The sequence below is a fragment of the Aquarana catesbeiana genome, linkage group LG03 (assembly GCF_042186555.1).
Source record: "Aquarana catesbeiana isolate 2022-GZ linkage group LG03, ASM4218655v1, whole genome shotgun sequence".
NCBI lineage: Eukaryota > Metazoa > Chordata > Amphibia > Anura > Ranidae > Aquarana > Aquarana catesbeiana.
In genome coordinates this window covers 313,950,308-314,022,396 of record NC_133326.1, presented here as the reverse complement: position 1 = coordinate 314,022,396, position 72,089 = coordinate 313,950,308, and the positions used below count along the sequence as shown (strand labels likewise).

The 72,089-nt window shown below is 42.5% G+C and overlaps 1 protein-coding gene across 7 annotated transcripts; it reads right to left on the bottom strand.

Annotated features, from left to right (window-relative positions):
- Window positions 1-25,557: 25,557 nt before the first annotated feature.
- LOC141132193 (deoxyguanosine kinase, mitochondrial-like) lies at window positions 25,558-69,299 on the bottom strand. 7 transcript variants are annotated; one of them, XM_073620309.1, is made up of 3 exons: window positions 69,174-69,286; window positions 68,602-68,803; window positions 25,558-30,758 (listed from the first exon to the last, which is right to left on the bottom strand). In XM_073620309.1, exon 3 carries the CDS (start codon window positions 30,756-30,758, stop codon window positions 29,868-29,870), a length of 891 nt encoding a protein of 296 aa, XP_073476410.1. In that variant the 5' UTR covers window positions 68,602-68,803; window positions 69,174-69,286; the 3' UTR covers window positions 25,558-29,867. The 7 variants fall into 7 exon arrangements, with proteins under 7 accessions (XP_073476410.1, XP_073476412.1, XP_073476411.1 ...); XM_073620311.1 differs by having other exon boundaries at window positions 69,177-69,282; XM_073620310.1 differs by having other exon boundaries at window positions 69,170-69,280.
- Between the last annotated feature and the right edge of the window lie 2,790 nt (window positions 69,300-72,089).

The following is a 72,089-nucleotide window of genomic DNA, read 5'->3' as shown; positions in this document are numbered from 1 at the left end:
CCCACTCACCACAGCAGCATGGAAGGAAGTCTGGAAGGAAGTGTTGAGAGTGATGGCCTGGGTTTGGTGTGGTCTGGCAAAAAAAAGCAGACTGTTGGAAGACCACAGCCTCGGGACATATATGTCATTTGCTGCTGCTCCCGATCTCTCTGAGTCCTGGACCATATTGTGCTCCCTATTAAATGGACTCCTCAGGTTACCAATTTGGACAGTCAAAAAATTGATGTCTGCCCTGGGGTACAAAGGCTTCACCAATTCCAACTGTTTCTCCACTGTTGCCTTCCTCTTTATTTTGTTATGACTTTCTGCTCCCTATTAAATTATTTTTTTTGTTTTGACAAATACGTGGCTATGTATTTTACTTCAAAAAGGACAGTTTGTTTATGAGTAGGCAGGTACATTTCAAAAATACAATGTCAAATTAACAAGGGACACCAACATAGTTGTATCCTTGAGGTTAAAAAATACAAGATAATAATGGTGTTGTGATAAATTGACACACAAAACAAAAAAAAACAATTATTTGGGAGATCACTAGAAAAAAAATATTATTCTGGAGATCACTAGAAACAAATACAAAAATTATTATGAAGATCACTAGAAAAAAAATATTATGGAGATCACTAGAAAAAAAAATATTATTCTGGGGAATCACTAAAAAAAAAAAAAAAAAAAAAACACAAAAATATATTATTCTGGAGATCAGTTTGTCTCCATTACGAACGCTAGTTTTACAAGACCGAGCGCTTCCAGCTCGTCCTTGTTTCCGAGCATGTGTGTTTGTACTTTGGCCTTTTGTCCGACGGACTTGTGTACACACGATCGGAAAGTCCGATAACAAACATTTGTTGGTGGAAAATTTGAGAACATGCTAGCCAACATTTGTTGGCAGAAAGTCCGACAACAAATGTCCGATGGAGCATGCACACGGTCTGACTTACCGCCAACAAGCTCACATCCAAAATTTCCCGTTGGAAAATCCGATCATGTATACGCGGCATTAGAGTCTATTGATGCAGAAAATAGAAGCAGTTGCCCACACCATTATTGATCACTCAACATTTTTAGGAGTTGGCAAAAGACATTTTGAAGCCTTTGCATCTAGCCAAATACTATTCACCGGAAATTGCTGGTTCATTATGCTTTTCCTTAGAGACATCTTCAAGCACAACCTTATATGTTTTATGTTAATTACTTTATGTCCGCTAGAAACCAATTTTATGACACTACAGTACAAAACTACATACAAGTTAGGAGCTCTGCCCCAATGTTCAGGGTCTATTCAGTGAAGGTCAATATGTACCACTTCTGCACCCAGAATCATGCTTGAATTACAGTAAAAATGTTTTTAACTATCCAACAGCTATTTTCTTGGTAACCAATTCTTTGCTTCTGGCAAAGGAGTCAACAATCTGAATGATGTGGATATACAGTAAGAAGAGGGTATTTAGGCATGCAGTAACAACACATAGACATTAATTTAAAATTTCAAACTATTTATCATTTTATTATATCCTCTTCATTAAATAAAAGCTCCCTCACATGTTAATGTAGAAACATATAAGTTTTCAAGAGTATATGATTTAGTGTGTTATTATACATTTCAAAGATACTGCATATGTATGTTAATCCATCCAATGCTTCCTTCAGAAAGTAGACTTTGTTCCAAGGTGCACATTGGACAGAGAAACATCTAATTATGCAGTATGAGAATATAATAAAATAACAATTTTTTGAATTTTTAATTTAAAGATGAATTCCAGGTAAGGATATTTCATATATATGTAGTTACATTGGTCCGGCATGGACCTATGTAACTATGTATATACCATCACAAAAAATGGTGGCCGTCTGCATACAGAAACTGACTCCCTGTTGCATAAATATGAAGGAGATGGGTAATGCTGCTGGTTCACACTATTGCGAATTGTATGCGGGTTTCCCTGCATCCAATTTGCATGTCAGGAGATTGTGAATGGCTCTCAATGAAGCCGGTTCATACATCTCCGGAGCTGCTGTGGAGCGAATTGCACAGGAGTCCTGTGCATCTTCTGCTCCATTTCAGGTCCGAATTGAGCCAAAGATTTGGACCGAATTTGGACCTGAAACGGTGAACACGGACGCACCAGACCCCTGTTGTGAGCCACTCTGAAATGCAGTGTGGACCCAGCCTAAAAGTTGGCTTCAGCTCCTGTTCTCCACCTGTATGTACACTGCTCAGAAAAAATAAAGGAATACTTTGAAAACGCATAAGATCTCAATGGGGAAAAATTTCACGCTGGATATCTATACTGATATGAATATGGCTGAATTCAAGGACAACCCTAAAATCTAAGTGAAAAAATTATGCAGCAGGCTAATCCATTTTGCTGAAATTTCATTGCAGCAACTCACAATGGTACTCATTGCTTGTATGCATGCCTGACAATGACAGGGTATGCTCCTAATGAGACAAAGGATGGTGTCCTGGGGTGTTTCCTCCCAGATCTGGACCAGGGCATCACTGAGCTCCTGAACAGACTGAGGTTCAACCTGGCGGCGTTGGATGGACGGAAACATAATGTCACAAAGGTGTTCTATTGGATTTAGGTTAGGCGAGCATGGGTGCCATTCAATTGTATCAATTCCTTCATCCTCCAGGAACTGACTGCATACTTTTGCCACATAAGGCCGGGCATTGTCGTGCATCAGGAAGAACCCAGGACCCACTGCACCAGTGTAGGGTCTGACAATGGGTCCAAGGATGTCATCCCGATACCCAATGGCAGTCAGGGTGCCATTGTCTAGCCCAGTGTTTCTCAACTCCAGTCCTCAAGGCACTCTACCAGGTCATGTTTTCAGGATTTCCCTCAGATAAAACTGCTGTGGTAATTATTAAGGCAGTGAAACTGATCAAATTACCTATGCAAAATAATGGAAATCCTGAAAATATGACCTGTTGGGGCGTCTTGAGGACTGGATTTGAGAAACACTGGTCTAGCTTGTAGAGGTTTGTGCGTCCCGCCATGGATATGCCTCCCCAGACCATCACTGACCCACCACCAAACCGGTCATGCTGAATGCTGTTATAGGCAGCATAACTTTCTCTGTTTCTATAGACCCGTTCACGTCTGTCACATGTGCTCAGGGGGAACCTGCTCTCATCTGTAAAAAGCACAGGGCGCCAGTGGCGGACCTGCCAATTCTGATGTTCAATGGCAAATTCCAATACAGCTCAACAGTGCCGGCCAGTGAGCACAGGGCCTACTAGAGGATGTTAGGCCCTCAGGCCACCCTCATGAAGTCTGTTTCTGATTGTTTGGTCAGAGACATTCACACCATTGGCCTGCTGAAGGTCATTTTGTAGGACTCTGGCAGTGCTGCTCCTGTTCCTCCTTGCACAAAGGGGCAGATACCCGTCCTGCTAATGAGTTAAGGACCTTCTATGGACCTGTCCAGCTTGCCTAGTGTAACTGCCTATCTCCTGGAATCTCTTTCATGCTCTCGAGACTGTTCTGGAGATGCAGCAAACCTTCTGGCAATTGCACGTATGTGCCATCCTGGAGGAGTTGAACTGCCTGTGCAAACTCTATAGGGTCTAGGTATCGCCTCATGCTACCAGTAGTGACACCGACCCTAGCCAAATGCAAAACTAGTGAAAAACACTGAGATGAGATGAGTAGGGGAGAAAAAAATGTCAGTGGCCTCCACCTGTAAAACTATTCCTGTTTTGGAGGTCTTCTCATTGTTGCCCATCTAGTGCACCTGTTGTTAATTTCATTAACACCAAAGCTGAAACTGAAACAGCTGAAACTGATTAACAACCCCCCTCTGCTAATTAACTGACCAGATCAATATGCTATACTCTGATTAAAAAGTTTTCCTTTAATTTTTTTGACCAGTGTATATACAATAACTGGCTGATGGAAGCTGGAAATCACTGAAGTAGACACCACTACTTCGTGATCTCCACATCTGTTGCCAAGCAGCTGAACTGCTACTGAACACAGTAGGTCAGCAGCTCAATTTAACCTTACATCTACAGTTTTTGAATACTAATTTACAGGGGGTATGACGTGGTATAAGTTAGTTCATTTGACCCCCACCAGTTTCTTCCTCTCAACAACTTGATTGGTTATCCCACATCACATAAGCCACTAAAACATTTGTTCGATATGTTCTTTATATACAAGGCATGAACAGTTGAAACAGATGGAAAAGGAATAAAAGTTAGCTGCTTGGTTGGACATTTCCATTCAACTCCACTTTGCTAAAGCATTGGCCAAAGGAAGGATTATTTGCTTAAAAAACACTGAATCTAATCATACACCAGCAACAGTATTCTGTACACTAACGGCCCCCAAAAAAAAAAAGAATTAGAGGTGTTATCAAAGTTAAAAACAAGAGTAACAAATTATACACAAAACCGTCAGAAGAAAAAGAAACTGCTCTGGGTATAAAGTGCCTGCACATAACTGTAGCAGCCTCCATAAGTCTACAGTTAGGCCCCTTTCACACTGGGGTGGTAGGGGGCGTCGGCGGTAAAACAGCGCTATATTTAGCACTGTTTTACCACGGTATTCGGCCGCTAGCGGTGCGGTTTTAACCCCCCGCTGGCGGCCGAAAAAGGGTTAAAACCCCTCGTATAGCGCGGCTATAGCCGCGGTATTACCGCGGTATAGCCGCGCTGTCCCATTGATTTCAATGGGCAGGAGCAGTTTAGGAGCGGTGAATACACCGCTCCTTCACCGCTCCAAAGAAGCGGCTGACAGGAGTTTTTTTCTTCTCCTGCCAGCGCACCGCTTCAGTGTGAAAGCCCTCGGGCTTTCACACTGAACAAACAGCGGAGGCTGTTTAGGGGCGGTTTGCAGGCGCTATTTTTAGCGCAATAATGCCTGCAAACCGCCCCAGTGTGAAAGGGGTCTTATAGCCATAAACTGACACTTGGGGGGAGCAGTTTACTAAATCTAGTGAGTGCAAAATGTGGTGCAGCTCTGCACAGAAACCAATCAGCTTCCAGGTTTTATTGTGAAAGCTTAATTGAACAAGTTGAAGTTAGAAGATGGTTGGCTACCATGCACAGCTGCACGACATTCTGAGTGCTCCAGTTTTAGTAAATCTCCCCTTGAGGGTGCCACTTCCCACATACCTATTGGCCCATCACTTTGATGGGCAGCCAAAGCTGGGCTTGGAGCTTTGTCTGTCAGGTCTTTAGGTGCCTGTAATTTATACATGCAGCAATTATTTCCCTATCAGATTCTTATATTATAATAAGAATTTCAGCGTCTACAAAATAATTATGCACAAAAATATAAAAATAATGAAATGTATTCAGTCTTCCATATTTTAGAAATGCCTGAGAATGTAGATGGTTAGTGATAAAATTGCAGAACTGCAATGTGCGTTTTAGCCTCTGTATCAAGCTAGGAAGCAACTGGGTTTTAGACAATAGCAGTGATGGCTGCACTAAGTACGTAAAGGAAAAAGTTTAGTAGGGGCACAGCAGGGTCTGTTATCTACTACATAATTAGTGGACCACAGCAAGTTCATGTGTGTGATTTACTGAACAAGAGGAGGTATAGGGAGAAAAGGCACAAGCTGATTTATGTGTCACTTGCCCTCCAGTGCTTGGGTCAGTGTGCTATCAGCTGCCATCCTGTCAAATATCTTGAAATTCATGCCTCGGTAACCACTGTGCTAGGGCTCTGTGGTACAAAAATGAATGTTTGCTACATGAATTAAGAAATTAGGAAACCTTGTAGTGGACTTTCTGCCCCTTCTGTCAAGTACCTGCAGCAGAAATGTGGAAGTGCAAAAGAGTAGGTGCTTAAAGCCCAGCAAAATAAACACTGGAAGATTATGACAGCGTGTGTGGGGGGTTGGCATGGACAGAGGAGGATTTTAATAAACAGAAGAGGCATCAGCACAAGGGACACATCCTATTAACTGTGAGTTATATCCCTTGTGCTTAAGATAAAGAGTTAATCTAGCTATTCAGGGCTCAAATTTCAGCGGTTTCCTGCTGAATCAATGGAAATTTGAGCTGTGGATGACCCTGTTGATACCACTTGGCCATTTCTCTGTGTTGCATCACATATGCTTTACGAAGCAAACACTTCTCAACCACCAGCACTAGACTAAGAGACCCAGGGATTGTGGGATATTTAGTTCCTTCACAGGAAGTGTTGGTCCTCAGACTAGAGACAGAGGTCATGCATTAACCTATGCAGTGCCATGCTGCGCACCTTATGTTTTAAATAAACAGACATTTCTGACACCTGAATGTGGTGATTTACTCTACCATAGACTGTTTGTGCAAAGCAACTAGGATACCATGAAAACGCATGATCAATGCACATCGTATACAGGTGAAAAAATACAAGGTGCAGGTAAGACTGTTTATAATGTCTCTTATTTTTTATTGTTGTCTGTCTGTATTGCAATGGGAGCATCCCCAATCCTGCAATGAGTAAGCTTTGTTGTAATTCAAAATAATTTTACAGATAGGGAGGAAAAAAAGATAAGCCTGGGCTGAAAATAAGCATTTGCTGTAGTGGGATGCACTCAGGGGGTTGGGGAAATGTTTTAAGATCACATTGTACAAAGATACAGTTGTACTTTAAAGTTGAACTCCCGAGAAAATTAAAACTTGCCCTTGCAGTGGAGTCACCCACTCCCCGACACACACTGCAAGCATTAATGCTCGATTTTCTCTGGGGTACTTGTAAATGCAATTTTACTTTATTCTTCTTTATTCTTCCTCGTCTGCATGTGATCAGTCCCCCAAATCTGCTTTTCTTTGGTACTTCATTGGTTTCACTTTGGCATCATCCCGTACAAAGCAGGACCAGCAATTGTCGATGGTCTGTCCACAACCCAGAGTACTGGGTAGAAGAAGAGTGCATCATCTGCCATATAAGGCAAAAAAGCTGCTTGTTAAAATTGTACCATATGCAAACCAGAGCACCGAGTGTGAGGCCCCACTGCAAGGGTAGTTTGATCATTTTCCCCATTATTGAATGTTAACACTGCATATCTTCTAGGTCTCTATCAGTGGCCTTCCTTTTGTACATGCCAAATGGGCCTATTAACTTAATAGATATATTATACTGTATATTACAGCTTGAAAATGAGATGTTTACAGTAGTCACAATGCTGGCGAAAGTAATAATAAAATAACATTAAACATTGACATAGAACAAAAATCTTAAAAAAAAAAAAAAAAAAAAAAAAAAAAGGTACTATAATCCACACTTGTGATGTATGAAACTTTTCATCCTACAGTTAGGTTGCAGCTAAGGATTTGATCATTCTGACAGCTTTTTTGCATTTCTCGTAATAAGTTACACAAGTTACATTTTTCTTCAAAGTGTGGAACCATGGCTGAAGTAAAAGTAAAGAATATCTCTGCTAAGTAAAACTCCACAATGCTGGAGGGAAAAACTTGGCATGTTTCAGGGTCATCTTTCTAATCATGGATACGCTTGCTCTGTCAGACCTGAGCCTTTTGAATCAAGGTCAATGCCAAGACCTTTCCTAAGTGCCCTCAGTACAAAATTAACAAGTGTGACAATTTGTGGTCCCTCCCACAAAGACCTCTAGTCCTGCCAGTTTTTCAATGCAGTAAATAGAGACATCTGGATGGGGGCTTTTCAGTGCAGTAATTGAAAATGAGCATGGATCAAGTTCTGATGAGCTGTATTCATAAATTTTAAAGCATAATTACATTAAAGCAAAATCTCAGACTTAGCTCCGTGGAAACAGCGTTTTTTTTAGCCCATGTCCTAATCATGAATCTCTGAGAGAAGCTCTCCTTTTCATTTTCTAGTATGGCAATTATGAAAAAAGATATATTAGCATGGATTAGAGCATAAGACACACTTGATATAACAGGCCTCTGTGTACCCAATTACTACATAGGTCCTATATACTAATACTATAATTTTGTGCCCTTCTGAAAATGTGATTTTGATTATTATTATTAAAATGAAATTACAAACAAAACATATGGGTAATATATTTTTAAAAACAACAATTTTTACCAACTTCAAAATCAGCCAAATAGGACTAGATCGTCTGGATTTTTCAAAATCAATTTGATTGCGAACTTTTACATACTCATACTCAGACTTTTTATAATTTGATGTGTGTGAAAAAAAATTCTGGATCTGTTATACACACAAACTTCTTCAGCAATCTTGTTTATTATATTACTTTTTACTAGTAAGAGTTGTGTTTTCAGCTTACCATATACCGTATAACCTGATTGTACATCTCTTTTTGATTTACCAAAGCAATGTAATTTTAGGGCCCAGCTAAACAATCCATTTAGTATGTGTTTTCATAAAGTCATTTAATAAAAGTCACCTGGGATGCTCCACAACCTGGTGTTCCTAACACTAGAAGCTCATTGCCAGTTAGGAATTTGGTATATAATAAAAATAATGTGTATTTACAACTGTATTGAAATTAACTTTCAAAGTTCCTGTGCAGTGCTGGCTGGCTGAGCAAACAAGCAATATCATATGGAAGGAAGAGGAGTGAGCCATGTGCTCCCCCATATATAGAAGTACTACGTATTATACACCTAGGACTTCCATGTATGAAAGAACATGTGTGAAATACTCTAAACTTCTAAGTATGCAAGCTACAGTTATCTGTCTACATAGACAATTCACACCATGTAACAGGACAGAAAAACCAAACAGCTTTGTAAGGCGCTAAACTGACTCCACCTTCACTCCACTGGGATAGTGGCAATAAACACATGAGAACATAACACTGACAAGACAATCCTGAAATGACAAGTGTATGTGTCATATATGCACGATATGATATGACCTCAAAGGGCTGACTGGCAGTAATATCAAAAGTCCAGAAGCACAGTCTTGGTTTATTCCATACACGGTTAAAAAAAACAAATGAGATGAACGGTGGTTACCAATTGATGCTTAACCCCATACCAAGGGCAAGCAGGATATGCTAGGAAACCGGGTTATCGATGAGGATCATAGGATCTGTGTTGAAACAATCTCGCCGGCCATGGAAAGGAGGCAGGCGGATCCACGTCACCAGAAGAAGATGTCACCGAAAAACCAGGAAGTCTGTGTTGGTGGACACTCAGAGAATTGTTTTTTTTAACTGTGTGTGGAATAAACCAAGACAGTTTTAATGGATACACTGTCCTTTGGTTTTTTGATATCACTGCCAGTCAGCCCTTTGGAGGTCTTATCATATCATGCATATATGACACCCACATGTCATTTCAGGAGCACCTTGTCAGTGTTATGTTCTCAACAGGACAGAAAAATAGCTAGAGACTTCTGCAAATTTGAAAAGCATTAAACTAATTTTATTTTAGTTAAACTGAGTACTAGGACATAGTGTGTGGCATTTCTCGTCTTAAAGGGAAACTAAACCCCCTATCCTGTATAGCCAAGGAGGCTACCATATTAGTCTCTCTTTGATCTGCAGCTGCCATGGTGTTGCACACATGAACAATTATAACACCGGCCATTTGATAACTTGTCAGTTTGGCTGACAGCATATCATTCATGGCATGCCTTGAATGTGTGTTTTGGGAAACCGTTAAATTGATGGGTTTAGCTCTTCTTTAACATTTGCCTAATGTTCATACAGAATGGAGACACCAGTTGGTGAGATGAATCACTACTTAGTCTATCAACACGTTACAAACAAGTAAAATCAATATGATGTTAATTATGCAGTATCCTGTACTGCCCTCACCCACAAAACCACAGGTTACATTACAGCTCGGCAACAAGAAGTAACCCCCTGGGGTGATTACAGCAGAGCCCAAAAAATAAAACATGCCATAAATTTAATACAAAAGGTTTGATTAAAAAAAATGATACAAAAGTAGTACAATCAATCAATATAAAGTTTACTGTGCAGTAAACTGTAAAATATGGTCCTGCCTCACAAAAGTTTACATTACAGCTAAAAAACAAGAAGTAACCCCTGGGGTAACTACACCAGACCATAAAAAGAATAAAAATTTCATAAAGGTCACACAAAAATGTTTTAAAAAATCTGATCTTTAAAACACATTACAGGAGTATGTATATAGACATATATATCAATTACTCAACAATAAAACTTTGTAAACAATTATTTCTTTCAAAACTATTTGCACCTTTATTTAGAATGTTTCCATTGTATTCTTGGATCCCCATTTCTCACCTGAAAAGACCCTAAAATGCAACTGTTTAAATATTTTTGCTTATATTACTTAAAAGTGAAAACATAGCCCTTAACTAGAAGGTAACAACTACTATACAAAGACAAGAGTCACCATGAATTCTAAAGCAGTGTAAATTACACACAACTGCATTCTGCCTTTTCTCAGTATGCATAATGTGTAGATCGTATGGAAACTGGCCAAAAAAAATTATGAATTAGGTCTTTCAGTCTAGATGTGTGCGTCACGTGATGGGGTATTCTTATGGAAATGTCTGGGTGCTCTTTCACAGCTAGATAATAATTCTGGCCAAATCCTGTCTAAAAGGCTCTTTGCACAAATTAGTCTTGCTTCGTGTTAGCCTTACATGCACCCCTTCACACAACTTTCACATTTATTCACACCTCAAACTTTTATCAAAAACATAGAAAGACCTTTAACCTCGCTCACATTGCTCTGGAGGAGTAACAAATAGGAAAGTAACTCTGATAAAATATATACCATTTAGATTATAAGGGGACACAACCAAAAGGCACATTGTGTGTGTGTGAGCTATTGATTTTAATGCGTGAATAATGTATAACAAATAGACAACTGATTTAAGTAGCCCACAGACATGAGATGACACCTGATCTGGCAAAAAAATTCTTGTCTTTAGTGTTAGTACCTGAGCTCTTTAGGGGAACATTGAACATATAGCTAGAAAACATTTAGATGCATGTAAAAAAATAAAAACATAAATAAAAGTACACCAAATGGAATTTGTTGACTTTTCCACATATTTGAACAGGCAAACATTAGATTGTCATTCAAACAGTACCCAAAGATATACTTTAACAAATGACTCATAAAATTGATATGGTGTGTGAGCTTAGAACCTCCGTAACGAATATGCAGACGGGATCTATCTTATTTAAACCTCAGATATCGCAAGTCTGCTGATTCCTTTGCTATTGACATGCATGGAGTCATTATGCAAAGATCAAAAAAGCTCTCAAAGGCCCTCAGAAAAGCAGTTTGTGGATGCCTATGAGTCTGGCAAGGGTGTTAAAAAGATTGCCAAATTATATGACATTCATCACTCCACTGTGGAGAAATAATCCACATGGCAAAGAATTCAAACCAGTACTTTTTTGCCCAGGATTGGCTGGACAAGAAAATGTAGTTTAGGAGCTGACCGTTTGAACTTAACAGATCTCTCGGAACCAAAAAACCCTCTGCAGGTAACTCTTGCAACAGATGACAAAGTGTATACACATACAATCAGATTCAACAATTTTAACTTGCATGGGAACTGTGCCAAGAAAAGCCTTTGGTGTCCAACAAAAATAACAGAGCAAGACTACAGTTTGCAAGGGGCATATAGGAAAAGATTTGTCCTTCTGGAACAATGTGTTGCTGACTAAAAATCAAAGATGGGGGCATTTGTCCACAGTTATAGTAGACATTTAAGGCAAAACAAAGATGGCATTTCAAGAGGGAGACCATCAAACCAACTGTGAAGCATGGTGGGGAAAATATTATGTTTGTGTTTGCTCTGTTGCTTTAGGGACCTGCAATCCACTCTGAATTTTGCATGGTATCAGTGTGCTTGATGAGAATGTGGGGCCATCTGTCTAAAAGTTAAAGTTGAACCGGAAATGGATCTATCAACTCAATAATAATCTCAAGCACAGTGGTAAAGGAATGTCCTCAAAAATAAGAAATTGAGGGTTTCTGCACTGGTCTTGTCAAAGCACTGCTTTAAATATCACTGACACGTTGTGAGGGGATTTTGCATGGAGGAATGCTTGACAAATTACATACCAACTCCTACAAGAGCCTATTTCTGCTAAAGAACCAATACCAGCTTCTGAGTCTAAGGGTATACTTTATTTTTCCACAGGACGCAATTACAACTATTGATATTTTTGTTAAATGCATGATTGAAAAGGCAAACTTTCCATGTGTTCTTATTGAAGTCGATCACCTTTATCTGTAGGCAATGTTTCTATCCAGGTCTAATGTTTGCCTGTTTACATATGTTGAAAATGTTACACTACACTATTCTGGGTTTTTGCTCCAGGTTCACAGAAAAGTAAAAAAAGAAGTACTAAAGTGATTCTTTACTAGAGGTTAAAGAAAAGCTAAGTAAAGAATGAGCTAAGTAGTCGTGTTGACAGCAAAATTAAAATTTAGACAAATGGACATGTGTTGACAGTACACATGGAAGCAAAAAGGGGGGCCTCAAAGTTACGGAGGGATTTCAAGGTCAGAAAAGGGAGGGTACCATCATCCTGTTGAATCAACGGACGGAGACCGTTCCCTAAGCTAGTCTCCAATAGAAAAATGGGCTATCTCGGTACCAAAGGGATAACATATATTTTGTATAAAACTTAATTTAAACTAATTTTAATAAATTAATTTTATTTATATACATAAGTAAAAAACACATAGATTAAACATGGACAAAAAACATAATTTCTAATGTTCAAAACAGAACAATTAAAATTGTATATAGGGGTGTCTTATACAAATAAGCGGATACTTAATGTACTCCAGAATGGAGAAAAGGTACAGTAGGTCCTTATGAGACATACGAACACGTTTTGCGGCATGTTACCGCTTCATCAGGAGGATGTCTAGAATGAAAATAGGACATTGTACATAAAGATCAAGAATACAAAATTTATACATAATTATTACAAGATACATTTATTCATAGGGGAGAGGCGGGTACAGTGTAGTCCATTTCTCTATTGGAGACTAGCTTGGGGGAACTATCTCCACCCCCAATTTTTAGTACACATGGAAGGGGTTTCAAAGCCTGTCCAGGAATCACACATTGCATATTCATTTCATATAAGATTACTAAACAGCTACTAAACTGGGTCTTCACTCAAAGTACAACTTACCCTGCCTTCTCTCCTGTCCCTCTTTGAAGAATATCTCCTGTTCCTTTGAAGAATCTCTCTCTCTCTCTCTCTCTCTCTCTCTATATATATATTTTTGTTTTTTATTTACTCAAGGGTGAGTTTACACTTGAAATCTGAATTGGATAAGCAGGCCACCACGTCAAACAGTCTCGGAACCAAGAGCAAATATACAAGTAACATTTTCCAAATGGCTAAATTGCTGGTTTGACAAAGAACGTGGTTCATTCAAAACTGTTAAGTAAAAGAGCAACTCAGATAAATTATGGACTACACATCCTTCAATTTAATTATATATATATTTAGGATTTCGTGATTTCTTGGCCATTTTTCAGAGAATATGAATGATAACACAAAAACTTTTTTCACTCATGGTTAGTTTGGCTGAAGCCATTTATTATCAATCAACTGTGTTTACTCTTTTTAAATCATAATCACAACAGAAACTACCCAAATGACCCTGATCAAAAGTTTACATACCCCAGTTCTTAATACCGTGTATTGCCCCCTTTAACATCAATGACAGCTTGGAGTTTTTTGTGGCATTTGTGGATGAGGCTCTTTATCTTCCCAGATGGTAAAGCTGCCCATTCCTCTTGGCAAAAATCCTCCAGTTCCTGTAAATTCTTGGGCTGCCTTGTATGAACTGCACATTTGAGATCTCCCCAGAGTGGGAGGTCAGGAGACTGAGATGGTCACTCCAGAACCTTCACTTTATTCTGCGGTAGCCAGTGACAGGTCGACTTGGCCTTGTGTTTTGGATCATTGTCATGTTGGAATGTCCAAGTACATCCCATGGGCAGCTTCTTGGCTGATGAATGCAAATGTTCCTCCAGTATTTTTTGATAACATACTGCATTCATCTTGCCAACAATTTTGACAAAATACTTTGTGGCATTTGCGTTGTAATGGCTTTGTTCTGGCAAATTGACCATGCAGCCCATCTTTCAAGTGCCTCTTTATTGTGCATCTTGAAACAGCCACACCACATGTTTTCAGAGAGTCTTGTATTTCACCTGAAGTTATTTGTGGGTTTTTAGTCTTAGTTGGTCTACCTGACCGTGGTTTGGTTTCAACAGAACCCCTCATTTTCCACTTCTTGATTAGAATTTGAACACTGCTGATTGGCATTCTTAATTCCTTGGATATCTTTTTATATGCCTTTCCTGTGTTATACAGTTCAACTACCTTTTCCTGCAGATCCTTTGACAATTCTTTTGCTTTCCCCATGACTTAGAATCCAGAAGCGTCAGTGCAGTACTGGATGAAAAATGCAAGGGTCTGTCAGGAGTCCAGAAACTCATTGACCTTTTATACACATAGGGGGTCATTTACTATAGCGCTGCATCGCTAATTTGCGATAATTGCCATGAATTAGAGCTAAAACGGTATTCACTATAGCGCTGGTAAAATAGTACTATTTTTTATAGTTCCCTGAAACCAAATAGCGCCCAAACCCTTTCTCTGCTAAAACCTGGAGTAGTGCACAGAATTGCCTAAATGGTACTGAAATGTGCGGTATATTATTTAAAGATAATCTGCTTTTAAACTGTGTGAAAAAGTGATTTCTACACTGAAATAGAGAAGAGATAAATTCCCTGTTTTTGTACAACTAGGTGCCAACACAACTGAGCATGCTCAGACCTGCAAAAAGCTCTCATTTTAGCTCCAATGTCTTTTTTACAGGGCGCTATAGTAAATACCAGAATGAGCGCTGTGTTAAAGAGCATTTTTTGGGAGTGAAAATCGGCGCTATTCATAGTCCAATGCAAGTTTTAGCCACTGATTCTAATGGTACAATTGTAACTTCCCCAATAAATCCTTTTAATGTTGAGATGAAATGTATCTTTCTCTGAAATAAATTTTCCTTTCCAACTTTGTTGCTTCTACTTAATCTATTTTATTTTTAAGAATGCTAGAATGTGGAATGTTTTGATGTTTTGGTAAAATATATTTTTCTCTGTCACTTTTTCACTTGTTACTCTCCATCTCACAACAATCTTTACCCAAACTGACACAGGTGTCTTTACAAACTACAAACAATACCATTGCTGATGCAAATTTAAAATGAGTCACAATTTTTTGTGCTTTTTATTTCCAAATAATCATAATTTGAGCCCAAAAAATGTGATGTGTGTACCAACATCAGAAATCAAAATGTAATTCCCCAAAATTTGAGGTTAATATCACTATTCTAGACTCACCCACAAAGAACCACCAAATATCACAGAATAAATCAAGAGGAATAACTCTCGAGTAATGTAATTCCATCACCTGTATGTCCAAAGAAATGCAGTATTTATGTGTAGGAGGTTCTCACATGTGGCAGCTCTGTGGCTTAGAGGTTAAAACTTCTGCTTAGCATCCCTGAGCGTCTGGGTTAAAATCCCACACATGCTTCATGTAGAGAAGTTGTCTCATCTCCCAGGTCCTAAAACTATGTCTAAATGTAGTATTTATGTGTAGAAGGGTTCCACCACCATTGTAAATCTTGCCAGATACACTAGCTAAAAGTATTGGGCACCTGCCTTTACACACACATGAACTTTAATGGCAGCCCAGTCTTAGTCCGTAGGGTTAAAAATTGATTTTGCCCACCCTTTGCAGCTAGAACAGCTTCTGGGAAGGCTAGGAAGGCTGTTCACAAGGTTTAGTGTGTCTATGGGAATGGTTGACCATTCTTCCTGAAGTGCATTTGTGAGGCCAGGCACTGATGTTGGATGAGAAGGCCTGGCTTGCAGTCTCTGGTCTAATTCAGCCAAAAGGTGTTCTATCGGGTTGAGGTCAGGACTCTGTGCAGGCCAGTCAAGTTCCTCCACCCCAAACTCGCTCATCCATGTCTTTATGGACCTTGCTTTGTGCACTGGTGTGCAGTCATGTTGGAACAGGAAGGGGCCATCCCCAAACTGTTCCCACAAAGTTGGGAGCATGAAATTGTCCAAAATTTCTTGGTATGCTGATGCCTTAGGAGTTCCCTTCACTGGAACTAAGAGGCCAAGCCCAACCCCTGAGAAACAACCCCACACCATAATCCCCCCTCCACCAAATGATTTGGACCAGTGCACAAATCAAGGTCCATAAAGACGTGGATGAGTGAGTTTGGGGTGGAGGAACTTGACTGGCCTACACAGAGTCAACACAACAGAACACCTTGAGGATGAATTAGAGTGGAGACTGTAAGCCAGGCCTTCTCGTCCAACATCAGTGCCTGACCTCACAAATGCACATATGGAAGAATGGTCAAACATTCCCATAGACACACTCCTAAACCTTGCGGACAGCCTTACCAGAAGAGTTGAAGCTGTTGTAGCTGCAAAGGGTGGGCCAAATACATTTTTAACCCTATGGACTAAGACTGGGATGCCATTACAGTTCATGTGTGTATAAAGGCAGGCGTCCCAATACTAGGGACAATATATTGCATATTGCTTGTGACACTGACCATGGCTATGGGCTGGTTCACACCACAGAGATGCATACAACATGTGGGAAGCTGCCCGCTGGCTAAATGGGTAGCAATTCCGTCTAGCAGCACTGGGGCTGCTGGTTCAATTCCCCAACATCCTAATGCTTGTGTTCTCCCTGTGTGGGTTTCTCACCACAATCCAAAGACATGCTGGTATTTTATTTGTCTCCTGTTGAAATAGTCTCTAATGTAAGAAAGTTAGTTTTGGTCTTCAGATTGGAAGCTCATTGTAGCCAGGGACTGATGTTAATGTTTGTTAGCACTTATCATGCCCAGGGACTTAAACATTTAAAATTGTAGGGTTTACACTGCACAGGTACATATGCTTAGAAAACTTGCTTTGTTTATGTGGCTGCAAATGGACTTCGATCTTTGGCCTGTCTAGGAGATTTGATGCACATAGCCAAGGGCTAACGCAGTAGTAAATAGTATTGTGTTCCTGTTTATCAGGTGCAACTTTAGACATACATGAAGAGACAGATTGAAAGATACTGGTTTTGAATATATGCTTTTTTTAATATTATGTTGGAATGCTTTGTAAGAATAATGACTGTTAAAGTGTAGTTCCACTCAAAAATGGAATTTCCACTTTTTGGATTCCTCCCCCCTCCGGTGTAACATTTGGCACCTTTCAGGGGGGAGGAGGGAGCAGATACCTGTCTAATACAGGTATTTGCTCCTACTTCCTGGTATAGATCACCGCAGTGATTGCGGTGACCTACGCCACTTCCGCCGCCTACTCTGTCCTCCTCCACCGCTGTATTCTGTGATACACAGAATACAGCAGGGACCTGAGAGGACGCCCAGCGCAACTCGCGCATGCGCAGTAGCGAGGATGGCGGCGGCAGCAGCCGAGAGCCGAAGGATGGATCGGCTTCGGCTGCCGACACCGTGGGCTCCCTGGACAGGTAAGTGTCCATATATTAAAAGTCAGCAGCTGCAGTATTTGTAGCTGCTGGCTTTTAATTTTTTTTTTTCAGCGAACCTCCGCTTTAAGTATGTTTCTATAATCTTGCAGATAAAAATTATGTGGGCTGGTGGGTGAGTTGTAATATGAAATGTTACCCATTATACACTGAAAGTAAAGCTGTCCACTCTAAGGTTTAGACAAATTTTAGATTGTATGCTCCTAAGAGCAGGACCCTTAAAACCCAATTGCTAACTGTTTTGCTAAATGTAGCACCACGTATCCTGTAAAAATTTTTTTTTGAAGCTAGTAAATGAATGTACATAATTCTGTTTCTGCTGGCAAAATGAAAGTACATTATTGTGCTTGTTTGTTGTGTTTTTTTTTTCTCTTTTCTTTCTTCTTTTTAATTAGTTTTGGGGGTGGCGGTTTGGGGGAAGGGCAATATCTTTCTTTTATACCTTATAATTTCTATATGTATTTGTGCATCAAAAAACTAATCTCTTCAGCTCACCTGCAAGTAAATGATAAAGGTGGAATCTTTATATATAACAGCTGAGAATTGCAGGTAATGAATTCAGCTGGTGGATAGGTAGTGATATATGTGTCAGCCCTGGTTCACATTGGTGCGATTTGACATGTCAATTCGGCCGCAATTACACTGTTCTAATTGGTGCGGCGCCATAATTTCTAAAAGTAGTTTCTGTACTACTTTTTGGCAACTTCGGGTGTGATTTTTATTGACATCAGTGCAGAAACCTGCACAGAAGTCTCTGAAATTCCCCTGAAATTCAGCTGAACTCACACGATTTCCTCCTGCTGTCAGTGTGAACCAGGGCTCAAACTGAGCCTTTATCTTTGCAATTCACCTGCTGCTAGCCCAGGGACACCATTTCTTATCAAACTCCCTTAAGTTTACCTTCAAATATCATATGTAGAAATACAGATTCACATATCTGCAAATAAACTAAAAGAAAAATATTCTAATCATGGTTGCAATCAAATATTCGCAGCTGCGATCAAGAGCATGGTTTCACCTTCTGACCTGGAAATGAGTCATTGCAATCACCCGGAAGTTCCTGTGCTGGTCAGGATCTCCATCTAGGTGCACATGGTGAGGTCCCTCTATAGCAAAGAGGAGGTGCTGCTCATTTACACTATTTTGGTGAATGGGTAGGGGTACAATGTAGATGAGAAGTAGGCAGTGGTGGGAGAGACAGCGACAGAAGATGGCGGCAAGAGAGCACCAGGAGAAGATGACAGCGGGAGACACGGCTCGAAGGAGAAGACCACTCAGAGCTATTTTACAATAAAGGAATTGTCAAAAACTGGCTATTGTTTTTTGTCACATTTCACTGCTTTTTTTGGTGAATGGGTAGGGGTACAATGTAGATTCCGATAAGCCCCCTGCCCGCAGACTCCCATAACCACTGGGCAAGGGTTGTGGGGATGAGGCCCTTGTCCCCAGCAACATAGGGACAAGATGTTTTGGTGGGGACCCCAAAGCACCCTCCCCATGTTGAGGGCATGTGGCCTGGTACGGTTCGGGAGGGGGGGCAGGTAAGTGTAGGATATGTACTTGTGCTTACTCAATGTGGAGGTGGATGTGGTAGTTAGATTTGGTGTGGGTGGGGTTCATTAATTTGTTTGGCATCACCATTTGCTTCTGGCCCATGTGCACACATCACTTCCTGCATTTGTTCTGCTGATGTAAATCAGTAAGGACTATGCAAATATAAATGAGAGCTTCTTTCTATTAAAATATATATATGTCTTGTTTCACAGATGGGTGACTTTTCCAACAAATTTGAACCTCCGAGTTGTATGACAAGTTGTACCCTATTATTCTCAATGATAACCATTCATATCTGTGCTACTTCAAGTTGCAACAACTTCAAAGTAGTCCCTGTACTACTTTGGTGTGACTTTCATGTGACTTGGGGTACATAGGGTGCAATATTGCACAGGCATTCCCAGAAGTTGGGGCCAAGTTACAGCAGCAAAATAGTGTAACTTTCAGGTTGCAGCAGTGTGAATGAGATTCATAGATAATACCTTTGAATTAAGCAAACAAAAACTGCATGGGGCCCTCCCCAGGTATATACCAGGCACTTCGGGTCTAGTATGGACCTGGAGGGGACCCCCCACAAGAGAGCGCCCCCCCTCCTGAACCGTACCGCAGCAAAATGAAACTTCTAAAAGAAAAAATGTCATTTAAAATTGCTCGCTGCTGTAATTCCCGGCAATATAGAGTAAAAATCAAAGAAAAAAAATGGCGTTGGTTCCCCCCACCAATCCATACCAGGTCCTTCGAGTCTGGTATGGATATTAAGGGGAACTCCACGCCAAAATGTAAAAAAAAAAAAAAAAAAAGGAAGGTGTAGGAGTCCCCCCCAAAATCCATACCAGACCCTTTTCTGAGTATGCAACCTGGCAGGTCAGGAAAGGGGGGACGAGCAACTGCCCCCCCTCCCGAACCGTACCAGGCCACATGCCCTCAACATGGGGAGGGTGCTTTGGGGTCCCCACCAAAACATCTTGTCCCTATGTTGCTGGGGACAAGGGCCTCATCCCCACAACCCTTGCCCAGTGGTTATGGGAGTCTGCGGGCAGGGGGCTTATCGGAATCTACATTGTACCCCTACCCATTCACCAAAAAAAGCAGTGAAATGTGACAAAAAACAATAGCCAGTTTTTGACAATTCCTTTATTGTAAAATAGCTCTGAGTGGTCTTCTCCTTCGAGCCGTGTCTCCCGCTGTCATCTTCTCCTGGTGCTCTCTTGCCGCCATCTTCTGTCGCTGTCTCTCCCACAACTGCCTACTTCTGTCGCTGTCTCTCCCACCACTGCCTACTTCTAGAAGTAGGCAGGAGAAGTAGGCAGTGGTGGGAGAGACAGCGACAGAAGATGGCAGTGGTGGGAGAGACAGCGACAGAAGATGGCGGCAAGAGAGCACCAGGAGAAGATGACAGCGGGAGACACGGCTCGAAGGAGAAGACCACTCAGAGCTATTTTACAATAAAGGAATTGTCAAAAACTGGCTATTGTTTTTTGTCACATTTCACTGCTTTTTTTGGTGAATGGGTAGGGGTACAATGTAGATTCCGATAAGCCCCCTGCCCGCAGACTCCCATAACCACTGGGCAAGGGTTGTGGGGATGAGGCCCTTGTCCCCAGCAACATAGGGACAAGATGTTTTGGTGGGGACCCCAAAGCACCCTCCCCATGTTGAGGGCATGTGGCCTGGTACGGTTCGGGAGGGGGGGCAGGTAAGTGTAGGATATGTACTTGTGCTTACTCAATGTGGAGGTGGATGTGGTAGTTAGATTTGGTGTGGGTGGGGTTCATTAATTTGTTTGGCATCACCATTTGCTTCTGGCCCATGTGCACACATCACTTCCTGCATTTGTTCTGCTGATGTAAATCAGTAAGGACTATGCAAATATAAATGAGAGCTCCTTTCTATTAAAATATATATATGTCTTGTTTCACAGATGGGTGACTTTTCCAACAAATTTGAACCTCCGAGTTGTATGACAAGTTGTACCCTATTATTCTCAATGATAACCATTCATATCTGTGCTACTTCAAGTTGCAACAACTTCAAAGTAGTCCCTGTACTACTTTGGTGTGACTTTCATGTGACTTGGGGTACATAGGGTGCAATATTGCACAGGCATTCCCAGAAGTTGGGGCCAAGTTACAGCAGCAAAATAGTGTAACTTTCAGGTTGCAGCAGTGTGAATGAGATTCATAGATAATACCTTTGAATTAAGCAAACAAAAACTGCATGGGGCCCTCCCCAGGTATATACCAGGCACTTCGGGTCTAGTATGGACCTGGAGGGGACCCCCCACAAGAGAGCGCCCCCCCTCCTGAACCGTACCGCAGCAAAATGAAATTTCTAAAAGAAAAAATGTCATTTAAAATTGCTCGCTGCTGTAATTCCCGGCAATATAGAGTAAAAATCAAAGAAAAAAAATGGCGTTGGTTCCCCCCACCAATCCATACCAGGTCCTTCGAGTCTGGTATGGATATTAAGGGGAACTCCACGCCAAAATGTAAAAAAAAAAAAAAAAAAAGAAGGTGTAGGAGTCCCCCCCAAAATCCATACCAGACCCTTTTCTGAGTATGCAACCTGGCAGGTCAGGAAAGGGGGGACGAGCAACTGCCCCCCCTCCCGAACCGTACCAGGCCACATGCCCTCAACATGGGGAGGGTGCTTTGGGGTCCCCACCAAAACATCTTGTCCCTATGTTGCTGGGGACAAGGGCCTCATCCCCACAACCCTTGCCCAGTGGTTATGGGAGTCTGCGGGCAGGGGGCTTATCGGAATCTACATTGTACCCCTACCCATTCACCAAAAAAAGCAGTGAAATGTGACAAAAAACAATAGCCAGTTTTTGACAATTCCTTTATTGTAAAATAGCTCTGAGTGGTCTTCTCCTTCGAGCCGTGTCTCCCGCTGTCATCTTCTCCTGGTGCTCTCTTGCCGCCATCTTCTGTCGCTGTCTCTCCCACAACTGCCTACTTCTGTCGCTGTCTCTCCCACCACTGCCTACTTCTAGAAGTAGGCAGGAGAAGTAGGCAGTGGTGGGAGAGACAGCGACAGAAGATGGCAGTGGTGGGAGAGACAGCGACAGAAGATGGCAGTGGTGGGAGAGACAGCGACAGAAGATGGCGGCAAGAGAGCACCAGGAGAAGATGACAGCGGGAGACACGGCTCGAAGGAGATGACCACTCAGAGCTATTTTACAATAAAGGAATTGTCAAAAACTGGCTATTGTTTGTCACATTTCACTGCTTTTTTTGGTGAATGGGTAGGGGTACAATGTAGATGAGAAGTAGGCAGTGGTGGGAGAGACAGCGACAGAAGATGGCGGCAAGAGAGCACCACATTGTACCCCTACCCATTCACATGGAGGGGTGAGATCTGGGGGTCCCCTTGTTGAACATCACTGACCCATCATACCCTGGGCAGGGTCTCGGAGTGATGTCATGCACCCCACTGCAGCATTGGAAGAGGTTTGTTTTTTTAATGTTCAGCGGGAACGGCAGAGGAGAGGACCACAGGACGAAACGGGGGAAGAAGGAGAAAACTGAAGGAAGACAGGAGAAAGATGAAGGAAGAAGCGGGGGAAAGAAGACATTTTTAATAAAAGGAATTCTCAAAAACATGCTATTATCTTGTTCCATTTCACTACTTTTTTTGGTGAATGTGTAGGGGTACAATGTACCCCATATACCCATTGGGGAGGGCCGGGATCTGGGGGCCCCTTGTTAAAGGGGGATTCCAGATTCCGATAAGCACCCCGCCCGCAGACCCCCACAACCACCAGGCAAGGGTTGTGGGGACAAGGCCCTTGTCCCCATCAACATGGGGACAAGGTGTTTTGGTGGGGGGAACCAACGCCATTTTTTTCTTTGATTTTTACTCTATATTGCCAGGAATTACAGCAGCGAGCAATTGTAAATGACATTTTTTCCTTTAGAGATGTCATTTTGCTGCGGTACAGTAATAAACATGGGAAAGATGCGCTACTTTACAGGCATACTAAGAACACCCCCAGGCACGATATTTAAAGGAACTTTTAATTTTTATTGTTTCACTTTAACCACTTACGGACCACCCACCACAGTTTTACGACGGTACTTTGAAGAGGAATATCGTTGTTATGGCAGCAGCTAGCTGCCATAATCCTGGTATCCTCTTCTTCAGCGGGCGGTCTGCTTTCAGATAAAAGTGGTCTCTGAGGCGGATTCGCCGCAAGATCACTTTTATCGGCAGCGGGAGAGGGCCCCCCCCCCGCTGCGCTCCGGTGCCCTCCGCCGCTTATCATTGCAGGGCGGAAGCGATGTCAAAACGTCACTTCCGCTAATAGCTCTTAAAGGGCCATTTTTTTCCAAAAAGGTCCTGTCATGCTATTTTTCTATTACAAGGAATATTTACATTCCTTGTAATAGGAATAAAAGTGACACTTTAAAAAAAAAAAAAAAAAAAGAACAGTGTAAAAAAAATAAAATAAAAAAGGTAAAATAACAAAGAAAAAAAAAAATTTGTAATTTTTAAACACGCCGAGCTCGCATGCAGAAGCGAACGAATACATGAGTAATGCCCGCATTTGAAAACAGTGTTTAAACCACACATGTGAGGTATCGCCGTGATTGGTAGAGCGAGAGCAATAATTATAGCCCTAGACCCCCTCTGTAACTCAAAACATGCAACCTGTGGAATTTTTTAAACGTCGCCTATGAAAATTTTTAAGGGTAAATGTTTGTCACCATTCCACGAGCGGGCGCAATTTTGAAGTGTGACCTGTTGGGTATCAATATACTCGGCATAACATTATCTATCATAATATAAAAAAACTGGGCTAACTTTACTAATGCCTTATTTTTTAATTCAAAAAAGTGTATTTTTTTTTCCAAAAAAAGTGCACCTGTAAGACCGCTGCGCAAATGCGGTGTGATAGAGAGTATTGCAACGACCGCCATTTTATTCTCTAGGGTGTTATAAAATATACATATATAATGTTTGGGGGTTCGAAGTAATTTTCTAGCAAAAAAAAGTTTTTAACTTGTAAACAACAAAATTCAGAAAGAGGCTCGGTCCTTAAGTGGTTAAGCATTATTAAAATCACTGCTCCTGAAAAAACGGCCGTTTTAAAAACATTTTTTCCAATTGATACATGTCCCCTGGGGCGGGACCCAGGTCCCAATACACACACGTATCCTGAGCATGTACAAAAACAGAGCTTGTATGGAAGCACCACACCTCACTGTGTCTGCACATGCATGAAGACAAAATACTATACCTTGCTATGCACAAAAATTACTACACGTGTACCACAGATGTGCCCACTCTGGAAGAGTAAAGATGGTGGCACCATGGCCAAAAAGGAAGGGGACTGAAGTTCCTCTTTAAATACTTGACATCTTGGTCATATCAATCCTTTGCTGTAGTGCAGCAGCACACACTAGAAATTTTTTTACACTAGTAGAATACATTGACTGTACCTATTTATGATGTTGCATCACTGGCCTAGTCCCACAGAAAACCCAATGTAAAAAAAATCTGAGATTTAAGATGCATCTTACAGTCACCATTTAGACTAAAAACTGTCAGGTTGAGTATGATTGTCGTAAGCAGAAAGAGGAAGCTACACAGCAGAGGTTTTACTAAATATACTCAGACTACGCTCCTTCTGACCTTGTAGGGTGGTCTTTACAGTGGATTACATACTGTAGAACTCAGATTACAGTAAATCGAGTAAATCTCGTGACCTTTAGCACAGCTGAAGATTGCTGAACAGCATTCTTTGCTCACCATCTAGCTTCACTTGTTGCCGAAACATAGTGGTAGCTGGTGCTCAAAATTTTTTTGGGGGGCATAAAACAAACTGAAAAATTCTGAAAAATACTGAAAAAAAAACATCAATTGCAGCCTCACTGTGCCATCAACTGCAGCCACTGTGCCCATAAAATGCAGCCACTGTGCCCCCCCGCCTGCCATCTGACCAGCACTTACCCCATACTGGTGGCAGGTCAGGCAGCGGGTGACAGCGGTGAGCTGTGGGACATGGAGCGGGTCAGGCGACGGCTCCTGCATCTTCCATGGTTCCTGTGCATCTCTTCTTCCGTTCCGCTAGGCGTCCAAAAGGGATGCCTGTGCCTTCAGCCAATCAGGTGATGGGTATTAGACCCGCGCTTCCTGATTGGCGGAGAGGCGGTTCAGTGTTAGAAAAGCAAATATTCATTTGCTTTTATAACATACTTGGGTGGGCTTTGAGCGCAATGCTCTGCATTTCGAGTCCACCTTTTTTTAAGCCTATGGTTCTAATCAGGTGCTTCAAAAAAACACCCCCGCCGCTGTAATTCAGGTGCCCGGTGTCCAAAAAGGGGCCGGATGCCTGAATAGGGGGTGGCTACAGCGGCCATGGATAGATTCATGCTATGCATAAATCTATCCATTTTACATATAGGGGGGTAGCGTGACAGAGAGGGAGCGGCGCTTGTGCGCCCTTAATAGATGCACCGCCACTGCCTAAACAACAGAAAGATAAAAGCAAGAAACACAAAAGTCATTTTGAAATACGTAAAATAATACATTTATTTTTACAATGTAATACTTTTAGTGTGAGTGGAGAAACAATGACCATAACCCTGGTCACCTTTTCTAACAGGCTTTTGTTTGAGTTTTCGCCTTCCTTGTAATAAAGTGCATCTATGGTCAAAAAATAAATACATGTATTTATTTCTACATTATGTTTCAATTATTTCTAGCCTACTCCTAAAAATCTGAATGATCTTGAAGTTTGAAAACTTTTGAAGATCTCCACACATTTACCTGAATCTGTGATAACTATTTACTATACCCTGTGAGTAGGCCTTGCTGTATCACACGTTTCACAGAGCCTGCTATCTGAACTAAAGAAGTGCTCAGATTAAGAGTTTCAGTAGGCAGAGTCAGTACATCAGTAAAGAAAACACACTGCTTACAGTCAGCTAGATAACATGGAATATGAGCAGAGGCTGCAAAACATGCAGGGAATCCCAGGAAGTTGAGGGAAGCAATGACCAACAAATAGGCAGAACTCATAACATGAAAGGAGATTTTTCAAGTAAACATATTGGATTGTCAAATAGATTATTTTTATTTTATAACATCAGAATTGCAATTAAAGCGTATGCTGTAACTTTAAAATTAAATTATGTGCAAGTCCAAGGAATCTACCCCTTAACACTTGTCAGTTGTTTATAGCACTTTCTACCAACATAGATTGTTTTTTTTAGAGGGCAGTAGATCAGTGCCTGCCAGGCATTTGATAGACGATAATGCCACCTTCTCAATTCCTGTTTTTTTTTTTTTTCCTTCAGCTAAAGGGGGATTTTCCTATTGAAATATCTGAGATGCAATCCAAGCGCTTTTGCTCGTGGTTGCTGTGTGGTCCTATTCATGTGGGTCACATTTGGCAGCAGTACTGACTGTAAAACACAATGCGCTGTATTTTTTTCTGTGCCACAAAGCAAATCACTGTGGCCACCGCAATTTATACTATCCACTCCAGCCGCCATTGCATAGATTAGTTGGGCGGTAAAAGCCCAAAGCAGCCACCCATGTGAATAAAGCCAAAAGGCAGGCCATAGACTGTGCAAATTTCTTTCCTGCCGAGCAATTGTCTGCACCCGATGTGAGGGGCGTGGGGGTCGGGGAGTTATCACCGTCGGGAGAATACAGTGATTATTGCTAGAGGCTAGAACAGCCGCTAGTGGTAATCGCAAGAGAATCCGGCAGGTTGGTTGTACCCATGCTGATAGATCAATAAACTTGCTATGTTCAGCCTGCCCAAACACGGTTCAAATCTCGGCTAGTTCCTGCTGAACCGTCTATGGCCAGTCTTAGAGTGAACCTATGACCAAAATAACCTGTGAGAAATAATGCAATAGCAATGCAGTGCACTGTCAATCATCATCATCCTATCTTGAGTCAGTGTATCAGCACAAGGAAGGAATTGGGAGTGTGCTTTTTATTTAATGAGCTCTTGATTACAATTTGCAAAACACAAAGTTATGAAGCAGGTATAGTATGTCCAGACATCTGTATGTGTTTATATTATTTATCTGTGTTTCAAGGAGTTTTTAATCCTAAGGGCCCGGTCACACTTCTGCACAATATAACACTGTAAAGTGTCGGTTTTGTCCAGTGGTGCCTAGCACTGTTTACTATTTTTATTAACAAAGCATTGAAGATGTCAAGGCTTAAGTGGCATAAATGTCCCATGCTTACTGCAACACACACAGAAGCCAGGAATTTCACAATGGAGATCTATAAATTAGGAGCATGGAGAAAAATGGAATTTTATTATGACCTCCAACTTAGAAATGTACAGCACAGATGATTGCAAAATGAACCTGGCCTGGCAGTGGGAATAATTCTTAGATGTGATGGCTGCATTAGTTATCTTTCTTAGGCAGTCTTTCCTTTATTTTCTCCTGTGATCTAGCCAGTAAGTCTGTTTTTCAACAGAAGAAGCTCTCCTGAAAGAGTAGCAGTTTGAGCGTTGAGACCATTTACCACTGACAGGGGTGCTTACAATGATCAGCTTTTATTTATATAACACGGTTATCCCAAAAGAAAAAAAAATGGTTGCTGTAACTGTATAAGCTGAAATGTGGTTTCAAATTGTTAGTGTTTTTAAATCTGCTAGTACATATAACGATCCTGTCCCCCCAGATTAACAATGCTACTTCTACATCTGGGGGGGGGGGGCACTCTAATACAGGTGGTGTGTTACTGGCCAGCTCACCAACACAGGGGAAAAAAAAACAAAAAAAAACTAATGCAGGCACCACATCTAATGACTGGTAAGCTGCAATACAACAGATATTTTGGTTTTGGGTATAATACTGCTTTAAAAGCAGTTATAAAGGCTTTTTGTTCCTAAAATAACAAACTTGTTTTACTTACCTGCTCTGCGCAATGGAATCACATAGAGTGAACCTTCTCTACCGGTGCTCTCTGCTCCTCTACCCATTTCTGCCACCATAGCAAGCCACTCGCTTCTGAGCTATGCATGTACATAGATACACACATCGCAGCTTGGCCCCATCCCCCGCTCTCTGCTCATAGAATTTGATTGACAGCAGCAAGAGCCAATGGCTCCTGCTGCTGGCTCTCTGTCCTGTGAATGCAGGGAGAGAGGAGAGAGCTACTACAGCGGAGCACAGTACTGGATGGATGAGGTCTCATGTAAGTATTAAGGGGGGTGAGGGGGCGATACTGCTACTTTTAGAACCACTAAGTAATATAGATTGGTCGCTCCCCTGTGTCCGCTTGTAAATAATTAGTGAAGGAGCAGAAGGCGGATACTGATGAATCATCAGTCTGCTCTTTTCTCCTGTCAGCACATGTGCATGCAGCACACCTGACTGGGTGTCAGTGCTGCCCCACCTTATACCAGTCTGAGCTCTGCTGTACAGGGGATACAGGACAGTTTCAATACATTTTATAATGTTTTACTAAATATATTATTGCAAGGGATAAATTAGTGTATTTCTATATCTGCCTTGAGTTTTTCTTAAACTCCAGGGAAAACAAAATAACTATCCTTGCAGTGAGGCTCCCCTGCACTGCACCGTTAAAATACTTGTTAATGCCTAGTAACAGGTAAAGGAAATTGTATTTACTTAATCCCTCACTTCTCTGGCAGCCAGAGTTCAACTCTTCTATCCGACACTCCATGCTGTGGGCAGTTCCTCCGTGTCTGCACGGACAATGTATGCCTACTGCCTCTGCATCATACTTGTTGACATCAGAATGACTGCGGCTACTGAAGTGCCTTACAGGAGAAGCTGAGAGGACATATCTTACAGCATGGAGCAAACTTGTCGGAGGGAAAGATTGGGTGTAAAATCCCTTTTATTGGTACCCTAGACATAAAAAACATTTAAACCTTGCAGTGGGAGGAGGACACTACAAAGGGCAGCACACTGGTGTAGTGGTTAGCACTTTCACCTAGCAGCAAAAGGGCCGCTGGTTCGAATCCTAACCACGACACCATCTGGCTGGAGTTTGTTCTCCCTATGCCTGTGTGGGTTTCCTCCCACACTCTAAAGACATGCTGGTAAGTTAATTGGCTCCCGTCTAAATTGGCCCTAGCTAAGCACGATGGGACCCTTCGGGGTAAGACCGCGCTATATCAAGATACCTCTCAGCTCAACTCAAAGGAATTACTTACTTTGTTTTCGCCAGAGTTCAACTTAAATATTCGCTATGATATATAAGTTGAACTCTTTAATTGAAATATATTCCTCAATAGCTGTAACAGATATAAATCCACTTTATTTGGAGCAAATACCTTTGCAAATCCAGATATTACCATATTAAAATGTGCAGTGACATCACTGTGCTGTGCAGAGAGGAGCACTGGAGGGGACTCAGTAGGTCCAAACACTACAGGTTGTCTATAGAAAACTACAGGAGTGGGCGGAGACAAGACCAGTTACCCTGTACAAGGAAGGAGAGCAGCAGTCATTGGTCTTCATTACAGGAAGCTCCTGCACAAAAGAAAGGTTTCATGCTAAATTACTGCACCGATCTGGAAGATATACACAAAGCAGTCCAAGAGTCAAGTAAGAAAACACATGCCTGTTGTAAAAACATATAAAGGCTGCCACTGCTGATCATGTCTTGTCATAATAATCTCCTGCTGGTCCTGCAGATCCAATGGCTTTAGAATTTTCGGAGCCACAGAGTTCTGACCTCACTCTGATTTTTATTATCTGCATGTTGAGGGCAGTGTATTAAAGCGATGAAGCCAGGGGACAGGCAGGCAGTTAGCATTTTCAGTAGCTCAGTAAGGACAGCATAGTTTTCCTTAAAACAGATACAACAATAAATTATTACAGGGAGACTACAAAGTCTCTCACTTTGGTAATGAGGTGCTGACTAACTACAGGATTCTCTTCAAAATCCTCATCAACCTCTAAAATCAGAACTGGAATGTTACTGGAATGTGCAGGATGAATGTCTTTGTCCTTATTTATCAGCCAGCCTTCATGCTGGTCATGTAACTTTTCAAGATACTGTTGGGTAACCCGCTCTTCTTCCTTCCTTGCCCTTTTGTGAAGCCTCTCAAAGCACTTCACCGGAGTTGCACGGAGATATAAAATCCCATCCAGAGTAGCTCTCTCACCAAACTCCTGAAGTAAAAAAGTGTGCCATTCTTGATACATGTTCCATTCCATGTCATTTAAATGGCCAAGTTCAAAGAGCGTCTTGGCAAACACAAACCTATCACTATATACAGACCTTTCAAATATACGCACAGGTTCTTGCTGCTTCAGCAGCTGCTCTGAAAACGACTCAATCTGGGTTTTAAAACGAGTCATACAAGAAAGCGTCTGAAAGGTATAAGACCATCGAGCTGGATTATCATACATGAGTTGTAGTAAATTATCCATCCCATGACTGGACAAAGAATTGACATGCTGCCATTTCTGCAGAGGTTCTCCCATAAAACTCCATTCTTGATATGCGCTGGCTAATAATCTCAAGAAGCTTGACTTTCCAACAGCAATATTCCCTTCCACAGAAAGTTTCTTCATTTTCACCCCTTTCCTGGAGCTGTAAGCTGCACCTTGCGGCTTCACATATTTCTCAGACATGGCAATTCCGTGTTCATTTCCTTGCTTGTGAATAAAAGTATAAAACAGTTTGATATCCGGTTGCCGTGAATTACAAAAATGTATTTTTGCTGTATCCAAGAATACCCTGATTTTGTTAATAAACATCTGTTGACACAGAAAAGAATTTATATGACATATTCAGGAAACATAAATAATTGCATTCAACTTGATATATTTATAAAAAAAATAAATAAATAAAATAATAATATAGCACCCACTATTGTCAAGAAATATAAAAATGTAAAACCCAAACGCCAGCAAAAATGTATTTTGTTTTTGATTGCAACAGGAAGAGTTAGAACTTCAGTCAAGTTTTTATCGCGGTCCAATTTTTCCCAACTCAATCCATAAGTGAAAACAAAAAAAGTTTGGCTGGATTTTCCAGTGACCAACATTGTAGGGTGCTGGGGAGAAAAATTTTTTGGGAAAAACCTAAGATGTTCTAACACTGACCACCAACGTAAGGGGAGAGGGCTTCCTATAAAAATCACCAATGTGAGAGGGAGGGGAAAAGTTCTTCCCACTCACCATTAATCCATGAATGTAAGGAAGGATTTCTCCCAATTATCACCAATGAAAAAAAAGGAAGTTAGGAGGTTGAGGGACTTCTTACTGACCACCAATGAAAAGGTGGGGTCCTTCCCACTGACCTTCAATGTAACAGCCACAATGTACAACAACCACTGTTTGCCTTTCATTTCGCACCAATAACATGATTTATTTCACAGTTATTACTGTGATTTAAATTTGTCATATAGTGCAGGGGAGTGTTATGAAATAATATGCATCCTGTTTAGGAGATTCCCCTTCATTTACAGTCTTGGAGATGCAACATGAAGAATGTGGAAAAACCCAAAAATTACTCCGCGCTTACCCCAAAAAAATGTATCAATGGTCATAAGTGGAGCCGCCAAACAATAGGGTGTGTTCAATCCCCAACAATAAACCTCAAACTCAAATGCAGCGTAACAGTTTTGTATAGAGTGGGAAAGAATTAGAGCCTGTCAGTTTTTTTTTTATTGATGTCCGTGTCCCTGCTGGATAGATTTACCCCTTTCTAATTGTCCTTTTGTGTTATAATATAATTTTATTCTTCTTTAAAAATATTGTTTTATAGATATGTTGTATAAAATAAAATCAATGAATATACAATTAAATACATTGGGAACAAAAAATAAATAAAAAATAAAATAAAATAAATAAATGAAAAAATAAGGAAATAAAGAAGAGTAGAAGAAAAGGTGGAATAAGATATGCTGGGTGTTATATGAATGGTGGATGCAACCTTAAAGCGGAGTTCCACACAAAAATAGAACTTCCGCTTTTCGGAACCCTCCCCCCCTCCGGTGTCACATTTGGCACCTTTCAGGGGGGAGGGGGGTGCAGATACCTGTCTAAGACAGGTATTTGCAACCACTTCCGGCATAGACTCCCATGGGAGTCTATGCCTCTTCCCGTCCCCACCGCGCTGTCTCCTGGGAAACACACAGCTCCCAGGAGAGAGCGGGGACCACTTGGGACGCGCAGCGCGACTCGCGCATGCGCAGTAGGGAACCGGGAAGTGAAGCCGCAACGCTTCACTTCCTGATTCCATCACCTAGGATGGCGGCGGCAGCTGCCGAGAACCGAACGGGTTCTCGGCGTCCCCTGCCGACATCGCTGGACCCTGGGACAGGTAAGTGGCCATGTATTAAAAGTCAGCAGCTGCAGTATTTGTAGCTGCTGGCTTTTAATATTTTTTTTTTTTTGGCGGTGTGGGTGAACCCCCGCTTTAATAATTTTAGAGAGAAAGCAAAGAATTACAAATAGTAAGTATGTTGGTAAAGTCAAGCCATGGAGACCAGATTTGTAAAAAGTTAGAATGGTTATCAAATAGGATAGATGTTAATTTTTCATGAACCATGGTGTCCATAATTCTTTGCTTCACTTTTCTAACATTCAGAGATGGAGTTCCCCAGGCTTTGGCAATAGTTTGTTTAATTGTCCTTTTGACCGAGACAGAAAGTGATGGGAAGTCTAAAAATGTTTTGGTTGATACTAGAACAAGAAGTGAAGAAAAAAAAATCTTCCAATGGGAACCCTCTGTTTAAGTGAAAACTGAAGAGGGGATTTCTAATGATTTTGTAGCGATCTCCACTTTCTTTCTCGCAAATTGCATAAATAAATCAATCTGTGCAAACAATAATACTGATAATAATATACCTTATGAAATACAATACAAAAAGGTAAAATATAACATGTTTTTTTTTTATTTTATTTTTAATATCATTTAGGGTTTCTAACCTTTCTGACCACTGTATTCAAAATGCGGACTGAATTAAGGGATCGAATGAGCCAGGAATGGTATGGGGGGATAGAAGTGGGATGGAATGGAGGAATGGACGAGCCAGAAATGGGATGGAGGAATGGACGAGCCAGAAATAGGATGGAGGAATGGACGAGCCAGAAATGGGATGGAGGAATGGACGAGCCAGAAATGTGACGGATAAGGCAGAAATGGGATGGACGGATGGATGAGGCAGAAATAGGATGCATGAGCCAGGAATGGGATGGATGAACCAGAAATGTGATGGATGAGCCAGAAATGGGATGGACGGATGGAATGAGCCAGAAATGGGATGGACAGATGGAATGGGCGAGAAATGGGATGGAGGGATGGATGAGCTAGAAATGGGATGGTGCGATGAATGAGCCAGAAACGTAGACAATAGGAAGTAGTCTGAGTGGCTCTAGAATATCATGCACCTCATCCCTTTTAACGAAAATCAAGAGTATAGAGCAGGGATCCTCAAACTACGGCCCTCCAGCTGTTGCAGAACTACACGTCCCATGAGGCATTGTAAAACTCTGACATTCACAGACATGACTAGGCATGATGGGAATTGTAGTTCCTGAACAACTGGAGGGCCGTAGTTTGAAGACCCCTGGTATAGAGGATTGGGATTATTGCGGTGCATATAATAAAAATGGTACATAAAAAGTTAATAAAAAATATAATTTCTTTATTAGTACAAAAAGAGGAAAGAGCAACAATTCAAAGAGTGAACACATACTACACTACCTTAAAGGACAGGATTATGACCAAAAAGCCGCGGGTTTAGTATCACTTTAAATCCCCTCTCTTTCCCATTCTGATGCTCGGTTTGAATGTCAGCAAGTCGTCTTCACCACATCTAGATGCCTAAATGCAATGAGTTGCTGCCATGCGATTGGCCGATTAGCAATTTGTGTTACCAAGCAATTTAACAGGTGTACCTAATAAAGTGGCTGGTGAGTGTATATTATAATGCTTTAAGATACATACATTTCTGTATGTGGTATATTATTATCAGTATTTATTGTTTTCACAGCTTGATTTATGTTGTTGTGAGCACAGATGTGGTTGCGCTGCATTTGAGTTTGACAAAGAAATTTAAAATCCCCTCTTCAGAGGTCACTTCAGTCATTTTTTCAACTTTCCATCCTCTGCCCTTGTTGTTTTAACTTTGGATAGGAAAACATTTTTTTTCTGCCAGTAAATACCTTATACAGCCCACTTCCCGTTTCATGTCTGGTTAAAAGCCTAGGCTTAGGACATCATGCACAGCTCTCTCTCTCTCTTACTCTTGTGAGAGTTTGCCAGGAAGGGAGGGGGATTAATCAAAAGAGGGCAAATAAGAGCCGCAGGGCTGCAGAGCTGGGGGTGTGCCTCAGTGTGTCTGTGTAAATCCAGGAAGTGAACAGACAGCAGCTTCAGTTGCCCACAGTTAAAAGGGATGCAGCCAGACTCAGTGGAGGGAGATTTATGCAGCATATTTGGCAAGTAGAGATGCACAGTATATTGAAAATAATATGCAAAGTGGTTGGAGGGAAGCTTCAGAGTGGCAAAGATTTTTTTATTACTAATATTACTTATTATATGAGCAGACTGCAGTTCCTCTTTAAACAGAGGTTCCCATTGGAAGATTTGTTATTCTTTACTGCTTGTTCCAGTTAAAACCATAAAAGGTTTAAAACTTCATCACTTTCTGTCTCGGTGGTCAGAAGGACAATTAGAGAGCGGTGAATCTATCCAGCAGGGGCATAGGCATTAATAAAAAGCTCCAAAAAGGAAAACCCCCTTTAAGTGCAGTATTGGTAAACCATTTAATAAGTCAAAAGTAAGACTACTCACAAAGGGAGCATAAACACAAGCATGATAGTAATCCTGCAGCAAATCTGGAGGTGGTTTTTCTCCTAAACGTCCGTGTCTCTGAAGTGCAGCTGACAGCTCATGCGGGTGGATTCCAGCATTTGCAGCCTATGAGAACAGGCTGTTCATAATATATACCATATTTAATCGGCGTATAACACGCACTTTTTTCCCCTTAAAATCAGGGGAAAATCGCGGGTGCGTGTTATACGCCGATCCCCTGCGATCCTGACCTGTCAGAACGAAAAAAATCGCTGACCGCGGTTTGAAAATGGCGCCGCCGGCGCCGAAATACACAGTGCCGGTCCTCGGCTCTTCTCGGCCGCTTTCGGTTTCACTCGAGCGCCGCCCGAACCTAGCCGAGTATACTCGGCTAGTTTCGGATAGCTCCGCTCACCGTCCGAGTGGAGCCGAAAGTGAACGAGAGCCGCCGAGAAGAGCCGAGGACCGGCTCTGTGTATTTCGGCGCCGGCGGCGCCATTTTCAAATCGCGGTCGGCGATTTTGAAGCTCAGAGGCTTCAGCAAGACTGCACTGGGGCAAGGCTGGACTGGGGCAATGCTGGACTGGGGCAAGGCTGCACTGACATGGCTGCACTGACATGGCTGCACTAGCAAGGCTGCACTGAGAAGGCTGCACTGATGGGCATTTAAATGTAAGTTTTTTTCCCTTCAAGTTCCCTCCTAAAAGTTTTTTTTCCTTAAAATTCCCTCCTAAATTGAGGTGCGTGTTATACGCCGATCCCCTGCGATCCTGACCTGTCAGAACGAAAAAAATCGCTGACCGCGGTTTGAAAATGGCGCCGCCGGCGCCGAAATACACAGTGCCGGTCCTCGGCTCTTCTCGGCCGCTTTCGGTTTCACTCGAGCGCCGCCCGAACCTAGCCGAGTATACTCGGCTAGTTTCGGATAGCTCCGCTCACCGTCCGAGTGGAGCCGAAAGTGAACGAGAGCCGCCGAGAAGAGCCGAGGACCGGCTCTGTGTATTTCGGCGCCGGCGGCGCCATTTTCAAATCGCGGTCGGCGATTTTGAAGATCAGAGGCTTCAGCAAGACTGCACTGGGGCAAGGCTGGACTGGGGCAATGCTGGACTGGGGCAAGGCTGCACTGACATGGCTGCACTGACATGGCTGCACTAGCAAGGCTGCACTGAGAAGGCTGCACTGATGGGCATTTAAATGTAAGTTTTTTTCCCTTCAAGTTCCCTCCTAAAAGTTTTTTTTCCTTAAAATTCCCTCCTAAATTGAGGTGCGTGTTATACGCCGATAAATACGATATAGAGATTATATATATATATATATATATATATATATATATATATATATATATATATATATATATATATCTCTATCACACACACATTGGGGACGGAAAGTATTCAGACCCCCTTAAATTTTTCACTCTTTTTTATATTGCAGCCATTTGCTAAAATCATTTAAGTTCATTTTTTTCCTCATTAATGTACACACAGCACCCCATATTGACAGGAAAACACAGAATATTTGACATTTTTGCAGATTTATTAAAAAAGAAAAACTGAAATATCACATGGTCCTAAGTATTCAGACCCTTTGCTGTGACACTCATATTTAACTTAGGTGCTGTCCATTTCTTCTGATCATCCTTGAGATGGTTCTACACCATCATTTGAGTCCAGCTGTGTTTGATTATACTGATTGGACTTGATTAGGAAAGCCCCACACCTGTCTATATAAGACCTTACAGCTCACAGTGCATGTCAGAGCAAATGAGAATCATGAGGTCAAAAGAACTGCCTGAAGAGCTCAGAGACAGAATTGTGGCAAGGCACAGATCTGCCCAAGGTTACAAAACAATTTCTGCTGCACTGAAGGTTCCTAAGAGCACAGTGGCTTCCATTATCCTTAAATGGAAGACGTTTGGGACAACCAAAACCCTTCCTAGAGCTGGCCGTCCGGCCAAACTGAGCTATCGGGGGAGAAAAGCCTTGGTGAGAGAGGTAAAGAAGAACCTAAAGATCACTGTGGCTGAGCTTCAGAGATGCAGTTGGGAGATGGGAGAAAGTTGTAGAAAGTCAACCATCACTGCAGCCCTCCACCAGTCGGGGCTTTATGGCAGAGTGGCCCGACGGAAGCCTCTCCTCACACATGAAAGCATGCATGGAGTTTGCTAAAAAACACCTGAAGTACTCCAAGATGGTGAGAAATAAGATTCTCTGGCCTGATGAGACCAAGATAGAACTTTTTGGCCTTAATTCTAAGGCGGTATGTGTGGAGAAAACCAGGTACTGCTCATCACCTGTCCAATACAGTCCCAACAGTGAAGCATGGTGGTGGCAGCATCATGCTGTGGGGGGTGTTTTTCAGCTGCAGGGACAGGACGACTGGTTACAGTCGAGAGAAAGATGAATGTGGCCAAATACAGGGATATCCTGGACGAAAACCTTCTCCAGAGTGCTCAGGACCTCAGACTGGACTGAAGGTTTACCTTCCAACAAGACAATGACCCTAAGCACACAGCTAAAATAACGAAGGAGTGGCTTCACAACAACTCCGTGACTGTTCTTGAATGGCCCAGCGAGAGCCCTGACTTAAACCCAATTGAGCATCTCTGGAGAGACCTAAAAATGGCTGTCCACCAACATTTACCATCCAACCTGACAGAACTGGAGAGGATCTGCAAGAAGGAATGGCAGAGGACCCCCAAATCCAGGTGTGAAAAACTTGTTGCATCTTTCCCAAAAAGACTCATGGCTGTATTAGATCAAAAGGGTGCTTCTACTAAATACTGAGCAAAGGGTCTGAATACTTAGGACCATGTAATATTTCAGTTTTTCTTTTTTAATAAATCTGCAAAAATGTCAACAATTCTGTGTTTTTATGTCAATATGGGGTGCGATGTGTACATTAATGAGAAAAAAAAAAAATGAACTGAAATGATTTTAGCAAATGGCTGCAATATAAACAAAGAGTGAAAAATGTAAGGGGGTCTGAATATTTTCCGTCCCCCCACTGTGTGTGTGTGTGTGTGTGTGTGTGTGTGTGTGTGTGTGTGTGTGTGTATATATATATATATATATACACACACACACACACACACACACACACACACACACACATATATATATACACACACACACATACATACATACATACATACATATATATATATATATATACACATATACACACACATACATACATACACACACGTATACCAGGTAAAATAATTATTTATTGAACATGTCACCATTTTTTCTAGGTAAATATATTTCTAAAAGGTGCTATTGACATGAAAAGTATTCATACCCCTTGAAATCTTCCAAATTTTGTCATGTTACAACCAAAAACGTAAATGTATTTTATTGCGATTTTATGTGATAGACCAACACAAAGTAGCACATAATTGTGAGGTGGAAGGAAAATGATAAATGGGTTACAAAAAAATATGTGAAGTGTGGCGTGCTTTTGTATTCGGCCTCCTTTACTCTGATACCCCTAACTAAAATGTAGTGGAACCCAACTGCCTTCAGAAGTCACCTAATTAGTAAATAGAGTCCACCTGTGTGTAATTTAATCTCAGTATAAATACAGCTGTTCTGTGAAGCCCTCAGAGGATTATTCGAGAACCTTAGTGAACAAACAGCATCATGAGGGCCAATGAACACACCACACAGGTCAGGAATAAAGTTCTGGAGAAGCTTAAAGCAGGGTTAGGTTATAAAAGAATATTGCAAGCTTTGAACATCTCACGGAGCACTGTTCAATGCATCATCCAAAAAGGAAAGGAGTATGGCACAACTGCAAACCTACCAAGACATGGCCACCCACCTAAACTCACAGGCCTGGCAAGGAGAGCATTAATCAGAAATGCAGCCAAGAGGCCCATGGTAACTCTGGAGGAGCTGCAGAGATCCACAATTCAGGTGGGAAAATCTGTCCACAGGACAACGATTAGTCATGCACTCCACAAATCTGGCCTTTATGAAAGAGTGCAAGAAGAAAGCCATGGTTGAAATAAAACTATAAGAAGTTCAGTTTGCAAGAAGCAACGTGGGGGACACAGCAAACATGCAGAAGAAGGTGGTCTGGTCTTAAAGCAAAGAGACTTGAGACTGAGGCGGAGGTTCACCTTTCAGCAGGACAACGACCCGAAACATACAGCCAGAGCTGCAATGGAATATTTTCTATCAAAGCATATTCATGTGTTAGAATGGCCCAGTCAAAGTCCAGACCTAAATTCAATTGAGAATCTGTGGCAAGACTTGAAAAAAAGACTTGCAGCTGTAATTGCAGTGAAAGGTGGTTCTATAAAGTATTGACTCAGAGGGGCTGAATACAAATGTATGCTACACTTTTCACAACCATTTATCATTTTGCTTACACTTCACAATTATGTGCCACTTTGTGTTGGTCTATCACATAAAATCCCAATAAAATAGATTTCGTTTTTTGGTTGTAACATGACAAAATGTGGAAAATTTCAAGGGGTGTGAATACTTTTTCAAGGCACTGTACAAAGAAACCAAAAACAAATAAGTTAAATTAAGTTGTGTAAAAAAAAAAATGCAATGACACAGGGAAAAAGTATTGAACACATGAAGAAAGGAAGGTTAAAAAAAAGGCATGAGAGGGGGCAGGAGGCGGAGCCTAGCGGAGCAGACATGCATTGTTAGAGCTCCACACCGCTGAGGAGAGAAGAGAAGGACAAAGCGGAGCCTGCAGGCTCAAAAGGTATCCATTTGAACCTTTTTGCCCCAGGGAACAAACTGTGAAAGTTTGGGCAGGAAATATGGTACTGGGAGGAAACCGTGGCAGAAATAAAAATCACCTCACAAAGAGCTCACAGGCACTCACTGCAGCTGAAGCAGCTCTAGTCACCTCACAAGATACAGCATCAGGGCGCTCTCACAGACAGAAAATGTCACAGCAAGACTCTCCATTTGAGTCAGATACAGAACAAATCCTCTCACAAACTTCTCCACAAGCCTCCTCAGTATCCCCAGTAAATTTATTACAATTTGAAAAGATGCTTCATAAGGCTTTAAAACAAACCTCAGACCAAATAACAAAAAGCCTAACCAAAGAAATAAGAGAGCTGGGAAACCGCACCGCAGCCTTAGAAATAAAAATGGATGAAATTGAAATTACAACCCAAGAAAATATAACAGAATTGGAACAATTAAAAAAGAGAATTTAATACTAAACTAAGCTCGAAGATTACGAAAATAGAGCCAGACGTTCAAACTTGCGCATAAGGGGAATACCTGAATCTGTGACAGACCTGCAATCTACTATTACTGCTCTATTACAAGAACTAAAGCCAGATATCCCTATTGAACGTTTAGAACTGGACAGAGTACACAGAGCCCTCACAGCCAAAAAGAAAGATGGACCCCCACGTAATATAATCACAAAATTTCATTATTACAGAACGAAAGAACAAATACTAATTGCTGCAAGAGAAAAAAAGGAACTTAATTTTCAAGGACACAATTATCAAATTTTTGCTGACCTATCCCAACTTACTATTACTAAAAGACGATCCATGAAACCCCAACTAATGGAACTGCAACGCCACAACATTATGTATCAATGGGGCTTCCCCTTTTCAGTCAGATTTAACTACCAAGGTACAATTTACAGAAGCAGATCAGCAGATCAGCAGATGAACTACAACAAACCCTTTTAAAATTAAATCTGACAGAACCCACAAGCAGCTACTCTCCCACACGCAGAAGAATGGCATCATCTTCACCTTCAGGCAGCACCCAGAAAATTTCAGAACAAAATGGGAATCATCATTCTCACAAAAGAGGCCGTTATGCCACATCATCCATGGACCAAGAAGATTCAATGGACTGACATCCTAATTCCTGATATCTCTTCATTTATTATACTAAGAGATGGTTCTCTATAAAAAACCTATATTTATAACTGAATGTAACTGCATTCTGATAGTCACACACTGTGTGGGATCATGTTACATTCCAGTTATATTTCTTATTACTTCTGATTCATATAGCCTTAGAATATATAAGTGAAATAAGGAAATTCTTGTTCAGTTATATATTATCAGGTAATAACAATAGATTTATTACTTTTTAGGACAAATATGTTCAATAATCCAGAAGTAATGGAAGCTTTTTCTTTCTTTTCTTAAAACAAATATATTATTACCTAACTAGTTCCTAGAATTATGTTTTTGTTTATTCTAATCTGAAGCAATACAACCTCAATTTTATGAGTTAACATATCTAAACAGTTACATATGAATAAAATATGTAATTGTTTACTCTAAAAGGGTTAAAATCCCAAAATAATTCAAACTATCTTCATCAATACCAAAGTTATTAACAGTACCTTTCTAACTGAATTATTTAGCCTAGGGAAAAACTAACCATATACAACCACCCTGGAATAAATAATTTCAACAAAAACTATATTCTGCACTCCAATTAATGAAACATCATTTTGATGTCTTTTGACATAGCACTTCTCTCCTGTAAGCGGAAGATCCGTGTACCCCCATTAGCCCTCCTCATTCTCCCAACCATATTATGTGGGAGTGTGACGAAGGCACTTATTCCCCTGAGATATTTATTCTCTTTCACGGGTAAATTGTGATTACTTGCAAAAAATAATTTATACAATGTATCATCTAATCTCATATGTTTTTTGTTTACTCTTTACTCCAGAATTCACTGGTTTCTTTTCTATCTATTCATCTCTTCAGTCCACACAGGTTGATCTGCGCAGTCAGCTCTGCATAACAAAAAGTAAGTCAAAACTATTTGATCTGTTGCCATGGCACCACTGAATATATTTTCCCTGAATGTTCAGGGAATAAATGTCCCTCAAAAAAGGACCAAAGCCTTCCGTACTTTCCATAACAAGAAGGCTCACATAGTATGCCTCCAAGAAACACACTTCACCAAAGATTCTACTCCAAAATATATTTCTCCTTTTTATCAACAAATTTACACGGCTTCTGCCTGTACCAAGCAAAGGGGAACTCTAATTGCATTTCACCGATCCACACCATTCACCTTATCATCAGAAATTAAAGACCCAGAAGGTAGATACCTGATACTCATGGGTTATATAATGGATACAGCAATCACGGTGATTTCCTACTACGCTCCTAACAAACAACCTACACCATTCCTCTCACATATATTACAAGTGATTAATACACACAAAATAGGAACAGTGATAATGTGTGGGGATTCGAACCAGGTCCTCCTCCCATTTCTAGATAAATCACCTTTTACACCATCCAAAATAACCTCTAGATTACCTTTTTCTCAACTTCTTTCCAAATACAATCTGGTAGATTCATGGAGAGAAAGTAACCCAATGAAAAAGAAATTCACTTATTTCTCGCACCCTCATCAAACCTTCACCAGAATAGATCATATTTTTCTAACAATAGGAATGATACCAGAAATTATTGCATCAGATATAATTCCGATTCCGTGGTCTGACCATAATGCAGTATACACTACTATAGCCTCAGCCATACCAAAAGCGCATGACCCAACGTGGTACTTACCGGACATAATGCTCAAACACCCACTACATCAGATGGCCATTGAACAAGCTTTAAAGGAATACATATCAATTAATAATACAACAGACATCTCCCCAATAACACTGTGGGAAGCTCATAAGCCTGTCTTGCGTGGTACAATACAAAGACAAATGGCACTATTTAAACGGGAACGCAAAAATCTAGCAAACAAACTAGAACTCAATTTTAATGCAGCCTACATATCATTTCAAGATAATCCATCTCAGAGTACAAAATCACATCTGGAAAAATCTAGATTGGAATACGATCTATTTCTCACTGAGTCAGTTGATAAATCCCTCAAACGCTCCAAACACAATTTCTACATGAATACAAACAAACCAGGTACATATTTGGCTCGGGCATTAAATTCAACTAACAAATCTTTCAAACCAATACGTTTGAAATTATCAAAAAATGTTTACACTTGTAATCCAGTTAAAATAGTCCATAAATTTCACTCACATCTCGCAACTTTATACAAGACAAACAATGAATTTAATCCTACAGAGGCTGAATCCTTCTTCTCAAAAATAACCTTACCTGAGTTATCTCAGAATCAAAAAAACAGTTTGGATGAGCCTATAACTATAGATGAAGTTGCTAATGCCATAAAAGACCTAAAACTTAACAAAAGACCAGGCCCAGACGGCTACTCGGCTTTATACTATAAAACATTCTCAGAAATACTCTCTCCCATTCTCACTGAAACTTTTAACAAACTTCTAGATGGACATTCTTTTCGGCAAGAAACACTAATGGCAATTGTTTGTATGATCCCAAAACCCCTTTCTGATGATACTTCCTGTGTGAATTATCGGGCTCTCTCTCTTTTAAACCTCGATATTAAATTATTAGCAAAAATAATAGCAAAACGCCTCAATAGCATTATAGGAAAATTAATACATAGAGATCAAGTAGGCTTCATGCCAAATAGACAGGCAGGCGATAATATACGCAGGGCAGTGTTATTGGCACATATTGCTAAAAAACGGAAAATCCCTTTATGTTTTCTATCTCTCGATATTAAGAGGGCATTTGACACAGTATCCTGGCAATATATGCAATATTCATTACAAAAATGGGGTTTTGGACCCCACTTTTTAACATGGATCAAAGCATTATATAATAAACCCAAAGCCTATATAAAATATGCTGGATACAAATCTGAAGCCTTTAATATCGAAAGAGGTACCCGACAGGGTTGCCCATTATCTCCCTTATTATTTGCCCTTATACTCGAACCCATGGCCCAATACATCAGAACAAACCAAACTATAACTGGCATTGAAGTAGGAGGTATTACACACAAATTATGTATATTTGCAGACGATATATTACTTTTTCTATCATCACCACAGGTCTCTGGTCCTAACTTAATACCAGCTCTTGATGAATTTGCAGCCCTATCCGGCCTTATGATTAATCCTAAGAAATGCCTAGTGCTTAATATTTCACTCACAAACATGGAATTGATCCCGGCTAGGGCTGCACTCCCATTCACATGGGCAGAAAAATCAATCCCATATCTTGGAATTCATTTAACAGCATCTCATTCTGACTTATTCTCAACCAATTATCCTCCTGTATTAAGACAGATCACAAGTCTAATAAAACAATGGTCGCAACTTCCTTTATCCTGGATAGGGAAGATTAATGCAATCAAAATGACTATTCTACCCAAATTGCTTTATCTATTCAGAGTCCTCCCTATTCCAATTCCTTCCTATTTTTTGAGAATAGTACAAAAAAGAGCAACTTCGTTTATATGGGGCTCTTCTAAACCACGTATACCTATACACACACTACATCTTCCCAAAAATAAAGGAGGCCTGGGATACCCTAATTTTACTAACTACTACAGAGCAGCACATTTGGCCAGTCTGTCCAAATACCATGCAAAACAGGAAATCCCATTATGGGTATTTATAGAGGCTTCAGAAAATGACCCTCTATTAATATCAAATTTATTATGGCTTGATCCTAAAGACCGCTTTAAAATTCATAATCCCATAACCAAACACTTCTTATCTCTCTGGGATAAACTAAAAACCAAATATCAGTTACAATCTCCACACAATCCTCTCCTTTCTTTTATCAGAAATCCGGCCTTTTATCCGGCATGGATCTACCCAAATTCTTTTAAAGCTTGGACAACATCAGGCATTCAGACACTAAATGACTTCATAGCATCTAAATCATTCCTTTCATTCCCATCGCTTAGAGAAAAATATGATCTACCAAACTCTGAGATATTTAGATATCTCCAAATCAAAAATTTCTATACACCATTCCTAAAGGGGGATACACCATTATCCCAATTATCCATTTTTGAATCAATCTGTACAAAAGATCCATTTGCTAAAGGTACAATTTCATCACTTTATAATCAATTATATGGAGTAGCAAATCTTAATAGACCCTCTTACGTTCAGAGGTGGGAGGAGGACCTGGGACGAACTTTAGAAGACACGGACTGGTCTAACATATGGCTCACATCTAAGTCATCTTCACCCAACATCTTAGCACTGGAGACAAATTATAAAGTCCTAACTCGCTGGTACCTTGTACCCGCTAGAGTGGCAAAATATTCACCTAATACCTCAGCTCTTTGTTTTCGAGGATGCCCAGAAATAGGCACATATTTACACATATGGTGGACGTGCCCAGTAATCCAAACCTTCTGGAAGGAAGTCTTCGTGATTGCATCTAAAATATTTAAAAAAATAATACAACCAGATCCATATTTAACTTTACTTAATCTAAAACCAGAATGGTTAACACTCTCTCAATTCAAACTTATGATCCAACTAATAACGGCTGCAAAACAAACAGTGGCCAAGGCATGGAAATCTCCTACATTGGTACTAGCAGAAACAATTCACAGAATGAATAATACAATGTCCCATGCTAAGATGGTAGCCATCGATCAAAATCAAATTCCAAAATTTGAAAAACTTTGGCATCCTTGGATAAAACAACAGTTCCTGTCAAACTTCAATGACTCTGTCCTGTTGCCATGGTAACAGATTAAATGACTTACAGAGACACCCATTCTAAGGCTTCAAAGAGAACTAAAAAGAATAATAAACTGACGAGCGGGACAACCTTGTGGACCATACCTCTACCTTTCAACCCTTTTTCTTCTTTCTCTTTCCTTTTCTCCACCTTACGATTAAAGCTCATTATCAGAATTTATTTGACCTATACACACTCTACTTGTAAACAATATGTATAGTAGGTATAAATCATTTAAATACCTACAAAAGTAACTAAGGAAATTATATATATCTTTAATTTAGGTTTACGTGAACCCAATGTTTAATATTTGAAATTTCATGATATTTACCTATATAAACCCTACTGTAAAACAATGAGCTTACTTTATAGATCATTGTAAACTTGCTTTATGTATCTTTATAACATTGTATACTCAATAAACTTCTTTTGACAAGGAAAAAAAAAGGCATGAAATCTATCAGTAATTAGAAAGCAATCCTGCCTCTTGTCAGTGCAAATTAATATCAGCTGGTTCAGTCTCAACTGATGGCCTATAAAAAAGGTGTCTCATTACCAAGGTGTCACACAAGAAACATGATGGGTAAAAGCAAAGAGCTCTCTCAACCTTATTGTTGCAAAACATACTGATGGCATTGGTTACATAAGGATTTCTAAACTTCCAGTGAGCACTATTGGTGCCATAATCCAGAAGCAAAAAGAACATTATTTCACCATACACGACCAGGTGCTCCTTGCAAGATTTCTGACAGAGGAGTAAAAAGAATTATCAGAAGATTGTCCAAGAACCAAGGACCACTTGTGGAGGGCTTCAGAAAGACTTGGAAATAGCAGGTACAATTGTTTCAAAGAAAACAATAAGTAATGCACTCAACCGCTATGGCCTGTATACACGCTCACCACGCAAGACTCCATTGCTGAAGAAAACGCATGTTGAAGCTCGTTTAAAGTTTGCTGCACAACAATTAGACAAGCCTGTGAAATACTGGAAGAATATAGTCTGATCAGATGAGACCAACATTGAACTCTTTGGATGCCATGATACACACCATGTTTGTAAGTCAAATGGCACTGCACATCACCCCAAAAACACCTTACCAACAGTGAAGTTTGAAGGTGGGAACATCATGGTGTGGGGCTGCTTTTCAGCATACGGTACTGGCAAACGTCATGTCATTGAAGGAAGGATGGATGGAAAAATGTACCAAGACATTCTTGATAAAAATCTGCTGCCATCTACAAGGATGAAGATGAAACTAGGTTGGACATTTCAGCAAGGCAAGACTCAGTCTTCATGAGGGAATCGGGGGACTTCAGTAACCAAAACTGCAGTTTTTATCCTCATGGCACATCACAGGAAGCACCCTCATGGCTAACAGAGGACAGAATTAGAATTAGACTTGGGAAACTTAACATTAATAAATCACCGGGACCGGATGGCTTGCACCCGAGGGTGCTTAGGGAACTCAGTCAAGTAGTTGCCAGACCGTTGTTCCTAATTTTTACTGACATTCTACTAACTGGAATGGTACCAGCGGATTGGAAAAAAGCCAATGAAGCACCAATATTTAAGGGCCCTATTGTGAACAATGATGGTACCCCTGAGTGGACTTTAAAGGCATTGATATCTATACAAAAAGTACTGGAGTATTTGAAGTGTAACAAAAAGTATTTTTTTAACAAAATGAATTAAAAACATGATGATAATTAAATACATGAGATTATTGGAATGTATACAAATCTGTATATGGAGACCCCAGAACCAATATAACTTGCAGCCACCTCTAGGATCGAGTTGTTGGCTATGGCGAGTTTTCCCCTCCCCTTTTTTCCCCTAGATAGGTATGCAATCACTCGGCACACAAAGTCGCCTGGGCCTTGTAACCCATGGAGGATTCTAAGAGTACTCAAGCTCATTGCTCGTTCGTCCTCCATCTTGCTACTCCAGCGGACATGCGTGGTCCTCTGTTGAAGCACTGTGTGTCGGTGGGTTGAGCATGTCACTCGCTGTTCTACCGCAATGACGACGTGCAACTCAACTCAGGAGGCCCAAGGAAGGCGCACACCCTACACTCACACTTTGGCGCAGCTGATAGTAATTGGATGATTAGCATAGCCGATTGCTAACAAGTTATAACACACATGGTAGCACAGTCCAGGCATCCGCTCCACAGTAGCTGGATGTCAGGACGCTGTGTGCCCTTGCAATCCCTCTCAAGGTAAAGATTTACTCTGAATTTCTGAGCTGCGGTTTTAGGCAGTGCAGAAAGTCTGCTCAAAGTCTGCTCATTTGCACTGACTACTATAGGAACAAGTAATTGTACCACAATTATTTATCATGCAAGATAAGATGATATTTTAATTTAACTATTGTTTATTATATAGATCCATTGGAAGCGTATATGACCTGTAGGAACACTTCTGTCCCTATCTTGGACCAACTTATTATTCAGGTAGCAGACTTTCGGTATTACATTTACTTCAGTCTCAATGAATAGGGCACGTATATTTATTACTATTCCTTATTTGAATTTCCATTTTTAGGCTGCCCTTTCAATCTTTTGTGGCCTCAGTGCTCTTGCCTGCCTTCTTCTGGAGGTTCTTTGTGCGGGGGGGGGGGCTTGTCATATCCATTATCTCGATCCAGTTTCCAACACAGAGGAGTTTAACCTCTGGGGGGTTATTAAGATTTTTCTATGAGACACAGTTCTCCTTCCCTTCTTCTTGCTTTTAAATAAAAGTATGGAATGTTTTATCTGCGACTCCTTCACAGCACATACAAGTGTATTTAATATAAACAATGATATCTCTCACAACAATATATGTATTTTTTGAAATATTGTTTGACACTGTATGTTTTCCATAACACTATAGATGCATGTTTCCCAAAGAACACCCCTGAAGAAAGAATTTAACTGAAAGGTCATCGCGTGAAGGATCACATTTGATCGTGTGCTTTAGTTCTAGTGTCTCCATATACAGATTTGTATACATTCCAATAATCTCATTTAATTATGTTCTTAATTAATTTTGTTAAATAAATACTTTTATTACACTTCAAATACTTTTTGTATAGATATCAATGCCTTTAAAGTACACTCAGGGGTACCATCATTGTTCACAATATATTCTTATGGATGTGGCATTATATCTATGAGAACATAGTCACCGACCTTCCTTTTTCATGCCAGATACATCCTTGGGAATTACAGACCAGTTAGCCTAATCAATAGTATACAAGCTCTTGGAGGGGATGATAAGGGAATATATACAAGATTTAAGTAATGAAAACGGTATCACTAGCAGTAATCATCATGGATTCATGAAGAATCGTTCTTGCCAAACCAATCTATTAACCTTCTATGAGGAGAGTTGCCATCTAGATAAAGGAAGGCCCATAGACGTGTTGGATCTGGATTTTGCAAAAGCATTTGACACAGTTCCCCATAAAACATTTACTGTACAAAAATCAGGTCCGTTGGCATGGACCATAGGGTGAGTACATGGATTGAAAACTGGCTACAAGGGCGAGTTCAGAGGGTGGTAATAAATGGGGAATACTCGGAATGGTCAGGGGTGGGTAGTGGGGTCCCACAGGGTTCTGTGCTGGGACCAAGCCTATTTAATTTGTTCATAAACGACTTGGAGGATGGGGTAAACAGTTCAATCTCTGTATTTGCGGATGATACTCAGCTAAGCAGGGCAAAAAGTTTTCTGCAGGATGTGGAAACCTTGCAAGAAGATCTGAACAAATTAATGGGGTGGGCAACTACATGGCAAATGAGGTCTAATGTAGAAAATTGTAAAATAATGCATTTAGGTGGCAAAAATATGAATGCAATCTATTCACTAGGGGGAGGACCTCTGGGGGAATCTAGGATGGAAAAGGACCTGGGGGTCCTAGTAGACGATAGGCTCAGCAACGGCAATGCAATGCCAAGCTGCTGCAAGCAAAGCAAACAGAATATTGGCATGCATTAAAAATCTTAGTTAGACTTAGTTAGCCATCTTCCTATGGTGTTTTTAGACGCACTGTACCCTTTATGCGGGCCTGAGAACAATATAAAGAGTGAATTTGGTTTTCTGAATTCTCTTGTGACTTTTGGATAGTGTAGTATACACCTTCTCACATCCAGGCTATGGAAGGATCTCTCCCTAGTGCTGGATAGTGTAGGGCAAAAGGTTGGGATTATTATTTCCTGTGCTCTATGAAATACTGTTGAAACCTTTGGTAGAAAACCCGGGTCAGTTTTTTGCGGTCCGGAAATATATAACAAAATGGTTCAACGATAGACAGGGCTTGCAGTCCGCTCACCCGCCTAGCTGATGTAACCGTCACTAAAAGTGCTAACTTGAGGGACCAAAATATGAGTGTTGCTTCCTCCGGGGGTTCAAAGGGTTTTTTCATCAAACCCTGTAATACCACCGATAGGTCCTATTTTGGAAAAAACTTAAAAGGTACTGGCCTAGCTCTGGCCAATGCCTCAAAAAACCTTATAATAAGTGGATCCTGAGATAGCGGTCTCTTGAGGAACACAGATAGAGCGGCCACTTGGACCTTTAAAGTACTAGCCGCCAACCCCTTCTCTATTCCCTCATGAACCTTTTTTCGGCTATTTAATAGGGTTGAGACTAGTTTATCAGACAAGCCTTTTCTTTTTAGGATCTGCTTCTCAGTAACCAGGCTATTAGTCTGAGATGCTCGATATTGGGATGTTGAAGGGGCCCCTGAGTTAGAAGGTCTCTCCGTAATGGAAGAACCCAGTGAGGTTTCACAGCCATCTTTTGCACAGTTGAAAACCATGCCCTCTTGGGCCAAACTGGAGCCACTAGAATCATGCTTGTAGCCTCCCTTTGCAACTTCCTAAGTACCAATGGGATCATCTGAAAAGGGGGGAAGGCATAGCACAAAACGGAAGGTCCACGGCTGTGCCAGCGCATCCAGTCCGTCCGCTTGATCTCGCCTGTTCAGGGAGAAATAAGCCTCCACCTTTGCGTTGGCCTGGGATGCGAACAGATCGATCTGGAGGGCTCCCCATCTTTCTATTAGCCCCTGGAATACCTCTGAATTCAGACTCCATTCTGATTCTAGTATCCTTTCCCTGCTCAGAAAATCTGCTGCTAGATTCAGATCTCCCTTTAGGTGCACTGCCGTCAGGGATGCCAAGTTGCTTTCTGCCCAGGACAGAATCTGAAGGGCCGAGGACAGTAACACTCTGCTTCCCGTGCCTCCCTGTCTTGTTATATAGGCCATTGCTGTGGCATTGTCGGACAACACCTGAATATGGTGACCTTGGACTTGATCCTTGAAGGCTCATAGTCCTATAAGAATAGCCCTTAATTCCCTCTAATTGGAGGATCTCTTGGTTCTTTGTCCATGCTCCCTGGGCCATCTGTTCTTTCAGATGGGTGCCCCAACCCCAAGAACTCGCATCTGTTGTCAACCTTCTTTCTACAGGAAAACACCAGAGTAGGCCTTTGTCCAGGTTTGACTGTCTCCTCCACCATCACAGCTTTCTCTGAACCTGAGGGGGCATTTTGATCAACCTCTCGAGAGATTCCCCATAGGACCAATTCCTCAGAATTGCCTACTGGAGATCTCTTGCATGGAGACGTGCCCATTGCTCTGCTGGTATTGATGCTGTGAAGAGTCCTAGTACTGACATGGCTGCCCTTGATAGGAATTGGCAGGTTTGTTTGGGTCTTTTTTACAGCATTTTTTACACCTCTGGGAGAAATATTCTTTCCCGTATGGAATTGATGGTATACCCCAGAAATCTTATTGTCTGAAACAGGATCATGTTTGATTTTTCTTTGTTTATGATACAGCCAAGACTTTCCGAGTGTCTCTTTGTCTCCTTCAGATCTTTCTCTAAAAGATTCCCTGTTTTGGCAAATAGCAGGAGGTTCTCTAGATGGTATAATAGATATTCCCTTTAATCTGAGGGGGGGTAAGGCCTCTGCTATAATTTTTGTGAATATCCTCTGTGAGGCGGACAACCTGAAAGGAAGGGCTCTGAACTGAAGATGTGAGATTGACCCCAAAAAGCAGCCTGGGGTCAGAAGATTTTTCACTGAAAAGATTGTGTCCATCCTGAACTTCTTGTACCTCATTGATCTGTTTAGTACCTTTAGGTTCAGAATTAATCTGAACTTCCCCGATGGTTTCCTTACTAGGAATACGTGCGAATAGCACCCCCTGTCCTTCCTCTTCAGGGGGAACAGTTAAGATCACTTTTTGTTGGATCAGTCCCTGTAGGATAGATGACATTGCTAGAGATTTTTCTAGGTCTCGGGGAGCCTGGGTTATGTAAAACCGAGTTGTGGGGGCTGAGAGAACTCCAGTCTGTAACCCTCTGATATTATTTTGAGAATGAACGGACTGGTCATGGTTGTCTTCCACTGTGGAAAAAAAAGCTTGCAGCCTCCCTCCCACAGTCGGAGGACTGTCACTGATTTTTTGTGTTTTGGGTGGGGGGGGGGGGGCGAAACAGTACCCCTGACTTGCCCCTCCCTCTTTGAGACCTCCAGGGTTTTTTTAAAACCTGTCTCATTTGTGACCTGGGCTTGGCAAAAAGCACGGAAATTGTTCTTGCACTGAGGGATCACCTTCTTCTTTACTGGGAAGGCCTTCTTATCTACTGTTCTATCGAGTACGGCTTCAAGATCAGGACCGAAAACTAAATTCCAATCAAAGGGTAGATCACATAGCTTAGCTTTTGAGGCCGTATCCCCTGACCACGTTTTAACCCATAATGCTCTACGAGAGGAGTTTAACAGGGCCAAGGATCTTGCCGACATCTTTATAGATTCAGCGGATGCATCTGCCATGTATCCTACTGCTTTCTGTAGTACTGGCAGTGTATTATCCAACATGTCCTTACGAGAAGTTCCTGCTTCAATATGGGCTTTCAACTGTTCAAGCCAGGTTCCTGGTTACCACCGTTGACCCCATAGCTGGCTTTAAATTGGCTAAGGTTGAATCCCATGCTTTCTTTAATAGGGAGTTTGCCCTTTTATCCATGGTGTCCCTTAGAACACCCATGTCCTCAAAAGCGAGGTCTGTGTTCCTCGATACTTGAGAAAACGCTGCATCAAGCTTTGTTTTTTTATTCCACACTTGAGAGCTATCCTCTTCAAAAGGAAATCTCCGCTTGAGAGATTTAGAAAAGAAAGGAGCCCTTTTTGGGTCCTTCCACTCTCTTTTCACCGTCTCAGATAGAAACGTATGTACTAGAAATACCCCACGTTTCTCTTCACCCATGCCTTGGAACATTTTATCATGTAACGTCAACTGGGCTTTGTCCTCCTTGATGTTCAATGTTGTATGGATAGTCTTTAAAAGATCATCCACTTCATCTAAGGATAGTCTATAGCGTGAAGAAACCTCTTTTTCTTCATCCTCTTCTTCCTCAAAACCTGGGGAAACACTTCCCTCTTCATCCTCTGAATCACCGCCCCATCTGGATGCAGAAACAGATGGACGAGAACAGGGTACTGCGCTGCCTTTAGGCTGTACAGCTGGGTGCTTATCCAGGTAAGAACAGAATGTCTCAAACTTGTCTGCCAGTTCTTTCCGGAAGGAGCTTAATAGTTCTCCTGGTTGAGTAGCAGGTGTGGCTGAGGAAGTTTCCTCCTTAACTAGATCTGCTATACAGGCCCTGCATAACACCTTGGTCCAAGACTACCTAAGTGCATTTTTGCAGGACGGGCATTTCCTTTAGGAGGAGGGGAGGAATGTTTAGTCTTTTCTTTAACTTTCTGAAATACACCAAAACCAACCCTCTGTTAATGTATATCTAAACAGTACACATAGATAAACAGTAACCAGCTTAAAACGTAAAATAACTTGCTGCCAAATAGAGGAGCTAACCCTTTAGCCTCTGTGTTTGATACCGCAGCTTGCTAGTGAATCTCCGCACAGAGTCACCATTCTAACAAACACACTCTCCTTGGTACAAATGGTCCAAGGAGAGGGGTGCAGGCTCCCTTTCCTCCCCCCCATTGGAATAAGGGAGGGAAAAATACAAGACCCGAATGGATAATGTACAGAGACCACTGTCCCTGCTTACCTGGGTCAGGCTGCTGTGAGTGGCTCCTGCTCCTGCCACCGCCGCTTGTTCCTCTTCCATGCTGTCTGAGTCACAGTGGCGTTCAGCTGCTCTTTATTTGAATTTCCCAGTCCTCTCGCCACTGCGAGGACCGGAAATGACACCAGCAAAAAGGCCGCCCCCTCATCCTGCGTTCCAGCAGCCGAAACCGGAAGCCGCATTGCACCGCCGGAAGTCCCGCCCCCGGCCGGAAATTACGCACTCGCCACCCGGAAAGGCTTGGAGGCTTACAAACGGAGGAGACGCTGTCCTCACCACAGTGAAGCATGCCATCCCTCCTTCCAGCCTGCAGCCGCCGGTCTATAGAGAGCGGGGACCCCCAGCAGCCTGACCCTTGCTGGGTATGAAGAGGAGGAGATGCCGCAGCACTCCCCTCCCATAAGGGGGGATGCTGGGCTGGCCTGCAAACATACTACCCCACAGGTATGCACCATACTCTCCCCACCTGGAGAAAGCGTAGCACAACCCTGGTTCCCTACAGCGCTTCCACCATGGCAGAGGAAACACTACAACTGAGGCAATAGTGGAAGCATCCGGTCTATAAAGAAAACTGACTGCAGTGTTTCCTGGGAAAGTGGGTGGAGCTGCGCTCTCTCCAGGTGCTGTCCCTATAAAGAGAAAGGGAGAAAAGGGGATTAACTCCAGAGATAGAACAATAATTCTCTCACTCTACAAGACTCTGGTCTGGCCGCACCTATAGTATGCTGTCCAGTTCTGGGCACCAGTCCTCAGGAAGGATGTTCTGGAAATGGAGCGAGTACAAAGAAGGGCAACAAAGCTAATAAAGGGTCTGGAGGATATTAGTTATGAAGAAAGGTTGCGAGCACTGAACTTATTCTCTTTGGAGAAGAGACACTTGAAAGGGGATATGATTTCAATTTACAAATACCATACTGGTGACCCCACAGGAGGGTAAAACTTTTTTGTGTAAGGGAGTTTAACAAGACACGTGGCCACTCATTAAAATTAGAAGAAAAGAGGTTTAACCTTAAACTACGTAGAGGGTTCTTTACTGTAAGAGCGGCAAGGATGTGGAATACCATTCCAAAGGTGGTGGTTTCAGCGTGGAGCATCGATAGTTTCAAAAAACTATTAGATAAGCACCAGGTTTTTTCAACCTCACCTATTATGTAACTATGTAACAATGATACCAAACACAAAGCCAAGGAAAGAAAATAAAGCTGCTTAGAATAACCCAGCCAATCACCTGACTTGAATCCAATAGAAAATCTATGGAAAGAACTAAAGATCGGAGTTCATAGAAGAGGCACATGGAACCTTTAAGATTTGAAGACGGTGTGAAAGAATGGGCCAAAATCACAGCTGAGCAATACATGCAACTAGTTTCTCCATACAGGAGGCGTCTTGAAGCGGTCATTACCAACAAAGGATTTTGTACAAAGTATTAAATACATTTCAGTTAGCATGTTCAATACTTTTTCCCTCTGTCATTCCATTTTATTACACATAACTTCATTTCTGAACTTATTTGTTTTGGTTTATTTCTATTTATAGATTGCATGGGTTGTTACCAACATGTGGCAAAAAATTTCATGTCAATAGCACCTTTGGAAATATATTTACCTAGAAAAATGGTGACGTGTTCAAAACTTCGTTTACCCTCTATTATATAAATATAAGTTACAGTATTTGTACTGCACGGCACATATATATGTGTGCCTTTCAGTAAAAATATTGTAACTTCTACCTTATAATTGTTAGCCATATGATAAGCTTATATCAATCTCATAAAAGACATAATTCAATGTAAACAATCTAAATTAACACAAGAGTCCCAAGTGTCCATTCTTGCAAATGTGTGTTTTAGTATTTGTGGTACTAGAAGTCCTTCCAACCGTGTTAACCGTCTTTCTTCCTCTGCATTTATAATCGCCCATAATATACTTTTACCACATGCATATACAGTATCCCTTCACAAACATTTGTAGGTTGGGTTGATTATGGAAGTGCCCTTTATAAAAAAAAAAAAAAAAAATAATCACACCCCACATTGTCCTCTGCGCCCCAAACCCCCCCCCCCCCCCCCCCCCCCCCCCACACACACACACACGCACACACGCGCGCAGTAGTGTCTTTGCCAACCCCCCCACAATAGTCTTCTCTGCCTCCCTTCACATAACCACCGCCCCCCTGCTGTAGTGTCCTTTGCCTCTCTCACACAGTAGTGTCCTTTGCACCCCCCTATAGTAGTGCCCCCTTTACATTAACCACACCCCCTCCCGGCCCCCCACTGCATTGTGTTGAGCCACCCACCCTCCCTGAAAGCAGTGTCTTCTGCCTCCCCCCCACACCACACACCTGTAAAAGGTAGCACTCACCTTCCTTATGACTGATGTACAGGAGAGCAGGAGGAAGCACAGTACTGGATGGAGCAGAAGCTGACAGATTTAAAGCGGCTTCAGCCTTATTAAAAAAAATAATCAGCAGCTACAAATACTATAGCTGCTGACTTTTAAATAAAGGAAAAAAAACTCACCTGTCCAGGGGTCCAGCGCCATGCTCACCTAAACCACTTCTTTGGCGTTCTTCGGGTCCCAGCGCTGGCTTGTTTACTGTGGGCAGCTGGCTGCCCACTGCGCACACTCAAACTATGCTGCGCTTTATGAATGGCCCTGCTAGCCTCCTGGGACATGTCCCAGAAGGTTGCAGAAGAGGGAACATCTGTTGGATCACTGTGGCAATCCAACCGGGAGTGGATACCTGTCAAAATTAGGTACTCGCTCCCCGCCCCCCCCTCCAAAAAAGTGCCAAAAACAGATGAGCAGGGGGTTGGGAGGAGGGCATAAAAGGTGAACTTAACCTTTAGGGTATAGAGAAATCCCCTAGGGGTGGGACTTTGAAGGCACTACCATGTCAAAAATTGTATAAAATGTATAAAGTTTACTATAGACAGAAAAAACACATAATAAAGAATAAACAAGTACAGATGGATGCATTATGATGTACAAACGTTTGGCAGAGAGAACATGATACAAAATCCTAAACCCAACGACGTTTCAGAGATGAACTGTAGTCTCCTTCATCAGGGGGTTTTTCAAGGACATACAATGTCTATGAGATTTAAATACATAATGATGAATCAATAGGTCCTAGCAAATGATACATATAAATTAAACGTATGTAACAGTACTTACATCATAATGGCAAAACAGTACATAGACGCATCCAAACAAAATTAAAAGATGAGGAATAAATGAAGCGAGGAGTCCCCCAAAGGCCACATCCACCAAGGGTCAGTGTGAAATAAGATGAAAAAACTGGCGTAGATGAAAGGGGGAAAAAAACAGTAAAAAGCCCCTTTCTCGCATCCAACAGCCCCACTGGGATCAGATTCACAGACCAGTGGCGAGCTGACACATGCACTGGGGCCCAAAATAAGGGGAGGATCTGGAAAGAGAGCAGGGAGAGGGAAAAATAAAAAAATAAATAAATGATAATTGATAATAACCTATGTGTACAGAAGGGTAGCAAATATGTATCAAGTCAAACACATCTGTGTCAAACAATAATATAAGAATCTACCTAAATTTGTAAGATGAAAGGTATACAGACCGATGGAGAAGGGGGGAGGGGCTGTTAGGAGGTCTGTGGAGTCTCACGCTGCAGGTAGACACTATGGGATAATAAAAATACAAGCAACTAAGGGACACCCAAAAAGAAAAAGAAAAAATGTAAAACAGAGAACAGAGAGAAAGGCTCTGCAGATGGAATACCATAAAAGAAGGGTATGTAAATCAAGATTGTGTCTTACCAGTGCAGCAGGACTCTCAATCACAGAGACAACTCCCAAACAGCGTCAAACCCCTGGCCCTACCTGATCTGCAACTTAACCCTCAAGACTCACAAAACGTTTGAGGAGAGGGAAACCAAACTTCAAAAACATCTCGAAAGTTTCAATAAAAACATTTTGATTAAAAATAGGATTTTTTATAACAGCTTACCTGTAAAATCCTTTTCTTTTGATGTACATCACGGGACACAGATCCTCAGTAATTACTGAAGGGATATATAGGGTATCACTAGGTGATTGGACACTGGCACACCCTAAACAGGAAGTTCAACCCCCTATTTAATCCCTCCCCTTACAGGGATACCTCAGTTTTGTAGCAAAGCAATATAAGTGTATTAGAAGGGGGCGGGACCTCTGTGTCCCGTGATGTACATCAAAAGAAAAAGGATTTTACAGGTAAGCTGTTATAAAAAATCCTATTTTCTTTCTCGTACATCACGGGACACAGAGCCTCAGTAATTACTGATGGGACGTCCCAGAGCAATGCTATTTGAGGGGAGGGGACCACACAAGTAGGGTGTAATCAGACCTGAGGACCTCGTACTGCTGCCTGCAGCACACTACGCCCAAAGGCAATATCCTCATGCCTTCCCACATCCACCTGATAAAATTTGGTGAATGTATGGACCGAAGACCAGGTTGCGACCTTGCAGATTTGAACCATGGAGGCCCCGTGATGCACCGCCCAAGAGGCACTAATCGCCCTTGTGGAGTGTGCCCTGATTTGAAAAGGTGGAATCTTTTGTTTCAAACCGTAAGCCTGAATAATCATTTGTCGAATCCACTTTGAAAGGGTAGACTTTGATGCTGCCTGCCCTCTATTGGGACCTTCTGGTAGTATGAACAAAACATCCGTTTTGCGAACTTGAGCAGTTGCTTCCAGATAGGCCTTGACTGCCCTAACTACATCCAAAGAATGTAGTGACTTTTCTTCCGTAGAACAGGGATCTGGAAAAAAGGAAGGCAGAACAATATCTTGGTTTAGATGGAAATCTGAAACCACCTTTGATAGAAAGCCAGGATGAGGGCGCAATACCACTCTATCCTTATGCATGACCAAATAAGGCTCTTTACAGGAAAGGGCTGCTAACTCTGATACTCTTCTAGCAGAAGAAATGGTTACCAGGAAAATTAACTTCCTTGTCAATAAGACCAAGGGAATCTGACGTATGGGCTCACAAGGCTGTTTTTGTAAAATCGACAGAACCAAACTCAAGTCCCAGGGGTTTAGGGGCGCTTTAACTGGAGGATTAAGACGCGTCACCCCTTGCATAAAGCTTCGGACCAAGGAATGAGAAGCAAGTGGTTGTTGAAATAACACTGATAAGGCCGAGACCTGGCCATTGATGGTACTCAAGGCCAGCTTCATCTCTAATCCCATTTGTAGAAAGTCAAAAATTCTACCAATTACATATTTTCTGGGATGCCAACCCCTGGCTTCACACCGGGATACATAAGTCCTCCAAACTCTATGATAAATCACTCTGGAAGCTGGCTTCCTAGCATTGATTAAAGTAGAGATCACAGGACCTGAAAGCCCACGACTCCTCAGAACGTGGGTCTCAACAGCCAAACCGTCAAATTTAGCGTTTGTAAAGGCAGGATGGAATACTGGACCATGAGATAATAGGTCTGGACGTGACGGTAGGGTCCACGGGGAACCCACTGTCATTCTTACTATCCCTGCATACCAAGCTCTTCTGGGCCACCAGAAGTACCGACTTCTTTTCCTGACGAATCCTGAGAAGAAGCCGTGGCAGTAGCATAATCGGAGGAAACGCATAGATCAGTGAGAACTGATGCCACGGAATCACCAACACATCTGTCCCGTATGCAAGAGGATCTCTTGTTCTTGCCACAAACTTGTCGACCTTGTTGTTGATCCTGGACGCAAAGAGATCTACATCTGGTATCCCCATCTTTGGCATATGGCCCAAAAGACATCGGTGTGAAGAGACCATTCCCCTGGGAATAACCGCTGGCGACTCAAATAGTCCGCCTGCCAGTTCTCTATCCCTGGAATGAAAACTGCCGATATGCATGGCACATGCTTTTCTGCCCAGACTAAAATCTGGTTCACCTCTTTCTGAGCTGCACGACTCCTGGTGCCTCCCTGATGATTGATATAAGCCACTGCTGTGGCATTGTCGGGCTGGATCCTGACAGGGCAACCCTGTAGCCTGAGAGTCCAGGCCCTTAGGGCTAGACACGCTGCGCAGATCTCCAGAATGTTGATGGGTAAGGTCCTCTCGATTTCGGATCATTCCCCCTGGACTGCAGACTGCTCCAGAACTGCTCCCCAACCCGAAAGACTGGCATCCTTTGTCACCATTGTCCAGGTAACCGGTAAAAAGAATTTCCCTTTCTGCAGGCTTTCGGGTATTAACCACCAACTGAGGCTCTGACGCACTGTAGGAGACAGGTGCATCGGAACATCTAATGCCTGTACCTTCTTGTTTCAAGCAGACAGGATACTGTGTTGCAGCAGTCTTGAATGAAACCGAGTATAGGGAAGTGCTTCGAATGAAGCCACCATCTTTGCCAGCAGCCTCATACAAAGACGGACAGAAGAAACCCTTTTTGGTCCTGACTACCTAAATCAGCTCTCTTAAGGCACTGATCTTTGCCTGAGGTAAAAATACCTTCTCTTGGTTTGTATCTATGACCAGGCCCAAATACTCTAGTCTTCTTACTGGTTTTAAGAAAGACTTTTCTAGGTTGAGAATCCAACCTAGGTGTTCCAGGTAGTTGACTGTGGTCATCAAGTTCCCGCTCAGACAGGCTACCGACCGGTCTATCAAGAGCAGGTCGTCTAGGTATGCTATGACAGCTATACTCTGAGCCCTTAATCTGGCCAGAGGAGGAGCCAAGATCTTTGTAAACACTTGAGGAGCAGTGGCTAGCCCGAAAGGCAGGGCCACAAACTGAAAATGGCATCCTTCTATTTTGAAGCGCAAGTACCTTTGATGAGCAGGAAAAATGGGTACATGCAGATATGCATCTCTGATGTCTATTAATGCCAGAAATTCTCCTCCCTGTAGAATGGAGACTACTGACCGGATTGATTCCATGCGAAAGGATCGAATCCTTAGGAATCAATTTAGTTCCTTTAGATCCAGGATGGGTCTGACATCTCCATTTGGTTTTTGAACCGTAAAAAGGTTGGAATAAAATCCCAATCCTTGTTCTTTTGTGGGAACCACCACAATGACTTTTTGCGACAATAGTAGCTCTAATGCTAGAAGGAGCGACTGCTTTTTCTCTGGATCTCTGGGGACATTTGATCTGAGGAAACGAGGAGAGGGGAATTCTTGGAACTCCAGTTTGTAACCTAGAGTTACCGTGGAGATTACCCAATTGTCCTGGAAATCCTCCTGCCAGAGCTTTGAGAACCGTAGCAGTCTTCCCCCCACCCGAGCGAGCGGGTCGCCCCTTCATAAAGGGGCTTTAGCGTCTTGTCTAGTAGGCTTCTTCCCCCAGGACTTCTTTTGTCCCTGGGGTCGACTCTGCTGAAATTTATTTCTGGACCCTGACAGAGGAGGCCGTCGCGACTGCCTGGAGGCTGATGCCCCTGGCACTGGGGAAAGAGTCCGTTTGAAAGAGGGACGCTTACTCCTTTTCTTAACAGGTAAGAGTGCTTTTCCCACTAGAGATCTTTTGGATAGAATTGTCCAAATCCTCTCCAAACAGCCTTACACCACGAAATGGAAATCCATCCAGAAGCTTCTTACATGGTGCTTCGGCTGACCAATTTTTCAACCATAAGATTCTACGCATATGCACCAACCCAAGTGAAAGACAAGAGGTTTGGATGATAGAATCTCCGATAGCGTCAACAGCAAAACATAAGGCCGCTGGAAGGTTAGCCAACCCCTGGGCCTGTTGTTCAGGTAGAACTCTGAGGACCTGCTTAACATGGTCTCTTAAGTATTGACAGACTCCGATCGCTGCCACTGTAGGTTGAGCTACTGAACCTGCTAAGGAGAAAATATCCTTCAACAGGGATTCCATTCTTTTTATCAACAGGATCCCTGAGCATCTGAGCATTGTCTACAGGACAAGTCAGACTTTTATTTACGGAGGAAATGGCGGCATCAACAGCCGGTATCCCCCACATATTTATAAACTTTTCTTCCATAGGATAAAGTGTTGAAAACTTTTTAGGTGGAAAAAAAAACGTTTTTTATCTGGGCGATCCCACTCAGAATAAATGAGCTTTTCTAGTAAATTATGAACAGGAAAAGCATGTATTGTTTGAGGAGGCTTCAGTGAACCCAAGGAAGAAGAGGGTTCTTTAACTGACTCAGATACGGGTAATTTAAATGTGGAGCGGACCAATCCAGCAAGAATTTGCACTAACACCTTCTCATCCTGAGAAGCTGAAGAGGGCCCTTCTCCACTTGATTCCTCAGAGGAGGAATCATCAGTCCCATCCCGATCCTCTGAAAAGGATTCTTCTCCCTTTTCCCAAAGTTCCTCTGCCTGAGGGTCCTGGGTAACAGAGGAAGACCTAGTGCGTTTTCTTCCACTGAGTGAAGATGAGATTAAGGCCATTAATCTTTCCTCTAGTCCATTAATGGTTGAGGAAAAAAACCTCCTGCGTAATACATACAGGGGCTGAAGTGCTAGAAGCAGATGCAGCCCCTGACCCCCGATGGCTCTCCCTGGCCGGCCATCCCAGGTCCTTCAGGGGGAGAGGGCGCTGCAGAAGGGGGGGTTCTCAGAGCCTGAGGGAAATCCCCTAGAGCCTCTGGTTTTTGGGGTATTTGTACCTCTTCTATCCATAGTGCAAAGCAAACAAGGTGGAAGTATCACACAAATAAAACACTGACTGCTGAGCGATGTAGTACAGCAACTGTCGCTGCTACCAATGCCCAGTCAAATGTTTCAAAGTAAATGCTGCCTAGGAGAATGCCTGTGTCCCACCTAACATGCGACCGTCAGCTCTGTGTCCCTCCATAGGCTGAGTGCACCTGAAAGAGTGTGCTTCTTATAGCCTGTGCAGCCGGGGATGTGGGCATCTAAGCATGCCGAATGTCACGCTAACGCTCCGCCCCCCTCCTCTGACCACCCCTCCCGCCCCGCTTCTTTTTTTTCTTTTTTCAAAAAACGTGCGCTTTCCTGCGCAAGCCGACCCTCCGGGACAAGCGTGGAGGGGAGGCTGGGGTGGAGGAGGAAGGGGAGAGGCCGGAAGATGATGGGATCTGCCAATAGTAATGGCGGCGGTGGCGGCAGTGCGGTATACTACCGCCTTTCAGACCTCCGCGGCCCCCCTAATCTTGGGGGGGGAATATCCCTGAGGAAGAACCCCCCATCCCATTTTACCTGAAGCTCGGCTGGAGGAGCTGTGCAGCGTGAACACTGAGACAATCAAGCATGTGAAGGTATGTGCTCTTGGCAGCCCCCGGTGGCCACAATAGGCATAGCATATATTTACTTAAAGGAGAAACCTACTAGAACTAAAAAAATCTGTGGAATCTCCCTTACCTTATCCAGCTGCAGGGTTCTGCTATACAGACCCAATCTTCACCTCTCATGGTGGGCTCCGTTTGGAAAACCTTCAGAGACTGGGGCCCCCTATGGATAGGGGGATCCGCAGTTCTGGGCCTGTAAAGCACTCTGCCAAGAATAAGGCTAGAAAAACCAAATTCTGAAACGCGGGGTCCAGCTCTCTAAAAAGAGAAGCGTTACAGGTAAAACCTTGTTTCTTCGGACACGAGGCCTGGGTACCATCCAATTCGGCCTAGAAAGGACACTTTGAAATGGATCCGGTTCGCCTGGCTTGCCCCAGTATAGGATATAGGATATTCCCTTTGGAGCTCAGCACAGGACATCTTTACACGGGACCAACACCTAAGACACTGGCGAAAACACTAAGGTATCCCTGTAAGGGGAGGGATTATATAGGGGGTTAAACTTCCTGTTTAGGGTGTGCCAATGTCCAATCACCTAGTGATACCCTATATAACCCATCAGTAATTACTGAGGCTCTGTGTCCCATGATGTACGAGGAAGAAAAAGATGGTAAATACAGTAGGGACAAGTTAGCCTTTCAAGATAATAGGGCATATAAGTGGAATACTGGCCAACACCAACAGAATAATAAGATATAAAAACAACAAAGAATATTATGCTGCGATTTCACACTCATTTTCGAGTTTGTCTTCTGTTTCATCACAGGTATCAACTAAAAGCAAGAAAACTCCCCATACCAACCGGGGCCGTGACCCACCACAAGGGACTAAGACAAATACTGGGAATTCGCTTAAACGCCCCCCTGGAACACCAACAGAGTCAGGTAGAGTCTCTACTACAGCGACGGGTCTTTCTGTACCCCCGCTTTCCCAGTCCCATGGGGGTAGCTCTGCTACATGCCCAGTGACTAGATCGAGAACCATACAGAGAGTCGAGAAACTTAACCCTCCCCCTTTTGTGGAGGCACTTTTAATCAGCACCAAGGCAATCCATCCCACCTAGATGGTCCTTCTGGCCAATCCAATAGCCCATCCTCTAAAGTAGATCCTTACACCACTATGAATATTATCAATCTTTCATCTCATACTCTCTCCTTGGAGGAAGCCCGAATACTACACAAAGGCCTGGGGTTTTGCCCCAACGATAATGTTGACAAATTTGAATTCATAAAAGACCTCCAACTCTTTGCACGTAGACTTATCCTTAAGAGCATGTATTACAAACTTGGAGGGAGGACGGACCTTACACCTAGTGAAAACAGGGCAATAAACCAATTGGTCTCTCTGTTGGACACCACTGACTTGATTGACCGTATTGATCTACCTCAGGTACTCTCCCTGTCACAGGAGGCCATTGCAGGAACAAATAAAAGATCCCCCTTCGGGATCGAAAATAAAGAAAAAAATCTTCTTTATTTCCACCCCCCAGTTCCAACCCCAATATCGCCACCTTTTTAAAGCTGGTTAATGGTGACATTGACAAACTATGTAAAATCCCCAAAATGTACAAATACTAGTTTTGCTGAAAGATCGGCTCTAAAATCTCTGAGTGACAACTCCTTGATTACAATTAAACCTGCGGATAAAGGGGGCAATATGTCCTTATGGACAACTCACAGTATGTCACCATGTGCTCCAAAATTTTAAGAAACAAGAATTGGTACAGAAAAATAACCCCTGACATTGTCCATAAATTTAATTTGGAATACTACCAGCTAGTGGACCAGACCTATTCCAGTAACATAATTAATAAAACTACATGGGAATACATCAGAACAGCTTTTCCCAGGGTACCAACCTTTTATTCATTACCTAAGGTCCACAAAGATGTACACAACCCCACAGGTAGGCCGATTATATCGGGTAGGGGATCTATAAGTGAAAACGCCAGTCGACTTGTAGATGAGCATCTCAAACCATATGTGGCCGGTCTGCAGTCCTATGTAAAAAAGATACCATCCATTTTTTGAGGATCATTGAGAACCTTATCATTCCTGTGGGGGCCTACCTTGTTACCATAGATGTAGAGGTGCACTACAGCTCCATCCCCCATAACAAGGTGGTGGCAGCAGTGAGACATACTATTTTTCAATGCAGTGACATGGATTGGGGATATAACAAATTCATTCTGTCAATTCTTGAATATATCCTTCAACATAACGTTTTCACCTTTTAACGGCTCCCACTACCTCCAGGTACAGGGGGTAGCGATGGGGACCTGTTGTGCCCCGTCCTATGCCAACCTGTACCTGGGGGAGTGGGAGAGCATGTTCCAGAACAATGAGGCCCTGTCGATGTACACAGACCACCTTTTAGTGCGGTTTAGGTACATCGATGATATTTTCACCATTTGGGACAGCCCCCTGGAGCTATTGGACCAATGCTTGGGGAGAATGAATCGCAACAAACTTAACCTGACATTTACGATGTCCTCGGATACCAGTACTATCTCTTTTTTAGATGTACAGGTGTCAAGGAATGAGGATGTTACACTCAGCAGCAGCTTGTACCGCAAAACAACTGCAGGGAACAATATTTTACATGCCTCCAGCTTTCACCCCGAGACCCTGATTAGATCTATACCATATAGTCAGTATTTAAGGGTGAGACGGAATTGTACTAACGATGAAGTCTTCCGCTTAGAGGCAGGGAAATTGCGTGACAGGCTGCTGCTGAGAGGTTACTCCAAAACATCCTTGAAAAAAACGTTTTGGACGGGCCACTTCCCGAAGTAGAGAAGATCTTCTTTACTATCAACAGCAAAAAAAAGTCAGATAGCTCCCTGCGTATAATAACCAAGTACTGTAATCAACACACTGAAATCCAAAAAATTGTTTCTAAATATTGGCACACCCTTACTATGGATTCCAATCTAAGATGTTTACTACCAGAGACCCCTCTTTTTACCTTTAGAAGAGCCAACTCAATTGCCTCCAGACTAGTAAAAAGTGAATATAGAGGAGATAAGGATGTTGTTCACTGCAAATACAGGGGTACATATATGTGCGGTGCATGTGGCTACTGCAGATATATGGACACCAACAAAAGTGCCACTCTACCCAATGGCCAGACCTTCAAACCACACCATTTTGCAAACTGCCGAACCTTTGGGGTGGTCTACCCCCTTTTGGAAAAGAGCCTATCGTCACATCCACAGCATGCAGACTTGTGATCCAGACCTCCCCCTTGGGAGGCACACCACCCTGGTCCATTCAGGTATCTTTCCCAGAATCAAGTTTTTGATCCTTGACCACATCCACCCCAGCTCAAGAGGGGGGGACTGGAACAAGAGTCTCCTCCAGCTCGAGCTGTGGTGGATATATACTTTGCAGGCCGCTCATCCTCCTGGCCTAAATGATGCAGTTTGTTTTAGGGCTCTCTTGGAGGGATTCAATTCGGGTGGAATGGAGAAATAGCATAATTCTACAGTTTATTGCTTCTTTTCTTTTTATTCTTTCTTATCCTTTCTCCCTGTGACAACATGCCCTTATACACTTCATCTATATTTGCTCCTTGTGTCATCATGTCTATGGATTATGTGCTGCATCTCTATACTATATATTGTTGTTTGTACCCTGTAGCCCCTTTTTAACAGATTCCCTGCCCCGTTAACATTACTGTTTACTGCCCCTCCAGTTGTCTGCTTTTGATCCTGCCCGGGAAATGTGAGGATTATGACATGGGGTCCCTGACCGACCCCCTTCGCCTGGTATGATCTATATATTTTTTATTGGGCAAATTGGCGAAATGGACAATGGGTTTGCCCTAGGCTGTGTATCCCTTACCTTTTTTCAATTTAGTTACTATTTTTGTTTTCACATTTTGCATCCTTTACACATGCACCTGGAGCGGCTGGACAGCCTCTTTGGGGGTTTCAAGGATGAAGGATCCGCTACATTATTGCGGACATCCCCCTTTCCTTGTCTATGGTGATCTATGTTGAGATCATCTTGCCGCACCGGTGGGAGGCCACTGCATCGTGCCCCTCCGCGGCGTGTGCGCGTGGCGTTGGCTGTCCGGCCTGCCCTTTGTGTTGTCCGTGCGGCGCATGCGTGCAGCGTTTTTCGCACCTGCGCTGTGTGGAGGTGCAGCGCAGTGACAGCTCAGGGGGCCCACCCAGGGAGGCTGGACTCAGAGCAAACCACACTCAGCTGCTTTGCATCATGCAAAAGCATAATAATAATAATTTCGTCTAATGATATAAATGCATCTCACCTTTTGATCATATGTCTTTCTTTCTGCCGTAGCTCATCCTCTGGTGTGTGCCTCCTGCTCACAAATAGACCCAACACACATCACTCCAACCTCGCTCTCCCAGCCAGCCTGCTTCAGCTGTTTGAGTGACACACTTTATTAGCATATCAATAGGAAGTCCCAAAGCTCGAGGGTTGGGCTTCCAACAGCCAAACACCTCTTACAAAGCTTGTGACCTCACAAGAAATGAACACAGGATGTGACTGACCATATAAGGATTTAACACCACAACAAAATACATACAACCAAATGACGATGACTAGAGTTCCTCATGGATGGGAGATTATCTGCAGGTGTACGTCATGGCACCCCAAATATGTTGATCAGGCATACCAGGGGCAACCAGAGGAAACAACCGCTAAACCGATAATGTCTTTGCAGAGCGAACGCATCCCCACCAGACGATCGTTCTGTTCATTGCACAGGGGCCCTTTGCTGGCGGACATGTCTTCTCTCCGCAAACACCTCTCTCCAAACACCAGGAAGTTTTCCACTACCTAAGAGGTCTCAACCAGCGTCAGTCTGCCCCAGTCAGCTCTTTAGAGCGGGCTGCGAGATGACAGACACTGGGAGACTCTTATGACAATACATTAATATAAAATTTTCCACAACACCCAGTGCATGTGTCAGCTTGTGAATCGGATCCCAGTGGGGCTGTTGGATGCGAGGAAGGGGCTTTTTACTGTTTTTTGTTTGTTTTTTTTCCCCCCCTTTCCACTAAGCCAATTTTTTCATCTTATTTCACACTGACCGTTGTCCGGTGGATGTGGCCTTTGGGGGACCCCTCGCTTCATTTATTCCTCATTTTTTAATTTTGTTTGGATGCGTCTATGTACTGTTTTGCCATTATGATGTAAGTACTGTTACATACGTTTAATTTATATGTATCATTTGCTAGGACCTATTGATTGATCATTATGTATTTAAATCTCATAGACATTGTACGTCCTTGAAAAAAACCCTGATGAAGGAGACTACGGTTCATCTCTGAAACGTCGTTGGGTTTAGGATTTTGTATCATGTTCTCTCTGCCAAACGTTTGTACATCATAATGCATCCATCTGTACTTGTTTATTTATTTTGTGTTTTTTCTGTCTATATATACTTTATACATTTTTATACTATTTTTGACATGGTAGTGCCTTCAAAGTCCCACCCCTAGGGGATTTCTCTATTTTCATGTTTACTTGGGAAGTGGCACACCTTCATTGTTAGTAGCCTTGTTTGGATACCTCTGTAACCTTTAGGGTAAAGTTCCGCTTTAACTTTTCATATTAACAACCTGGCGATTGGTTGCTAGGATCACTCAGCATCCTAGCAACCAATAACCTGCTGGTTAACTTGAAAGGTTGACTGAGTCAGCTCCCACACCCACCCTCCATCCAATACTGTGCTGCCTCCTGCTCTCCACTCTGCAGTGAAGATGAGAGCAGTAGAGGAGGGGGGGGAATGCAAAGCAGGGATGTGTTCAAGTTCTAACAGTCGGTTTCCAGCGGTTAAAGTGGGGATAAACTCCCAGCTATGACTTCTACCTATAGGGAAGCCTTATTATATTCTTACCTATATGTACTGTAAAGATCTAAATGTACACCGTTCAGGAGAAATTTACTGTATTTGCAGCTGATGTCATCATCGGCGCATGCGCCCTGGAGAAACGGCTACCTTGACCGTTCCTTTAGAAACCTGTGCCATGCAGGCTTCATTTTCAGGTACGTTCCACGTGTGCTAGTATGAGATGCATACTAGCACATTATGACATTTCCTTTCAGGTCAGAGAGAAAATAAATTTAACATTTAAAAAAAAAAAAAAAAAAAAATCACCCAGCGGTTTACTACTCCTTTAATGGCTTGCTGTCCCCCGGGGTAGTTAGTACAGGACTGGGGGTGAGAGCAGGTTTAAGACTGAATAGGTTTAGCCTGGGCTTACACTATTATACTCCTAATGGGGGCACACAGCAACCTGACAGTGGATGTAACCCCTCACCACACTATACAAATCTAACAAAACAATGAAAAAAAATCTATCTTTAGTTTAACCTGCTTGGTTTCAGGCATTACTTGAATAAATACTGTATCATCTATCTCCTCTGCTGTTCCCCACTCTGAATACAGTGCTTTCCACACGTACTCACAACCTTCTCTTCTATCGTGTGAGCTCAGTGACGTCCTCCAGCACCTCTCCTCCTGCACACAGCCAGTCTGTGTCCTCATACAATCTCTTCCTGGTTACGGCTACGCTGCAGTCACATGATCTCTCCTCAACCAATCCTTGCCCACTGTGTTAGGAGATACATAACCATGCTTGCAAACCAACTTTATTGTATGCTAAAATGCACTTACAAACGACCAAAGAGGCTGCTTATCTGGGTCCATGTGCTGATAGCTGACTAGTTACTAAACGATAGATCTTGTAAACAGAAAACTTCTCTCTCAGGGAACTGTTCTCCTTTTCTAGCCTCCTTATACGCTCTAGTCCAAAATGTACAGACTTATATCCCCCCTCAGCCTTCAAGGGTCCTCCACCTCAGTATTTCATTTCTAGAAATCATTTGAAGAGAAGATGAAACAGCGAGAGATGTGGGCTTTCATTGGTTAAAAAATAAAGTTTCGATGTAACTTACATAGTCAGGTTGAAAAAAAGACCATAGTTCAACTATAAAAATAAAAAAATAATAATAAATAAAAAATAATGTGAAAAAAAAATGCAAAAAATCACTTATGTGATTTGATTTTTTTTCTAAAGAAATGATTATGTGATAGAATAAAGAACACAGGTAAATGGTATAATTACCCCCCAGAATAATGAACTCCACAAGGATTAGTAAATGACCCCTCTTTCTATTTTCTGAAGGTAGTAATTCAGGGCTCATTCGCACCATGTCCATTGAGCATAGTTGCCAACATTGCAAAAAAAATTTGTGGGACACTTTTTCGGCTGTAGGCAGAGCTGTATAATAATTAGGGGGCGGGGCATGCATTTGTATGTGTGGCATAGCAATAAAAAAGAAACCTGCGGCGCGTGTAGAAAAATGGGCATGGTTTACGTGAAATAGTGGGCGTGGCTTAAATGGGCGTGGCTTAAAGTGGGTGTGTTTAGAGTCTGAGATGAATGAGGGATGGAGAGGGAAAGGGGGAGAGAGGAATGAAGGGACAGCAGCCCCAGATCCTACACAACAATAGAAATATGTGTATTCTGGAAAGTTTAACAATCAGCAGATAAAGATACTCCAAACACCTGGTGTTAGCGCTTCAATCTTCCATGATTGTTATGGTGTCAGGATGATTGAAGCGCATTATTTCTATTATTACATTGTAATATAAAATAAAATCATTCAACTCACCATAATGCTACTAGCCACATAATGTCACTAGCCACGTCGCCTGCCACCAGCAGAGTCCTTCCTTGCATCAGGTGCCCCCAGCAGAGTCTGTCCTTGCATCAGATGCCCCCAGCAGAGTCCGTCCTTGCATCAGGTGCACCCAGCAGAGTCTGTCCTTGTATCAGGTGTCCCCAGCAGAGTCTGTGCTCGTATCAGGTGCCCCCGGCAGAGTCCCTCCTTGCATCAGGTGCCCCCGGCAGAGTCCGTCCTCGCATCAGGTGCACCCCAGCAGAGTCCCTCCTTGCATCAGGTGCCCCCAGCAGAGTCCCTCCTTGCATCAGGTGCCTCCAGCACAGTCAGTCTTTACACCAGTGTTCCCAGCCTCAGTCCTTAAATCAGTGTCCCAAGCAGAGCCATAGTTACCCCCCCTGTACATAGTTACCCCCTCCCCCTGTACATAGTTTCCCCTCTCCCCCTAGTACCCCCCCGTGCATAGTTACCCCCCCTGTACATAGTTACCCCCCCCTGTACATAGTTACCCCCCCCCCTGTACATAGTTACCCCCCCCTGTACATAGTATCCCCCCTGTACATAGTAACCCCTCCTGTACATAGTTAACCCCCCCTCCTGTATATAGTTAACCCCCCTCCTGTATATAGTTAACCCTCCCCTCTCCTGTACATAGTTAACCCTCCCCCTCCTGTATATAGTTAACCCCCTCCTGTATATAGTTAACCCCTCTCCTGTATATAGTTAACCCTCCCCCTCCCGTATATAGTTAACCCTCCCCCCTCCTGTATATAGCTAAGCCCCCGTCCTGTATATACGTAACCCCCCCTCCTCCTGTATAAAGTTAACCCCCCTCCTGTACATTAAACAAGTTAAATTGCTGCAGAGACAAGAGTGGCGTCACTACAGCTGGTGTCACCTGGTGTGGAAAAAAAATTGGTGTCATCCCCCTCCACCAACTATGGTCCCCCTTCAGTACAGACCCCCCCTCCACTAAGTACAGACCGCCCCTCCAGCAGTATAGACAGGGCCGGATTTGCCATAAGGCCACCGAGGCCAGGCCTCGGGGCGGCAGCGGTGCAGGGGCCGCCCCCCCTTTCAGGCTGCCCGTTAAAGTTGATTAAGGGCACCGGTGCCCTTAGAAAAGATGGCCGCGAGCCGCCCACTACTGCGCATGCGCAGTTCTGAAGCGGCCGGGCTCGGGAAAGCTCGTACGCGCTCGGCCTTGCGGCGCATGCGCAGTAGCGTGATTGCGCCGCCCGGTGCCATTTTTGAAAAGATTAAGAAGTAATGTCAGCGGTGCGGCGGCGGGGGGAGAGAGATGACATCTCTCATTGCCAGCACCGCTGTTCCGCCCTCCTTCATCTGGTGGCAGACAGGCAGTGTGGCAAGTGACATCCCCATCTGGTGGCAGCGTGGCAAGTGACATCCCCATCTGGTGGCAGCGTGGCAAGTGACATCCCCATCTGGTGGCAGCATGGCAAGTGACATCCCCATCTGGTGGCAGCGTGGCAAGTGACATCCCCATCTGGTGGCAGCGTGGCAAGTGACATCCCCAACTGGTGGCAGTGTGGCAAGTGACATCCCCTTCTGGTGGCAGCGTGGCAAGTGACATCCCCATCTGGTGGCAGTGTGGCAAGTGACATCCCCATCTGGTGGCAGCGTGGCAAGTGGCATCCCCATCTGGTGGCAGCGTGGCAAGTGACATCCCCATCTGGT

What these genes read in the sequence shown, in the direction of transcription:
- LOC141132193 (XM_073620306.1), bottom strand. Translation starts at nt 69,252, where the DNA reads ATGAGGACACAGACTGGCTGTGTGCAGGAGGAGAGGTGCTGGAGGACG. An exon ending in ATGATACAGTATTTATTCAA is followed by an intron (nt 30,759 to 69,099) that starts GTAATGCCTGAA and finishes CTGTGTCAACAG; the next exon opens with ATGTTTATTAACAAAATCAG.